This window comes from Pituophis catenifer, unplaced genomic scaffold (genome assembly GCF_029215685.1).
Source record: "Pituophis catenifer annectens isolate HBS135680 unplaced genomic scaffold, rPitCat1.0.hap2 SCAF_15, whole genome shotgun sequence".
NCBI lineage: Eukaryota > Metazoa > Chordata > Lepidosauria > Squamata > Colubridae > Pituophis > Pituophis catenifer.
In genome coordinates this window covers 3062103-3132221 of record NW_027256895.1, presented here as the reverse complement: position 1 = coordinate 3132221, position 70119 = coordinate 3062103, and the positions used below count along the sequence as shown (strand labels likewise).

Below are 70119 nucleotides of genomic sequence, written 5' to 3'. Positions count from 1 at the left end.
TCCACCAAGTCACAAAAGAGCGACTTGTACTTCCTCAGGTCCCCCAAAAGCTTCTTTGGGTCTACGGTGGGGTGCCAGAATAAAAACCACACCAAGTTTTTTTAATTTAAAAAATTAAACTTTTCTTGCCACATTGCACCAATGTCTCACTTATCAACCTAAAGTTTGGGCTCAATGGTCGTAAATTGAGGACTGCCTGCACAGAGTTGGAAGGGACCTTGGAGGTCCTCTAGCCCAGCCCCCTTGCTCAAGCAGGAGACCCTAGACCATTTCAGAGAAATGGCTGTCCAGACTCATCTTAAAAAAACCTTCAATGATGAAGCATCCACAACTTCTGGTGGCAAGCTGTCCCATTGGTTAGTGTTAACGTATGGAAATTTTATTTATATATATATGTATGTATGTATGTATGTATGCATATGTATATAATTTATTTCATCTTCACTGTTTTTAAGTGATTAGGTCCCACCTTCTGTTGCCTAAATTCCGAAAGGCAATTCTGTAGGCCCCCAAGCAGGAGCAATCTGGAAACTGTTCTGCCCCAGCTACGGACCCCAAAGAACGCAGCACGCACAAAGTCTGTACAAACCTTAGTTTACTAAAATAAAATCAGTTTTTTTTTCAAACAAAGGCTGTTAATTATTGTTTTAACAGCCTGTAAGAATCCAAAGAATAAATAATCTTAATCTTACTATGGTTGGCAGAAAGCCCAGAAGCAATTTGCAGAGAATCCAGACGCAAAGTAGAGTGAACTAAAGTTGTTCCCTACAAATTGCTTCAGTCGGTGTTCCTCCTTAAATAGGCTAAGGGAGTGGCCAATTAGCCCCAAGCCTTACTCTGGAGGAGACCTCCTCCTGAGGAGCCACTCCTGCCTTTTGGCAGCTCTGCGTACCCGTGCATCGAGAAGAGGCTCCTACTCTTCTTCCTCTTCACTTAAGGGAGCTTCTGGAGGTTCTGAAGGCCCTGGCTGAATCCCCGCCTCCGGCACCACATCTCCTCCAGCCTCCTCACTGTCTGACTCGAGCGCCAGCTCCACAGGCTGGTGGCGCAGCACCACACCAGCCTCCTCGCTGTCCGAATCAGCCACCAGCTGCACAGGCCACATACGGGCCACAACGGAAACGGAAATGGGGATTTCCTTTTGCAGGAGATGCCTCGAAGAAAGCCACCCTGGAAATAATGGTCCCCGTTATTTTGAGGACTATTTGGAGTTTAACTTTGCTGGGTTGGAAGGAAATATCCCTTCTGGCTTCAGCTCCAAGTGGGGAAAAAGACACTGGAAACATGGAGACTGCTTGGAAAGATGGTTTAATGGTGGACAAGATCACAGGGTTTGAATTCCTGAACAGAAAAAGTGGCGAGATGCAGCGAGTTCCTGGGTTTTATGCCCTCTCTGCGTTCTGAACTTTCTGGGGCACAGGAAGAGTATCCTGATTGGTTGTCAGACTCCCAGGGGGTTGGGGGTCTTAACTAGCCTTGCTGGCTGTTGTAATCTTCCCAGGTGCCATGTTGTTGTGGCTCCGTTACCTGAGCCTGTGTCATCGGCAGGAGAGGATTCCGAGAGTGAAGGAGAGGAGTTGGCAAGGCCTCCCTCTCCAGGACCCTCCTCTCTGGCAATGCCTTCGGTGTCCGCTGAAGGGCAAGAGATAGGGCCGGGGCCAAGCACGTCCACGCAGCCACAGATGGACAGTGATGAGGGTAATGAGTCTTGGCTGGATCCATGCCAGCATCGCAGAGATAAGCGTGCGCAACAGAAGAAAAGGCGTGCCCGAGATTAGGCTGAGTCACTGGACCACACCCCACAGGATATAAAAGGGAGTGTGGTGGCCAGTCAAACCTTGTGACGAACAAAGCTGAAAGTTTCCACGCCATTCTGCATTGCCAGACTTTTTGCTATAGACTTTGCTGGATTATGTCTGGACTTGATTGACTCCATAATTATTGAGCTGTTTCTTTTGATGTATCAGAAGTGGGGAGAAGTTATCTCTCCTCTTCGTAAATAATAAACTCTTGGCAGGCAGCCACTAGGTTGTTGCCAAGTTCCGTTATCATAAGGAAAAGGATTTTGCCGGCTGGTTTGGTCTTTAATTCTTGAATGTCTGTTGGTGTGTGTGCATGTGGTTGGGGACAGAACATCTGTGGGGAGTTTCTGTTGCTAGATGGGTCCTATTGTGTTGCAGATTGCTGCAAATGCGATTTCAGCCACAGAGTGGTCAACGTCTGGAATGCTCTACCCGACAAATCAAGAAATAAATGCATTTGATAAACACCAGTGTCAGATGTAAATGCCTTATTCTCTAATGTGTAAATAATGTATATATGGAACATCAGGGGTTAACTTATTCTTTGGACTTTAATGTATTCATAATTTACCACTCCCATTCCTGGCTCCACCCCTTGTATATATAAGGAGCCATCCTCCCCATTTTACTTGCTTCTATCTTGAATATTCAGCGAATATAGAATGCCTATTATGATTAAAGAAAAATATATTTAAATCTCTAACTTCTATTATCTTTATTGAGTCTGATCCTGAAAATATTGCAACAAGTTGGTAGCAGAGGATGGTTAATTGACTCAATAAGTAATTAAAAATGTCCAAGAAAGATAGGCCCAACACCAGGGCCTACAGCAAAGAAATAGAAACTGATCAAGAGACGATCAACGAATCCACTAATGCGATTTCGAGAGAATCCGAAGAATACACCACTGAAGAAGAAGAACTGATGAGTGAAAATAACGACCAGGAAGAAATCGAGATAGAAAATAACGAACTCAGGTCAGAGATATTAAAAATACTAAAAAGCCAAAAGAATGATGAGAGCCTCATCGCGGACCTCCAGGAGATGCTGAGAAACAGCGGAGCAGCGAGAGAGAAAAACGTCATTAAAGAAAAACCCAAAGATCAAAAAACTGTGAGTGAAATGACTACTGAGAAAATAGTTGTAAAAAAGAAAAGATGTGACATCGCGCGAAATTTTGAATGGCAGCCATCTTGGTTTCAACGAACTTCAAAAGAGAGTGAAGCAGAGCCAATCAAAACGCTCAGTTCAAAATTTCTGGCGCGAAAAACGCTATCAGACGAAGAAAGTGAAAAAGAAGTCTCAAACTCTTCAGATGAACCAAAATCAGAAAGTGAAGACGATTTAACAAAGTCTCAAGTAAAGTCAGCAATGAAAACGCTTTTTGCTGCTTTTGGGCCAAGATTGAAAATTTCCAAGACATCAACAAAGAAGCAAGAAATCAAACCGACAACTCAAGACCTGCACGCTCCCATCCTGACTTCGAAAACGACGACACCCGAGCCCAGAGAGCCATGCCGATTCCGTCCTACACCGCAGACAGAATCGAGTGCCAGCGCACACAAGAGAAAGAGAAGAACCGTCGCCATCACCAAAGCCCCAAAAACCGAGCCAGAGACCGACTCATCTGAAGAGGAGCGGATCGAGAGAGCTGAAATGGAGAGAACCTTCCACAACGGCGCCAAAGAAGAAATGAACAACGCGCATGTGCAAAACTACGTAGACAGCCCCGAAAGACTTGAACTGGCCAGAGAACCGCGCAGACTCGTTACAAGCATCCCAATGCCGTTCTGTAATTTCCTGCACTTGAGAGACCACGGACTGCCTCAGGTTGTAAGTAATGGACAAAATAATGTGGGGAATTTACCCAGTGACTTCCCAAAACTTAGAGTTGATGGCATTAATTTACAAGAGTGGTACCAACAGCTTCAGGTTATTTTTATGAAAGAAAATTTACTATTCTTTATAACTAGTCCTCCAAGAAGACCTTGGACTTTAAAAATAGATTGTTTACATCATAGAGCATTTTTCATAATAATTTCTAGCGTGTCTCCTGCAATGTATCATAGCATCAAACCAAACCTAACTGTATCAGAAATAATTCAATGCATGTTTAATCTATTTCACAGCGATAGCGTAGCCACAACCACAAGAATGTCTAAGGATTTCTTTTCTTCTAGAGTGAAACCAGGGGTTTCTATAAGTGAGCATTTGATAAATCTAAACAAAATAAGAGCTGAGCTGCAATTGAGGGGGGAAGTGATTTCAGATCAAACAATGAAAAGTGTTATTATCAATTCACTTGATCCATCATGGGATAGCTTTATGTCACACTTAGATACCATTAATTTGGGATATTTATCAATAGAAAGTCTATCTAACAAATTGATAGCAGAAGACAATTCAAGAAAAAATCGTTCCAGTAACCAAACAGAACACAAATCCTTTAGGAAAGTAGTCTTTCAAGATAAATATAATGAGGCCTTTAGATGCCACAATTGTGGATCCAGGGAACACAGTAGAAGAGACTGTCCCAAAGTCCCAAGGGAGAGACATAGGCCAGAATATAGGAGCAAATACAATTACAGACAATCTTCCACAGATAAACACAAATATAGAAGTCCACCAAATTACAGAGAAAGTAGAGGGGGTAGAGAAAATTCAAAAGAGAGAAAATCTGGGTCACTAAATGGGCTAAATAAACAAGACAGCATCAGAACACAACAAGATGAGAACAATAATTGGCTTATTGATTCTGGTGCAACAAATCACACCACTAACAACAAAAGTATATTATCTTCATTTACAGAAGATAAGTTTGTGATAAAGGTAGCTAATCAAGAAAAGGTTCAAGTATTAGGCAGAGGAAATGTGACCTTGCCTGGTTTAGGGAAAATAGAGGGGGTATTATTAATCCCAGAAATACCTCACAACATACTGAGTGCTATAAAACTAAGCAGAGAATCTGACATCAATATAGTTTTCTCAAAGGGGAAAGCAACTATAGAAAAGAACAAAACAAATGTAGGCACTGTGATGATAAAAGGGGGTCTACCCTATCTGATAACCAAAGAAAGATGGTTACATAACATTGATTCAAATATGGAAGATTGTATTGAAGCAGATAATGAAAATGTCAGTAACAGTGACAATGATGAATATAAAATAACTCATGATAACAAAAATGCACACAATGAGAAGAAACCAAAAATAGGTAAACCAATTCATGATGAGTGTGCTCACATCTTACATAGGAAGTTAGGACATGCAAGCTTTCCTGTAGTACAAAAAATGACTGAACACGCAGAAGGTGTCAAAATAAAAAATTGTGAAAATTATTTAGAATGCTCAGTATGTAAATCCACCAAACTAAAAACCAGTCCCAGACCAAAAAAATCTAACAGATCAACCAACAATATTTTTGATTTGGTACATATGGACTTAGTTGGTCCATTAACTCCATCAATTACCTATAGAAAACGTTACTTCCTAACAATAGTGGATGATTACAGTCGCTATGGTTTTGTTTACACATTAAAGCACAAGGATGAAACCTTTCAGAAATTTAAGGAATTCTACAAACGCATAGAAACACAACATAATATCAAAATAAAACAAATTATGACAGATAGGGGATGTGAATTCATGTCTAAAGAATTCTCCCAATGGTTAAAGGATAGAGGGATGCTACATTTCACGTCCAATCCATTTTCTGCATTTCAAAATGGGATTGCAGAGAGAAAGAATTCCACACTACAAACCATGATTAGATGCACATTAGAGGATGCTGGTTTAGGCAAACAATTTTGGTCAGAAGCCTTACATTATTCAAATTACACTCAAAATAGGACATGGTCCAGTATTGTGAATAAGACACCATATGAGGTGATGTACAATAGAAAACCCAAATTAGCACACATGCACATATTTGGAGTTACTGCAGACGTACACATACCTAAACAATTGAGGAGAAAGGGAGAAAACGTATCCAGGAGATTAAGATTCATGGGATACGAAACTGGAACCAAAGGGTACAGATTCATTGATAATAATAACAAATTTATAGTATCCAGAACAGCTGTGTTCCATGAGCAGGCCAATTGGTCTAAATTGCACCTTAATGAAATATTTCCTAATAAAAGCAAAGATAATATATCTTGCGAGGAAGGAACAACAGAAAATCAAAGTATTAACAAAAGTAAGAACAAAACCAAAACTTGGACAAATAGTCAGCATAAAATAAAGACAGACACATTAACAAAAAAGGAAGCTAGATATTTGCATGACAACCATAGCAAACCTGAAAGAAATATTAGAAACAATAGAAACCAAATACCAAATAAATACAAAGATTACATAATGCATATGGATGAAGAACAAATAACACCTAATACATATGAGGAAGTATTGAAACTTCCCCGTGAAGAAAGAGAAAAATGGGAACTAGCTATGGAAAAAGAGATGGAAAGTTTACAAGGATTAAATGTATTCACACCTGCGATCGCACCTAAGGATAAAACAATTATAGGTACCAGGTGGATTTATAAAATTAAGAATTTAGAAGGAGGTAATACCTTATACAAGGCCAGACTAGTTGCACAAGGTTATGCACAAAAATATCCAGAAGACTATACTGACACATATTCACCAACAGTGAGAACAGAGAGTGTCAAAACAGCTCTTGTAGTAGCATCTGCACTCAATCTGGACGTGTTTCAATATGACATACAGACTGCATACTTACACGCAAAATTAGATAAGGAAATATATGTAAGAGCACCACACAGTCAATACACTAATAAGAACGAAATTTGGTTATTAAATAAGAGTCTGTACGGATTGAAGCAATCTGGCAAAAGATGGTACGATTGTTTGGTAAAAGTACTTAAGACCATGGATTTCAACGCCACCACTGCTGATAACTGTTTCTTTGTAAAAAAGAGTAATGATCATATTGAATTTGTATTAATTTATGTTGATGATATTTTATATATTGGAAAGCATAAAGAGAGCAGGGAAATCTTTGTAAATAAGTTAAACGAACACTTCTCATTAAAATCACTAGGTAGAGTGAACAAATACCTTGGTGTACAAATTAACAAAACAAAAAGGGGATTCAAACTTACTCAGAAAGATAAAATCATTGAACTCCTAAACAAATGTAACTTAAATAATGCCAAAACATGTGACACACCTATGCAAACTGATTTTCTCAGAAACATTGATGAATCTTCCCCTGAGTTTAAAGACAACACATTTTACAGATCAGTTATAGGTTCACTCCTTTATATATCTAATTGGACTAGGCCAGATATTGCATTACCTCTCAATTTATTGTCAAGATATGTTAGCAGACCAACCTTGTATCATTGGGAAGCTGTCAAAAGAATTTTAAGATATCTGAAAAGTACATTAGATTTTTGTTTAATATTGGAACCCAATAATGACAAAGAACCAAAAATTACTTGTTATGCTGATGCAGATTGGGCTGGTGATACATCATGCAGAAAGAGTACCTCTGGTTATGTTTTTCTATTGAACGATTGTCCAGTTTACTGGTATACTGGTAAACAAGAACTGGTAGCCACTTCTACCACAGAAGCGGAATATGTTTGCTTGTCTAAAGCTGCAAATAACCTTGTATGGTTCAATGATTTGATCACAGATGTTTGGAAGAAACCTACTTTACCATTTATTATGCATGAAGACAATAAAGCGGCCATTGAAATATCTAGATCCGATGCAATTGGACAAAGGTCCAGGCATATTGATATAAAATTTAAGCACGTGAGACAACTATCTCAAGACGGATTCATCAAAGCAATACATTGTGATACTTCTGAACAATTAGCTGACATATTAACAAAACCCTTACCTTCTAAACAACACAAATATTTAACTTCTAAATTATATGTATTATATTGTCCTGAATCTGAATGTAACTGGTGTTGTATAACGAACCGGCATTTAGAGGGGGATTTGTCAGATGTAAATGCCTTATTCTCTAATGTGTAAATAATGTATATATGGAACATCAGGGGTTAACTTATTCTTTGGACTTTAATGTATTCATAATTTACCACTCCCATTCCTGGCTCCACCCCTTGTATATATAAGGAGCCATCCTCCCCATTTTACTTGCTTCTATCTTGAATATTCAGCGAATATAGAATGCCTATTATGATTAAAGAAAAATATATTTAAATCTCTAACTTCTATTATCTTTATTGAGTCTGATCCTGAAAATATTGCAACAACCAGTTTGCATACAGAAGAAATCGATCTACGGAGGGTGCCATAAGCCATCACTCTTCACACTGCTCCGACTCATCTGGAACCGGGGTGGTTGGGCTATGTTATTTTTGTATATTTTAATTCTGCATTTAACACAATGCTTCCACATAGACTAGTGTCTAAACTTATGGATCTTGGGCTTTCTTATTCAATCTGCCTTTGGATTATGGGTTTCCTGTCTGGCCGCTCTCAGAGTCTCAGATTAGGTAATCCTATCTCTTCGGCCCTTATTCTTAACACTGGTACACTACAACAGTGGTGGGTTCTTCCCGGTTCGGCCCGGTTCTCCCGAGCCGGTAGCGGTGACGATATGATGTCACCAAACCGGTTCTGCCCCCCCCACCCCCCGCATTATTCTTACCTTTTATTTGGCCCCACCCCCAATCTATTGCTGCCTCCTGAGTCCCAGCTGATGGCTGGAGGGGAAAAAAAACTGTTTAAACTCTTGCCGCGGGGCTTCAAAGGACCGCCCTACATCTGATCAGTGTTAAAAGAAAACAAATGAGTAGACCAGTGCCTGCAAAAATACATGAATAGATCAGTGCCTGCAAAAATATATGGGTAGACCAGCGCCTGCAAAAATACATGAGTAGATCAGTGCCTGCAAAAATACATGAGTAAACCAGTGCCTGCAAAAATACATGAGTAGATCAGTGCCTGCAAAAATATATGGGTAGACCAGTGCCTGCAAAAATACATGAGTAGATCAGTGCCTGCAAAAATAAATGGGTAGACCAGTGCCTGCAAAAATACATGAGTAGATCAGTGCCTGCAAAAAATAAATGGGTAAATCGGTACAGCTCTGCAAGCAGTTAAAAGCTTGGTAGACCAGTACCTCTGCTAAATCCTAAATAATTGTCACATGACCATCAAGCCATGCCCACAAAATAAGCCACGCCCACAGAACCGGTAGTAAAAAAAATTTAGAACCCATCCCTGCACTACAAGGTTGTGCGTTGAGGCCCTTACTCTATACTATTTATGTGCATGACTGCATTCCCACTCCCGCTAGTAATACTATTACTAAATTTGCAGATGATACAACAGTGGTGGGACTCATCTCCGGGGGGGGGAGTCCGCCTTATCGAGATGAGGTGGACCGGTGGCTTTCGTGGTGTGGAGACAATAATTTGGTCCTTAACACCGATAAGACCAAGGAGCTTATAGTGGACTACAGAAGGAATAGATCAGACATCCAGCCCTTGCTTATCAATGGAGATCGAGGGGAGCAAGTGGCCAGTTTTAAGTTTCTGGGTGTTGTCATAAAAAGAGGACCTGACCTGGGGCGCTCACATTGCAGCACTGGTCAAAAGGGCCCAGCAGAGATTATACGACCTGTGACTTCTCAGGAAAACAACAACTGAATAGAAAACTGCTGGTGATCTTCTACTGCTGCACCATAGAGAGTATTTTAACTTACTCCACCTGTGTATGGTTTGCCAATTGCACAACGACAGGTAGGACAGAGCTCCAGAGGGTCAACGTCATTGCCCAGAGGATCATTGATTGCCCTCTCCCCTCTTTGGAAGAGTTTTAGAGCTCCCGCTGCCTTAAGAAAGTTCAAAACGCTCTTCAAGATCCATCTCATCCTTTTTTCTTTTTTTTTTTTGAACTATTACCATCTGGAAAACGGTACAGGACAATAAAAAACAAGGACAAATAGGCTGAGAAACTGCTCCTATCCAGTAACTATCTTGAATTCTATGGTATAGGGCAATATTAATGCAATATCAGGGGTTTTCAATTTGATTGTATAGAATGTGAAGGATGCGTGTTTTGTGTTTTATTTCTATAGTTATAATCTACACTGAAGATGGCATTTAATTTCCTCGTACGAGGGGCAACGACAATAAACTAAATTAAATTAGTTAGGTGGCCAAAATTGTAGAAATCTTTTGGGAAAAGTGTATTTTTGAGGTTTGATGGCTAATAACACCACTTTTTTTTTTAGAGTTTCAAGATAAATCCTATTCCACTGCTGGAATGAATGGCCTGGGAATAGCCCAGACCTTCTTAACCCAATGGAAAATCTAGGGAGCTGGCTAAAGAAACTTGTTAATCAGAAGCAATAAAACCCAGTTAATCGAAGCCATCATTCAATCTTGGTTTCACATGATAACAGCTGCAGAGCTAAAAGACTGGATTCACTCCATGGGAAGACGTTGTAAGGCCGTCATTCATGCGAAAGGTTACCCAACTAAGGATTAACTGACATGGGGATCATTTTTGTGTATCTTGTTTTTTCTACAGTGATCATTTTTGTACATCTCGTTTTTTCCATGCGTTTCACTTTTCTTCTTTATACCATAACCGCTACTCTAATAGCCAATCCTTCATCAAAGGTATCGCATTACATTCTTGATTCAATTCTGTTTCTATTGATATATAAGTTTATGGTACTACTCCCCCCCCTCCCCAAAAAAGAAGTGGTGTTATTCACTAGTTTAGAAAATACACTTTCCACAATTTTGGCTACTGCTTTAAGTGAAAGTACCATTAAATGAAGCATCCTAACCGCAATGAAGTCCCAGCCAGGAAACCTATTTGTTTACTTGCTTATTTACTTAAAAGATACCTTAAGACAAAATTTATTTATTTACTTACTTACTTAATTTTATTTACTTATTTATTTAATTTTATTTACTTATTTATTTAATTTTACTTACATATTTCATTTTATTTACTTATTTCATTTTATTTACTTATTTCATTTTACTTACTTATTTCATTTCATCTTATTTACTTACTTAGTTACTTATTTCATTTTACTTATTTCATTTTACTTACTTATTTCATTTTATTTACTTATTTCATTTTACTTACTTATTTCATTTTATTTACTTAGTTACTTATTTCATTTTATTTACTTATTTAATTTTACTTACTTAATTTTATTTACTTACTTATTTAATTTTGCTTACTTAATTTTATTAGTTACTTATTTAATTTTATTTACTTATTTAATTTTACTTATTTAATTTACTTATTTTATTTTACTTACTTATTTAATTTTATTTACTTATTTAATTTTACTTACTTATTTAATTTTATTGACTTATTTAATTTTGCTTACTTAATTTTATTAGTTACTTATTTAATTTTATTGACTTATTTAATTTTACTTACTTATTTAATTTGCTTATTTTATTTTACTTGTTTAATGTTATTTACTTACTTAATTTTATTTACTTATTTAATTTTGCTTACTTATTTAATTTACTTATTTATTTTATTTTACTTTCTTATTTATTTAATTTTATTTACTTAGTTAGTTACTTACCTATTTAATTTTATTTACTTATTTACTTACTTAATTTTACTTGCTTATTTAATTTTATTTACTTATTTGTTTAATTTACTTCTTTATTTATACCCCCCAAAAAACCCTCCCAAAACTAGCCATAAAAGTTATCAAGAGAAAAATCGCTTCGAAGGAGGCTTCCGATTGGACGGAATAAAAACACAACCGCGCGCCGGAGTGAGTCAAATAAAATAAAAAATAAAATGAAATGAAATAACACGTTCCGATTGGCTGAAAGAACGACGTTCCTATTGGACGGGCCCAAACCACCGCCATCCAATCCGAAGAGGCCGCTGGAAACCCGAGGAGTAAATAAATAGGCGGGTCGCAGCGCTCACTCGCCAGTATTCCGTGCTTCTGCGAAGAGAGAGCAGCGTTTTGCAAAGAGCGGTCATGTCTGGACGCGGCAAGCAAGGCGGCAAAACCCGAGCCAAGGCGAAGACTCGCTCTTCCCGCGCCGGGCTGCAGTTTCCCGTGGGCCGAGTGCACCGGTTGCTTCGGAAGGGCAACTACGCGGAGCGGGTGGGCGCCGGAGCTCCGGTTTACCTGGCCGCCGTGCTGGAGTATCTGACGGCCGAGATCTTGGAGCTGGCGGGCAACGCGGCGCGGGATAACAAGAAGACTCGCATCATCCCGCGTCACTTGCAGCTGGCCATCCGCAACGACGAGGAGCTCAACAAGCTGCTGGGCCGGGTGACCATCGCCCAGGGCGGCGTCTTGCCTAACATCCAGGCCGTCTTGCTGCCCAAGAAGACGGAGAGCCACAAAGCCAAGGCGAAATAAAAAAATTAAAAAAAAAAATCATTTCCACCAGAAATGATAGTTTTTTTAAAAAAAAAAAATTTGTAAAGGCTCTTTTAAGAGCCACCCACAGCCTCTCAAAAAAAGCTGATTTTTCCAACTCTTAGTTCATTAGCAAAATATTGGTCGAAGCGATTTATTTATTTGTTTAATTATTTAATTAATTTATTAATTAATTATACTGCCCTTCTCCCGAAGGACTCAGGGTGGTGAACAGTCAAAATAAACATATATATATATATATATATATATATATATATATATATATATATATATATATAAATGTGAAATATATAGTAATATATAATAATTACTATATTATTATACTATACTATACTATTAATAATATACTATTTATACTAATATACTATTATATTATATTATACTATACTATATTATATAGTAATATATAATAATTAAGTCAATTTGGCTTATCAGTTAAGATCTTCAGAATAAAATTTACACAATTAGGAAAAAGGAAAAAAAAAAATTATGCCAGCCCGGCTTGGTGAAATAAATAGAAAGGTCTGATTCGTTAGGTTAAATGGGGAGATGGAAATTCGGAAGTGCTGCTTCTAATAAATTGGGCTAATCGGTGGGTTCCTTAACTTTTTTTTGCAAAAGGGGACTTTTCACCGCCTAGGACTGGACTCCCCAAACTTGGCAGCTTTTAAGATTTGTGGATTTTAACTCCCGGAATTCTTAAAAGCTACCAAGTATGAAGACCTAAGAGGTATGAAGGATTTGGGGGCAACGGGGTTGGACTAGATGGCCTCCAGAGTTCCCTTCTGGTCCTAGGGATTCTATGATTGCACGTGAAAAACTCGTGTGTATTGATTCTAGGTAACATTTTTTTTTAAAAAAATGATTTATATGCCACCCTTCTCCGGAGACTCAGGGCGGCTTACAATGCGCTAAGCAGTAGCCTTCATACTTTTGTATATTTTATACAAAGTCAGTTTATTGCCCCCACAATCTGAGTCCTCATTTTACCTACCTTAGAAAGGATGGAAGGCTGAGTCAACCTTGAGCCTGGTGAGATTCGAACTCACAGTAATTGCAGGCAGCTGGTGTTAATCACAATGCTATCAGTCTGCTGAGCCACCAGGCCCTTACTTATTTATTTATTTATTTATTTATTTATTTTATTTATTTTATTTATTTATTTATTATATTTCTATACCGCCTTTCTCCCGTAGGACTCAAGGCGGTGTACAGTCAAGAAAAATATAGACACACAAACGTCATAAAATTGCTCATTAAAATTATATTAGATTCCTTAGATTCCATACATCTATACATTACATTTAAATGAGGACCTGGATTGTGGGGGGCAATAAGCTGACTTTGTATAAAAAAAAGAACACCGCTTAGGGGGGACCCCCAAAGCCCTACTAAGTAGATATATACAAAAAGTATGAAGGCTATTGCTTAAAAGCATTGTAAGCCGCCCTGAGTCTCTCCGGAGAAGGGCGGCATATAAAATCGAACCAATAAATAAATAAACAATTTATTGAGTTCTACACTATTATTCTTTGCTGACCGGCTAAAGGACTTTCAGAATACACCTAATAAAAGGCACATGCATTTCTTTTATTGAATGTATATATGTCATCCTATCACTAGAATAGAATATTCTATTTATTGGCCAAGTGTAATTGGACAGACAAGGAATTTGTCTTGGTGCATAGGCTCTCAGTGTACATAAAAAGATAAGTTCATCCAGAATCAGAAGGTACAATACTTAACAAGTGAAGTTTCGCACCATGGTTCATTTTACGTATTTTAAACTTGGAATATTTAATATCTTTTTAAAGGCTTTAATGGGTTGTTTGATCGCGGTAAGCCGCCAAGATTGTAAAAGTATCTAAATAATAATAATAATGATGATGATGATGATGATGATGATGATGATGATGATGTTACCCGTGAAGAGGCTCAGGACTGCCAGGATAAAAATGCTTATAGCAGTCAATATATACTGCTCAAGAAAATAAAGGGAACAGAAGCAGAAGACATCCAAGATCTGAATGATCTTATTAAATACTTTGTTCTTTACATACAGTAGTTTATACACTGCTCAAACTACTATAGGGAAAACAAAACTACTGTATGTAAAGAACAAAGTATTTAATAAGGCTATTTCATTCATTTATATCTCGGATGTCTTCTGCTTGTGTTCCCTTTATTTTTTGGAACAGTGTATAAAAATGTTATAGTGTTATATATAAAAGGTGCTTTTGCAAAATGCCAATTGGACTGCTTTCTTTTCTCCTAAAGACTCTCCACGTTTAGCTATAAAATGTTAAAATCACAAAGCCTTAAAAATTCCAGGCAAGTCTGTAGAAAAAGATCAGGAGGAGGAAATAAAGAGTATATAAATAAAGCGTTTTTAGCTTATTTACATAGCCAGCCATTTTACTCGACCAAGTAGTTTTTACCAAATAAGTCGTTATTTCCACGAAGAAATATTATATTAAGGTGATTTTTTTTATATATGCTACAACTCTTTTTCTGAAATTGTGGGTGGCCCTTAAAAGGACCGTTGTTTTCTTGTCTTTTTGTCTAGAATTAGCCCCCAAAGCCGTACAAGGTACGACCTTGGCGTTTCAGCGCGTACACCACGTCCATGGCCGTCACGGTCTTCCTCTTGGCGTGCTCGGTGTAAGTCACGGCATCGCGGATCACGTTCTCCAGAAAGACCTTCAACACCCCACGCGTCTCTTCGTAGATCAAACCAGAAATCCGCTTCACGCCTCCGCGGCGAGCCAAACGCCGGATAGCCGGCTTCGTGATGCCTTGGATGTTATCACGGAGGACCTTCCGGTGTCTTTTCGCTCCCCCTTTGCCCAAGCCTTTTCCGCCTTTGCCGCGACCAGACATCTTCAAAGCTCGACAAACAGCGAAAAACTAACCTCGATGGTCTGCCAAGGATAGCTTATAAAGGAGAAGGTCCGACCAGAATGAAAACTTCGCCACTAGCGCTTAGCCGCAGGCTATGTCCCCTTTGTCCAATCAAATGCAGCTTGCTTGAAATGGCTCAATCAAAGCCCAATCTAATGGAAGTCTAGCCTGACCGCTACAGCCAATTGCAGCTCAGCCCTCGAAATTCAAACGTCCTAACGGATGTTCGCGATGCTTCAGCCAATCAGGCTCTGCGAAGTGCCTATAAATACCCTGAAGCGCGACACCGCCGTATACTGCTTCTACTGCGACTCCGGAGATGGCTCGTACCAAACAGACCGCTCGCAAGTCCACCGGCGGGAAGGCGCCTCGCAAGCAGCTGGCCACCAAGGCGGCGAGGAAGAGCGCTCCTGCTACCGGCGGCGTGAAGAAGCCTCATCGCTACCGCCCCGGCACCGTCGCCCTGAGGGAGATCCGCCGCTACCAGAAGTCGACGGAGCTGCTGATCCGCAAGCTGCCTTTCCAGCGCTTGGTGCGCGAGATCGCGCAGGACTTCAAAACCGACCTCCGCTTCCAGAGCTCGGCCGTGATGGCGCTGCAGGAGGCGAGCGAGGCTTACCTGGTGGGGCTCTTCGAGGACACCAACCTGTGCGCCATCCACGCCAAGCGCGTCACCATCATGCCCAAGGACATCCAGCTGGCCCGCCGCATCCGCGGAGAACGGGCGTAAAAACATACTCCGAGAACCGCCACTCCGATTTAGAAACCCAAAGGCTCTTTTAAGAGCCACCAAATTCTCCACCGAAAGCGCTGATCATGCCGGCTAATTACCGTCAAATTCACAAAGATCCGAGAGGCCCAATTGGGAGTAGATTTTGCCAGTAATTTCAGTTATTCATTTTTAGTATTGGGGTCTTTCATCCACTTAAACTTGGGAGATTGAATAAACCATAATTACATGGGGTTGAACTAAATTTGGGCGCTTGGCTTTATTTGATGTATGACTTATTTATTTTTTATTTATTTTATTAGGCTTATAGGCTGCCCTATCTCCAACGGACTCAGAGCGGCTCACAACAATAAAGCCACAATAATCCATTGTACAAAGTTAAAATGCCTAATTAAATCAGATTAAATCATGCATGGGCTAAGCAATATATAAACATTTGTGCTACATTAGTAAAACCCAATAAAATATAAAACGTTAAAGATACATATGTGATGGCTACCCGAAAAGTGTTAGATAAATTATTTTGCCCGCTGGGTTGAGTATTGATTGAGCTTATCGATCAGAAAGGTCGGCGGTTCGAATCCCTAGCATAGGTCTCCTGCGTGAGCAGTGGGGGGTTGGACTAGATGACCTCTAAGATCCCTTCCAACTCTGTTAGTTTGTTTATTGTACTATTATTGGGATTTTTTAGGCTTCGTTGTTAGCCGCCTCCTTTTTGAAAGCCCACGAGCCAAGTTTTCCTTTTTAAACCAAATTCCAACTTTTAAAAAAAAATATATATATATGCAAAAGCTGCCTTTTCAGCAAAATATTCTGAAAGGCTTCGACTCACCCCAAAGTTGCAAGATTTAAAACCCAGCTGGAAGGAGGAACGTAACTCATCAATTCACCACTTGTGGCCTTTAATCAATAAAACTTTTTTTATCGTTTTCTGACGTTTCACATTATGATGAATCATTTGCAAAAGACTCTCCCCTCTCAATGTTTTTAATTATATGCTTTAATTTTTCTTTATAAATTTAACTCAAGGCAGCGAATTTGGGTTTAAATTTTCCCAAGTCATCCATTTTATCATGGTGGCTTGGGGACGAGAATGATTGGCCCAAAATCCCCCAGCTTTTGGCTAAATCTAAAAAAAAAAAATTTTCCTAAATGTTTTTATTTTGCCTTGAATTACAAAATCGCTCGTTTTTATCACCTTCGCCAAGAGATTTAAAATGGCGGCGGCCGCACCACTTTCCCTCCCTCCCTTTCCAAACAACAGCCCTGCGAGGTAGTCCCGTTTTGTTTTTAGTGGAAAGACAGCATCTTTTAACGTTTCTGTGGGTGGCTCTTAAAAGAGCCTTTGGGGTTTTGTGGCAAAGCAAACGAGACTCGCACCTGAGGCGAGAGAGAGAGAACGAGAGCGAGAGCTCACTTCTTCACCACGCCTTTCTTGGGCTTCGCCACTTTCGCTTTGGGAGTCTTGGGCTTCGCTTTCGGCTTGGCCGCCCTGGCTTTGGCGGGGCTTTTGACCGCTTTTTTAGCCTTCGCTGCCGCCGCTTTAGGCTTCTTGACGCCCTTGGAGGCTGTTTTCTTCACCGCCTTCTTGGCGGGTTTCTTCGCCCCGGCGGCAACCGGTGTTTTTTTCGCCTTCTTGGCGGCGCCGGTGGGCTTCTTGGCGCTCTTGGCTCCCGCCGGCTGCTGCTTCTTGCGGGCCGCCTTGTCCTTGGGGTCGGCCTGCTTCTTGTTGAGCTTGAAGGAGCCCGAGGCTCCCGTGCCCTTCGTCTGCAGCAGCGTCCCCTTGGTCACCAGGCTCTTCAGCCCCAGCTTGATGCGGCTGTTGTTCTTCTCCACGTCGTAGCCGGACGCCGCCAGAGATTTCTTCAGCGCGGCCAAAGAGATGCCGCCGCGTTCCTTGGAAGCCGTCACCGCCTGCATCAGCAGCTCCGTCACGCTGGGACCGGCCGGCTTCCGCGCCTTCGAAGAAGCGCCCGCCGCTCTCCTCGCCGCCGCCGCCTTCGAAGCCGGAGCCGCCGCCACGGGCGCTGCCGGCGCGACTTCTGCCATCCTTTCAACCGGAGACGCCCTCAACTCCTCCGACGCGGACCCTTCAATGGCCCGGAGGCTCGGCGGGCGCTGGTATTTATAGGAGAGGAGCTGTGCGCTGATTGGTCCGTTGCCAGCACGGCGTTTTTTGCTGGTCCAACATGCTCGTTTGCAAAAAAAATTTGTGTTTCTGAATCTGCATAAAATACCCGATTAATAAAAATCCCTCGGGCGGATCCCTTCTTTTCTCAGGGGGATCGAGAAAGGAGGATGTCTTCTTTCGGGATCCCAGCTTTCCTTGGCTGGAGCAGCGCAGAAATTGCAGGGAGAAAGCCGGGAGCACGACTTCTCCCGGCTTCTTCTGCCTTGACACGTGTACACTTATGGCTTTGTCTGGAGATGCTGAAGGGGTCTCTTAGAAAACCTTCGTGTAAACCCTTGGAAACAGCACCTTGGAGGGTCTGTAGCGTGACCCGCCTGCCGGGCAAGGATCTTGGCTGATGATTTTCCCCCAATTGCTTCTTTCATCCAGCCAAGTAACACATCGAACAGGCTACACGGATGTGTCTCGTTCATTTTATGTGGGGGGCTTGAAAATGACACAAAACGCAAAAAAAAAAAAAAAAAAAAAAAAGTTGGGGAATTGGATTGTAATGAAAGAGGCCGGGGACAAGTGAGGAGTAAAAAATTAAAGACCCATGCAAGTGACAGCGCACTCAACCTGGAGCACGGCTATGACAGTAGCATGGGCAACGCAGGTATCTCTAGGTATCTCTAGTGTGTGTTTATTTATTTTTTTTAAGCAGTCTTGATTTATACTTTTTTTTTTCTGGAACTCGGTCACCTAGATTTATTTTTTTTTTAATTTAATTTATATGCCGCCCTTCTCCGGAGACTCAGGGCGGCTTACAATGCATTAAGCAAGATTTAAAAGATTTAAAATACCTTTATATCTCGCTGTGTGATAATCCACATACAAAATATTACTTCAAAGCAGGTGTTACATCCTCGGGAACGCAAAAAATGTTACGTACAGCCAAGAAAGGGGAAAAGAAAACGATATATGATTTTGAAAAAGAGACCTACCCCCTTGCACTACTTACTAGATTAGAAACAGGAATAGAATAGAATAGAATAGAATAGAATAGAATAGAATAGAATAGAATAGAATAGAATAGAATTCAGAATTACATTGGAATGGAATGGAATATAGAATAGAATAGAATAGAATAGAATAGGAAAGGAAAGTAGGAAAGGAAAGGAGAATAGAAATAGAATAGAATAGGAAATGAAAGGAGAATAGGAATAGAAAAGGAAAGGAAAGGAGGATAGAAATAGAATAAGAAAGGAAAGGAAAAGAAAGGAGGATAGTATAGGAAAGGAGAATAGAATAAAAATGGAATAGAATAGAGAAGGAAAGGAAAGGAATATAGAATAGTATAGGAAAGGAAAGGAGAATAGAATAGATATGGAATAGAATAGGAAAGGAAAAGAAAAGAAAGGAATATAGAATAGAATAGGAAAGGAAAGGAAAGGAGGATAGGATAGGAAATGAAAGGATAGGAAAGGAAAGGAAAGGAGAATAGAATAGAATAGAATAGAATAGAATAGAATAGAATAGAATAGAATAGGAATAATAGCAGAGTTGAAAGGAATCTTGGAGGTCATCTAGTCCAACCCCCCGTTCAGGCAGGAAACCCTTTCCCCTTTCAGACAAACGGTTGTCCAATCTTTTCTTTAAAAACTCCAATTGTTGGAGCATTCCCAACTTCTGGAGGCAATCTTACTGCCACAGCCATGGACTGTGTATAAAACATTGCTTTTTTCTCTTTTAAAGTCCCTGCGTTTCCATTTTGAAGCTCATACCCGACTGCATCCAAGCAGACTTTTATGCATAGCGGCTCTCCCTTCATTAACCGTGCATTCCTTGCAACCAGATCACCTAACACAGATGGTCCTCGCCTTACAACAATTCATTTAGTGACTGTTAAAAGTTACAACGGGGCTGAAAAATGTGCTTTTGGACCCTTTTTCACACTTACGACCGTTGCAGCATCCCCCAGGGTTACGTGATCAAAATTCAGACCCCTTGACAACTGACTCATATTTACGACGCGTTGTAGCGTCCTGGGGTCGTGTGATCCCCTTTTGCGACCTGACAGAGTCCATGGGGGAGTTGATTCATTTAACCACCGTGTTGCTCACTTAATGGCCTGCAATGATTCACTTAAGAGCTATGACAAAAAGGGTGGTAAAATTGGGCAAAACTCACTTAACGAATGTCTCGCTTAGCGGTCCTAAATCGAGGACTACCTGCATTCATTAGCTTCCTAAAATCATTTGCCTTAGAGTTTCTCCACCATTATCCCTTCTTCTAATAATCCCTCATTCTACCGAGGTACAAATTTTTTTTAAAAAATTACCATATTGTATGTGGTGGACATGCGTAGAAGCTAAAAGATATTGGACTAAAATTCACACATGGCTGGAAAAAATGACAAAGAAACATATTGACTTTAAACCAGAGATATTTTTATTAGGGATTTTACCAGAAACATATAATAGAGAACTGAGATATTTAATTGTAAATGTTTTAACAGCGGCTAGAATTGTATTTGCTAAAAACTGGAAAAAGGAGAAAATATCTACGGAAGGTGAAGTTATCAAGAAAGTTATGGAATGTGCAGAAATGAGTTAATTGACATTTGAAATTAGAGAACAGGAAGATAAACAATATTATAGGATATGGGATTTATTTTATCAATGGCTAGATAATAAAGCATGGAAATGAAGTATGAAATATGAAATAAATGTAATAATATATGAAACAGGTTTTTTTTTTAATGGGACAAATGCCATTGTCAAATAAATGTTAAATGAGAATAATAACACAAAGAGATATAATAAGAGAAATTAAATAACTTGTAAATTTTGGAGATGAGATTAAGCACAAAAGAATTGTAACCGAGCGACACACTTTTTGTAATTGTAATGGATAATGGTTGTTTTATGTTTTGTTGAAAAATTAAAAAAAAAAATTCACTCCATTTTTTTTCACCATTTTGAGGTATTTCGCACCCCGTCCCTCCCACCCATTTTCCCTGTCAAATTTTGACAGGCCCAATCTTCAGACTCTTGCCATCCTTCAATATAATATCCGAAAAGTGCTTTTTTTTTTCAAGAGGCAACTGGATTTTCTGATTTATTTTTTTTCTTTGAAGACGTTTTGCTTCTCATCCGAGAAGCTTCTTCGGCTCTGACTTGATGGTGGGGAACGGAAGGATTGATACTCCTTGCAGACAGCTGGTCATTTGCATCCTTTTAGAGGGTCCTTGAGGCCACTTGGAGTTTTCTCGGTGTCCTTTCAGCAGTTCCAAGAAGGCTCCACATCCATTTGCACCCCTCAGGTGACCCTGAGGACACAGATAAAACCTCCCAGCAGCCTCAACGGCTCCCTAAAAAGGATGCAAATGACCAGCTGTCTGCAAGGAGTACCAAACCTTCCGTTCCCCACCATCCAGTCAGAGCCGAAGAAGCTTCTCGGATGAGAAGCGAAACGTCTTCAAAGAAGAAAGTCCTCCTGAAAAAGCACCTTTGGGACAACCATGACCTGGATGACGGAGAACCTCTACAGACGTCGGTATATAATACTTGTTACCAATTATTCAGATTCCTGCCACAGAGTGAAGAATGGGAGGTCCTCAGCCATCCCGTCTTCTAGCATCACCACAGATTAACTTGGTTGTGTTTTTAAATGAGATTACGAAATCGAGCCCCAATTCTAGTTCTCTGGTGTTTTTCATTCTCCGATTCACTTAACAGCTGTGGCAAAAAAAAAAAAAAAAAGTCGTAAAATGAAGCAAAATTCACTTAAGAACTGACTTGCTCAGCAACAAATGGGCTCGATGATGGTTGTAAACCGAGGATTCGAGCAGCGGGTTGGACTAGACGACCTCTAATTCTGTTATTCTGGAGAAGACTAGGGTGTAATAGTCTTGAAGGATCCAGCTGTCACTTTGTTTTCCTCAAAAAAAAAAAAAAAAATGCCAGACACCGTAAGAAAAAAGTCAAAAATGTAATTATATTTGATTTAATTGGGGCATCCATCGGAATCCTGACGACGCCTTTATTTGGTGACAGAATCCATTTCACAGAAATTGTACCCCAAATTCGACCCGGTTCCTTCATATTCGCACAGACACATACACAACACAGAAAGGAAGAAAAACTTGTGGTTTTATACCACAAGTTTTATACCACAAAAAATTAAAAGAGTTTGATCAATGGAGGAAAACGTAAGCAAAACCAATTTCGTCTCTCCCACCCTTGGTACCCTGTTACTCTGTAAAACATGGCGGCCTGAGGTATTCTCCCCTTTAACTAGAAGGGAGGGAAAAAAACGAGAGACATTTTCAACCGATATCAAAAATTAAGATCCCGGGCTGCCACAGATAGTCCTCGATTTACAACCGTTCGTTTAGTGACCGTCCCAAGTTGAAAAATGCGACTTGCGACCCGTTTTTCACAGTTGTGACATCACATGATCCAAATTCAGAGGCTTTGGAAACTGGCATGTACTTACGACGGTTGCGGTGTCCCTTTGGCGACCTTCCCGCAAGCAAAGTCCCCGCCCGATTCACTTAACAACCGGGTTACCCACTGATCCACTGCGGTGATTCATTTAACGACCCTGGCAAGAAACATCGTAAAACGGGACCAAGCTCACTTTCACAAACGTCTCGCTTAGCAGGAGAGATTTGGGGCGCAATCGCGGTTGTAAGTGGAGGACTATCCATATTTATTTTCCACATTCACCCAAAAAATGAGAATTAAGAGGGAAAAAAGGCATGGCGGCTTAGGGGAGAGAGAGAGAGAGAGAGAGCAAAGGGTTCAAATCCAAATTTTAGCAAAAAGCACTTTTCCAAGGCACTTGTGTCAAAAGAGGAGAGGAGTAAAAAATTAAAATGAATTAAAAATAAAACGCTCCAAATTAGGAAGGGTCCGCTTTAAAAATAAAACGCATGAGCTGAAGATGAAGTCTATGGGCATCCTTGAACCATTCTTCTCCACCAACTTGGGTATTACATGCCAAATCTAAGTTGTAGGTAATCCTCGATTTATGACCGGAACTGGGCATGAGATTTTGGTTGTTAAGTCGGGTAGAAGGAGGCATTAAACAGGTCCCTAAGTAAACGGACTTGGTTTTACAACTGTTTTTACGATGGTCATTAAGCATCACAGTCGTTAAGTGAATCATATGTTTGTCGTTAAGCAAATCCAGCATATCCAATGGGTGTTTTTTTTTTTCTCTGTTTTCTGGAAAACAGCAAAAAAAACCCATCCTAAATTGTGCTCATGTGGCCATGGTCATAAGTGTGAGCCAATTGCCAAGCACCTGCAGCCATAAGTGTGAGCCAATTGCCAAGCACCCATCTCCGGAGAAGGGCGGCATATAAATCAATCAATCAATCAATCAATCAATCAATCAATCAATCAAATAAATAAATAAATAAATAAATAAATAAATAAATAAATAAATAAATAAATAAATAAATAAATAAATAAATAAATAAATAAAATAAAATAAAATAAAATAAAATAAAATAAAATAAAATAATAAAATAAAATTTTTTTGCTAGTTTTATTTGTATTAGAATGCATGATACCCAGGTGAAAGGTTCCCCTCGCACATATGTGCTAGCCGTTCCCGACTCTAGGGGGCGGTGCTCATCTCCATTTCAAAGCCAAAGAGCCAGCGCTGTCCGAAGACGTCTCTGTGGTCATGTGGCCGGCGTGACTCAACGCCAAAGGCGCACGGAACGCTGTTCCCTTCCCACCAAAAGTGGTCCCTATTTTTCTACTTGCCTTTTTTACGTGCTTTCGAACTGCTCGGTTGGCAGAAGCTGGGACAAGTAACGGGAACTCACCCCGTTATGCGGCGCTAGGGATTCGAACCGCTGAACTGCCGACTTTTCGATCGACAAGCTCAGAGTCTTAGCCGCGTCCCAAGAAGGAAAATCACAGCCAAAGTTGTCTCTTTACCTCCAGATCCCAATGGGCACCCAAGGAGCTAACCAAGGAAACTTTCCCCCCAGGAAAATATTTTTTGGGGCACTTTGGTCCCCCGTTCCGTTTTGAAGAAAAAGACAGATCTGAAAAAAAATCCCACTTCCCCAAAGGGACCGGAGCTGCAAAGTTAGGAAAAGCATTTGTGACAGGAAAAGTATGGGCGATATAGGTCAACGGCAGTCAGAGATGGACCAGAGCAAGGATCTGCAACCTTAAAACGCTCAAAGAGCCATTTGGATCTGTTTCCCACAGAAAGAAAAATACCGGGAGCCACAAAACCCTTCCTGTGCCTGCCTATTTCTTGAGCGGACGCAAAACTAGCATATGTAGTTGAATTATTATGTATTTTTAAATGGTTTTTTAACGTTTGTATTATGTGTATTTTATCTCTTGGCTGTTCACCACCCTAAGTCCTTCGGGAGTAGGGCGGTATATAAATTTAATAATAAATAAATTAAATGTTTTGCTTTCTTCTGAAACTTTTCTTTTCTTGGATTTATCCATGGTTGGCCTACCGGGGGTTGAAAAACTCAATAAATCACGTGCCAGCAGGTGTCACACATTGGCGGTTGTGATGCATATTTTGAGCGTCAGGGAGCTGCAGCAGAGGGGTGAAAGAGCCACATGCGGCTCCAGAGCCGCAGGTTGCTGACCCCTGGACCAGAGGGAAAAAATAAGAATAAAATAGGAAAGTTGATTTGTGGAGCAAAACTAAACTCAATGGTGAATATTTATAGCTCGGGGGTTGAAATGTCCTTAGTGGCCTCTGAGCTCAAGTTGGGTTTTTTGCAAACGTTTCATTACCCAGCTAGGCAATATCATCAGGTCTAGTAGAGAAGGGGGTTTGCAGAGGAGGAGCGAGGGGTCTTTGCTGGTCTCTGAGCTGGGTGGTTTTCTTGCAGACGTTTCGTGATCCAACTAGGCAATATCATCAGCGCTAGAAGGAAAGGGGGTTTGCGGGGAGGAGGAGGAGGAGGACTGTGGGGTCCTTGGTGGTCTCTGAGCTTGGTGGTTCTCTTGCAGACGTTTCGTGATCCAACTATACCCCAGGCCATCCCAACGATGCCCTTGAAGTGATGTCCCAGTGCCTGGAGGCCGTGCGGACCTGGATGGGTAGAAACAGGCTCCGACTCAACCCTTCCAAGACCGAGTGACTGTGGCTTCCAGCGTCCCAATATAGCCGGTAACTACTGAACTGATATACTTTTGAAAGAGAACTGTTTATTAAAGGGCCAGCTTCAATCTCTCTAGCCTGTGTTTGTTACTGCCGGGCTATTTGAGCTTCTGCAAGGCCACTCGTGGGAGAGGACAGAACAATCATCAGTGCTAATAGGGAAGGGGGTTTGCAGAGAGTAGTAGGAATATTAGTAGGAGGACTTGGAGTCCTTGGAGCTCTCTGAGCTTGGTTGTTTTCTTGCCGACGTTTCTTTACCCAACTAGGTAATCTCATCAGTGCTAGAAGGGAGTGGGCTTTGCTCTCCGTTTATATACAAGAGGTTTACCAATTACCAACTCAGACAAACAATCACACAATATACGAAAGCCCAATCAAGGAACCACCAGGAAGAAAACAACACTCCCACAGACATCGACAGGGCAGGCCCCTTGGATATAGACACAGAGAGCAAACTCCCTTCTAGCACTGATGACGTTACTGTTCTGTCCCCGTCTCACACACGCACACAAACAGATAGCCAGGGGTTAAATAAAACTGGCAGACAACAAATTCTTTCGATAAGAGGATTGGCAGCAACCCAGTAGCTGCTTGCCAAGAACTTTACTCATAGAGGGAGGGGTTGTTCCTCCGGCAGATAAACCCAAACAAGATACACAGAGTTCAAGAATTGTCAAGTCCAGTCCGTATTAAATCCAAGGCAGATAACCTTGTTTCAAAGATACAATGTGACTCGCTAGTAGTTAGTTTTGTCCGTCACAGAGTCTGAATGGCCACCTCACCCCCTTTTATCCCCTGTGCGGTGTGGTCCAGTGACTCAGCTTAATCTCTGGCACGCCTCCTTTTCTGCTGCGTGCGCCTGTCTCTCCGACACTGGTGTGGATCCAGCCAAGACTTATCTTCATCACTGTCCAACTGCGAGGAGATACCTGGCTCCTGGCCAATCTCTTTTCCTTCAGGAGACACCTGAGGCATTGCCAGAGAGGAGGGTCCTGGAGAGGGAGGCCTGGCCAACTCCTCTCCTTCATGTTCGGAGCCTTCTCCCTCCAATAAGTCGGCCTCGGGGGTCAGAGTCACAACAGTTACCTAGTCGGCTCACAAAACGTCTGCCAAGGAAACCTCCGAGCTCAAGAGAGCCCCGTGGACGGACTCCTCCAAGATAAGCTCTCCCCCACCCCACCCCACCCCGAGCACGTCTCAGACCTCAAGTTGTGGCGAAGTGACACAAAGCGCGTACGCGAACATCTCAGTTCTCCAATTCATCTTTTTATTATTATCATTTATTACTATTTTCAGCGCTGCGCGCCGGCCCCTTTCTGGGACACGGCCACCAATCAGTAAAAAAAAAAAGAAAGAAAAAAAAAAGAACCCAGGAAAACAACCAATGACAAAATTGTCAAAAAAAAAATAAATACATAAAAACTCGAGTCGCCTTCGCTCGTCCCCACACCCCACCGCAAAATCCTGCACCAAAAAACATCCCGGGCTCCCGGGAGTCCGTAACCCCTGTCCAGAAACACCACGAGGATTAAAGCGGCTGGGTCCCGTCGAAGGAGAGGAAGGCGTCCATGACGGGTGAGGGGGGTGGTTGCCCCTGCCTGGAGACCCGCCAGTCCAGAGGTTCCTGGTTGAAAGAAGGCCGACACAGGGTCCTTGCAACGGGAGGGACGCCCGCTGGCTGCGCGCCTCGGTTGGCCGAGTCCTGCTGCTCAGCAGTCTTGGCTCCTCATCCGAGCGACGTCTGAGATTGATCCGAAGTCCTCTCTTCTCCAAGGTTTAGCTGGTCTGCTGAGCTTTTGCTTTTGCCCGGTGTGCCTGGTCCCGACTCTCTCCGGCTTCCTCGTCCTCCATGGCCATTTCCGCCGGTAAAGAAGGCGGGGAGACCTGCGCCCCGTTACCCTCCTCCATCGGCTCCAACATGCCGCTTAGGTCCATGTCCTGGATCTCTACGTCATAAAGCGGGGAGACCCTAGAGTTGCTCTCGCACTCAACGCAGGCCTGAAGGGGGAAGAGGAAGACATCGATGGTTAAGTTTTAGAGTGGGTTTTACCTCCAAATGGGGCAGCCGATATTCTACAGCAGGGGTGTCAAAACTCGGATCAGCCTTGTAGCTGTCCTCCGGGGGGGGGGGGCGGGATGGGCATGGTCAGGATGGCCGACTGGGCGTGGCCTGGGGGACGGAGCCAGCTTGACGTCACTCGGATGAGTGGTCACGCCTGAAAGGACAGTATGTGCGGCCATGGTCCTTCCCATCCTATCCCGGAAAGCGAGTGTGAGCGCAGGAGGCGGCGCACGCGCGCACAGGGCCCAACCCAGGTCATCCCGGCATGCACAGCCACCTCATGTGTGCCCGTGCGCCTGCCAAGATGGCGTGGGTTGGTTCTGTGCAGGCGTGCCCCTGCTGCCCCCTGCACGCCCGCTGGGCCAAAGCGACGCAGACCAACCCCTTACGGTTTCTAGGATGGCCATGCGGGCCTGATCTGACGACATCGCAGGCCAAATCCGGCCCACGGGCCTTGAATTTGACACCCCTGGTCTACAGGTAGTCCTCCACTTACAACCATTCATTTGCTGACTGTTTGAAGTGACAACGGCACTGAAAAAACTGACCAGTGGTGGAATTCAAATTTTTTACTACCAATTCTGTGGACGTGGCTTGGTGGGCGTGGCTTGGTGGGCCTGGCAGAGGAAGGATACTGGAAAATCCCCATTCCTTCCCCACTCCTGGGGAAAGGATATTGCAAAATCTCCATTCCCACCCTACTCTGGGGCCAGCCAGAGGTGGTATTTGCCGGTTTTCCAAACTACTCAAAATTTCCGCTACCGGTTCGCCAGAACCTGTCAGAACCTGCTGGATTTCACCCCTACCTTGGGCCATTTTTCACACTTAACGACCGGTGTGGCATCCCCTTTTTGTCACGTCATCAAAAGTCAGACGCTCGGCAACCGGTTTGTATATATGACGGTCACCGTGTCCCAGAGGGGGGTGGGTGTCACGCGATCCCTTTTTCTGCGATCTTCCGACAAGCAAAATCAACGGGGAAGCTGGATTCCCTTAAACGAACATGGGGCTGACTTAACGGCTGCAGGGATTCACTTAATGACGGCAGCAAGAAAGGTCATAAAATGAGGTCTAATTCGCTTAACTATCTCGCTATGCCATGGAAATTTGGGGGCCAATTACCGTCATAGATTGAGGACTACCTATTATGTCCCTAGTCCCTAAAGATTCAAAAACTGACAGTGGGAAAAACGTTCCCCCCCCCCCTTAGGTAAAGGTTCCCCTCGCACATATGTGCTAGTCGTTCCCGACTCTAGGGGACGGTGCTCATCTCCGTTTCAAAGCCGAAGAGCCAGCACTGTCCGAAGATGTCTCCGTGGTCATGTGGCCGGCATGATTCAACGCCAAAGACGCACGGAACACGGTTACCTTCCCACCAAAGGTGGTCCCTATTTTTTCTACTTGCATTTTTTTTTTTTACGTGCTTTCGAACTGCTAGGTTAGCAGAAGCTGGGACAAGTAACGGGAGCTCACCCCGTTACGCGGCACTAGGGATTCGAACCACCGAACTGCCGACCTTTCGATCGACAAGCTCAGCGTCTTAGCCACTGAGCCACTGTGTCCTCTTACTCCAACCCACCCACCCCTTTACTCCAAGCAAATAAATCTATTTGCTTGGAGTAAGGGCCAACAATGAGAAAACGAAAGTAAATTAACACTTGGGTCCTAAACGACAGGCAGGGGTGATTCTACAAGATATAAAAAAAAGATGTGGAGAATCTAGAAAGAGTGCAGAGAAGAGCAACAAAGACGATTAGGGGACTGGAGGCTAAAACATATGAAGAACGGTTGCAGGAACTGGGTATGTCTAGTTCAGGAGTAAGCAACCTGTGGCTCTGGAGCCGCATGTGGCTCTTTCATCCCTCTGCTGCAGCTCCCTGTCACCAGTCAGCTTCACAACTGATAGGGCATTCAGTTAGGATAGGTAGAGGAAAAAGGATGCCGCGCTAGGAGGAGACACTTTGGTGGGGGGAACCGGACTTCTGGTTGGCTCCAGAATTGAACGGGGGGCTTCCAGTTAGGGCCTTTGTGGCTCTTTGAGTGTTTAAGGTTGCCGACCCCTAGTTTAATGAAGAGAAGGACTAGACATGATAGCAATCTTGCAGTATTTGAGGGACCGCCCCAAAGAAGAGGAGGGGACCCCCTATTCTCCAAAGCACCTGAAAGCAGGACAAGAAGCAATGGATGGAAACTAACCAAGGAGAAAAGCAACTTAGAAACTTCCTAACAAGTGAGAACAATTCACCAGTGGAACAGCTTGCCACCAGAAATCATGGCTGCTCTATCGCTGAAGGTTTTTAAGAGAAGCCTGGACTAACATTTGTCCAGAATGGTATAGAGTCTCCTGCTCGAACAGGGGGTTGGACTAGAAGACCTCCGAGGTCCCTTCCAACTCTGTGATTCTGTTATTCCAGTGCCCGCTTCGTTGCCCCCGACATCCCTCCCTCGCCCGGGCACCGCCAGTGGCCTCCTCACCGTGATGTTAATGGCTTTGGGCAAGATCCCCTTCTGGACCCAGGAATGCATCTCGGCCAGCTCCTTCTTCTGCTCTTCCGTGAATCTGGGCTGTTGCTTCTGCATCTGCTTCAGTTTCTCGCGATCCGCCTGCAGGACAGTCTCCATGTCCCTGCAGAAGAGAAGCAGCAGAAAAGTGGGTCAGAAATTCCGGACAACCTCCCTCTCTACCAGCGGTGAAATCCTCTGAAGTCTACCACCGGGGTCTGCGAGTCTGCTACCGAGCACGTGCTACGCGCACATGCACACCTGAGGCGCACATGCGTAGCGCTAAACAAAAAGGAACATTTTGAAGCCTTCCAAGTCTGCAAAAGTAAGTAGAACAGCGAGGTGGGGGGGGAATCCGCTGTGCCACGCGATTTAGATCAGCTAGAAAGCAGGAAATCCGACGATTCTAGCTAATATAAATCGTGCATCACAGCTGATCGTTGGAAATACCGGCTCGCCCAAACCCGTAGCATTTTTTCTACTATCGGATCGCTTGAACCGGTCCGAACCGGTAGCATTTCACCCCTGCTCTCTATGGGGTCAGAAGTGGCAACCGTCCCCAAACTCCAACCAAAATGAAAGCAAACAAAAGCCCCCCTCCCCAGCATCCCCTTAACGATAATGAGAACAAAAGCTTCAGTTTTCTTTCACTCAGAGAATCCTAAAAACCTTGATCCCAGGAGAATCGAGCGGATCCGAGATCCAGCAGCAGTGGGAAAGGACTCACCTGGTAGGCAGCTGATAGGTCATCATGATTTTATCGTCGGTGTTGGCCATCAGCACCCAGATGGGATCCTGGAGGACGTATTTCATGAAGTGTTCGTTGTCCTCCGCCTCGGATCGCTTCTTGGCCCGTAAATCGTTCTCAGACGAGTCGATGCTGCCGAAGTATTTGCTGGTGTTGCTACTCTTGCTGCTGGCTGCGGGAGAGGAAAAGAGGAAGCTGGTTGGATAAAGGTAAGTGTTCTGACCCCGCTCCCCAAACACGGCAAACCCTCTGAAGTTAACTCAAAGATTCCTTCATTAGGAATGCCGGCAGCCCCAGCAAAAAGTTTCTCTCTCAACGCAGGCTAAAAAGTCCATCTGTCCGTCCGGAAGATGAATAGTTGTCTGCCACATCTATTCATCTCTGCCCCCTGCCTTTTATCCCCAGAGCTAGGGTGGGGCTTCGCTAGCAGTGGTGGCTCTTCCGTCCCGAGGACCGGCTCATAGATTTCCACTGCTCTCTTCTCCTCTGCCTTCTGCGCATCCATGCGTCAGGCACTGGACCCAGCTGTTACTCCTCTTCCTCATCAGCCACCTCCAGACCTGAAGGCTGTTGACTCTCCATCTGAGGGCTGATGGATGGCCCAGCCTCCGCCCCTCTCTCTCTCTCTCTCTCTCTCTCTCTTTCTGCCAACTCCATTCCCTCTTCCCCCTCTGAGCTCTCAGGTTGCCTTGATGCTGATCCTAACTCCCACGCCTCTTCCTACTCTGATTCAGCTGCTGGAGGGGCTGGCGGCCGACAGGCCACAACAGTAAGTCCTCCCCGTACCAGGACAAAGGCATACATTAAGTGAGGAACTGCTGGTGAAAATCTCCTCAGCCATGATCTTCATGGCTTTCCTGCTAGGAAAAGCTCAGGACTTCCGGTTCCTAAAAGGAACCCAGCTGATGGCGAAGTGTCGGCCGCTCGCCCAGATCCTCTCCCAGGCAACCCAGTTGCTGGACTTACTGGTCCCGCTGGCAGACGTGCTCTCCCCGTTGGAGCCCGAGCCCATGGAGCCCGAGGCGGCCGACCCGGTGCCCGAACGCGAATCTTCTTGAAGGAGGAGATCCAGGAGCTCACTGGAACTGGACAAAGCGTCGTTGTTGGAGGAATCGTGAGCTTCCACCTGGAAGGGAAAGATGGGCCAAGGTTAGGATCCTCTCCAAGAGCAGGCTCCTCTCTGGCAAACCCCGGAGCCCCGGAGTCGCTCCTGTTCCTACAGCCGCTGTACCCTCCCTGCGGCTCTGATCGCAACCTCGATCTTCTCACCCAGCTCACTGCAGAGCAAAACTTTCCAGTTAAGAATCTCATCAGTTTAAGTCCTGGATTTAGACTATGCAACTCCAAGAACAGGGGTGTCAAACTCAAGGCTCGTGGGGGGGCTTATATCTGGTCCGCGGACCAGCACTGGAAACAGCAAAAGGACAGTCCCACGGTGCCTCTGCCAGCGAAAACGGAGGCCGGGAGGGCCGCGTACGGCTTCCCGGAACTCCTTTATCACTAGCAGAGGGCTGCAGGAGGCCGTCGTGGCCAAAAACGGAGCCCAGGAAGGGAAGCATCTCGGTGGGCAAAGAAAGGACAGGACATCCCGTGGCTGCCAATCGGCGCCTTCCCCCACCCCCCCCCCGGCAAATGATCAAAGATCTGAACTTGAGGGACGGAAAAGCCCTCGGGGCTGCTTACCATGCAGACTTCCTTTGGCGGGCCGAGTTCGTTCCCCAGGCCCTGCCCGCCGGTCACTCCAACCCAATCCGCAGAGGTGCCGGCTGGTCCCGCTTGACCGCTCATGACGCTTTCTTGGCGGTCGCTCGGCTTGGGCAGCTCTTCCATCTGGAGCAGGTTCAGCTGCAACGGGGAGCTGCAGCGCGACTCAAAGAGCGGGGATTCGGCGCGCTCAGGCTGGCTCATCGAGTGGGGGGTGGAAGACTGGGAAGGCATCTGAAGGCCAGCTTCGGGCCCAGGAGCCAGCGTCGTGCTGCCCGCCTGCGGGGGTCCAAAGGGGAAAACGGGACCCCCGGGAAAATACGTCTGGGGAAGGGGGTTGTTGATCTGGGGGAAGACGTAATTGGGCAGGACAAGGGCCACCATGGGGGCCATGAGGGGGGCGGGGAACTGAGGGGCAGGCAAGGGGTTGTGGGAAGGCTCGGTGGCCAGGGGCGCTGGGGGGCGAGGAGGAAAGACGGGGATGGGGTACGTGGGCATAACGGCTGGGTAGGACATGTTTGGGAGGGTGGGCGGGGAAGGGCCAGAGGGGGCCCAGGAGGCGGCGGCTGGGGGACAGGGCAGTTGCGGGGGCGAGCCAATAGAGTTCTGGGGGGAGCTGGTGCTGTCCGACGATTTGTTCTGCCGGATGCGTTTGGCTTTGGACTTCCGGCTGCGTCCCCGGCCGTTTGGGCCGCGAGGTCCCTGGCGCAGGCCTCGGAGTCCTGGGGAAGCAAAAGAGGAGAGAATATGAAGAGGCGGGAAGAGGAGGAGAAGCAAGAAAGAAGAGGAAGGAAGGAAGGAAGGAAGGAAGGAAGGGAGGAAGGGAGGAAGAGAAGCAGGGAGGAAGAAGAGAAAGAGGAAGGAATAAGGAGGAGACTAAATGATGATTCGATCTTAAAAAAGCTAAATCAAGGCAACTGGCCCAAAGTTTATTAATAAACTTTAGTTATTTCTTGCAGACTTTTGGTGACGCAACTAGGTAACGTCATCAGTGCTAGAAGGGAACGGAGTGTGTGCACAGGAGGAAGAGGAGGACGGTAGGGTCCTTGGTGCTCTCTGAGCTTAGTCGCTTTTTTACAGATGTTTCGTGACCCAAGTAGGGAACACCATCAGTGCTACAAAGGAGTGGATTTTGCGGAGGAGGAGAAAAGAAGAAAGGAGGAAGAGAAAGCGGGGGGAGAGGGAGAGAAAAGAGAAGAGGATCCACCCCGTCGTCTCCCCGCCCCGCCTCTCACCTCGCTGGTCCTGGGCCCGGGGATGGTGCAGCTCCTGCCAGCTGAGCCTGGAGGGAGAATTGAAGACGTGCAGCTGACTGAGGTCCTTGAAGCGGGTGAGGAAGGAGTGTTCCTCCTTCTGGGTGTGGATGGACAGCACCTCCTTGGTCAGGCCCACCCGGCGGTACTGTGGCTCCCGGTCGGGGGTCACGCAGGGCGGAGGGGCGGGCGGAGTGGCGCTGGGCGCCGTCTCTTCCATCATGACGATGTCTGAGGAGGGGAAAATTGTGGGGAGGAGGAGGAAGAGGAGACACCAAAAGAAGGAAAGCAAAGGTCAGTCCATCCGTGGCTTCCCATCTTCCCTATTTACACCTTCAATAAGCTATTCCTCGACTTACGACCGCCCTTCAGCCCCAAACGTCCGTTGCTAAGCGAAACGTGGAATTTCCCTCCCCTCCTCCCGTTTTACGACCTTCCTCGCCACGGTTGTTCAGTGCAGCGGTTATGTTTAGTAACAGCGGTCATTCGGCGAAATCTGCCTTCCGCTGTGGATGTTGCCGTTCGGAAGGTCGCAAAAGGGAATGGAGGGAACTCCGGTCGTAAGTACAAGTCAGGGGCCGAGCGTCTGAATTTTGATCACGTGACGAGAGGGGGAACAGCGCAAGGGTCATGAGTGTGGGAAAAATAGGTCCCAAAACATGTTTTTTTTTTTCAGTGCCGTCGTCACTTGGGTCGGTCGCTAAGCGAACGGTCATAAGGCGAGGAGTCCGTGGACACGTTTTCGCCATTCAAAAACTCTTGGATTTAAAGAATTGGCGCGTTATTGGCTCCAGAGATCTACGCAGACTTTCTCTGCAGATTTTTCGCCAAGGGAGGAAAATTAACTGAAAATTGTCTCGACTTATAAATGCTCGCTTTGCGACCGTTTGAAATTGTGACCGACCTATCCACCCACCCAACCACCCAAAGAAGTTGCTTATGGCACAACTCTGAACTTCCAAAAAAACAGCTTTCCTGCCCCCATAGTCACGTGATCTGCATTTTGAGCACTCGCCAATCTGCCCACAGTTACGTCCGTTTGCAACGTCCCGGCGACCTCAATTTACGATGTGTTTTTCTTCCAATACAATTGGCATTTTAATTCTGGTTTCTGGCAAAAACAACCCACCCCACAGCGAACAACGGACTCGCCTAACGCCATCACAAAAAAAAAAAAAAAAAAGACATAAAATTTTTTAATCTAATTTTTTTTATATTTTATTTTATCAAATATTTTATCAATTTTTTAATATTTTATTTTATCTAATATTTTATCTATTTTTTTGTATTTTATTTTATCGAATATTTTTATATTTTATTTTATCTATTTTTTAATATTTTATTTGATCAAATATTTTTTATCTTTTATTTGATCGAATATTTTATCTATTTCTTATCTTTTATTTGATCAAATATTTTATCTATTTTATTTTATCGAAGGTTTCATCTAATTTTTTTTTTTATAATCTTTTTATGCTGTTAAGCCACCCAGAGTCGTTGGCTACCAAATGGGCAGGAAGTAAATACCAGAAATAAATAAGTAAATAAATAAAATGGCCAACACGCCATCCAGTGGCAATGAGTCCCCAAAGCCAAAATAGAGTGGGGGATGCACACGAAGAACTGGGACCGTCGTGGAGGGCCAAACGATTGGCTGAACTGAATTCTTCCCAATATTAATATTTATAACATTATTTATATCATGTTACTATATTGTATAAGTATTATAATATAAATATTATAATATTTATATAATATTCGTAAAAAGCAGCAGACGGTACTTTTTATTTTTGATTAGCTGCTACTGGTAAAAAATATAGTTCTCGACTTACGACCACAACCGAGCCCACAATTTACGTTGCTAAGCGACGTAAGGTCAAGGGACCTTTGCCCCGTTTTACGACCTTGCTGAGGGAATCCCTTCAGTTCTTAAAGTGAGCCACTGCGGTTGTTAAGTGAATCCGACTGCCCTGTGACCCCAGAGGGGGGAGGGAAACGGCGACCGTCATAATTGCGAGTCGGCCATCGAAAGCATCCGAAGGTAAAATCCCCTCACAAGCAGCTATCGTTAAAAGTGTTCAAAAAAAAACCATCCTAAGTCCCGTTTTTTCCCCCCCTCCGGTGCCGTCATAACTCCCAACGGTCACTAAGCGGACTGTTGCAAGACGGGGGCTTGCCCGCACGAACTTAGCAACGGCAAGTGATTCACTTAACGACAACAAGGAAGGTCGTAAGATGGGACAAAGCTCACTTAATTCTCCTTCTTAGCAACGGGAAATTAGGGGCTCCAATGGGCTCGTAAACCGAAGATTACATTAGAGGTACCGTGTTTCCCCGAAAATAAGACCCTGTCTTATATTATTTTTTGAACCCTGAAATAAGCGCTTGGCCTTATTTTCAGGGAGGTTTTATTATTTTGGGGCGCGTGGAGCAAGAGGGGCTCCTCTTGCCGTCTTACCTGATTTCCAGCTCTGTCTCCCTAACCGTAACCAGAGGAAATGGCGGGGGACCGGCTGCACAGGCGTTTAAATATTTTCGGGGAGGTCTTATTTTCGGGGAAACACGGTAATTTAACGTTTGATTCCTAATTTACCTCCCGCGGGCCGGACAGGGAAGTCCAAAGGGCCCGATGTAGCCCGCGGGGGGGGGCACAAAATGCCCCCATTTCTCATGAAGACCCCCACTCTCTCCATCGAGCTGCGTTCCCCCCCACCTCTACCTCCATCAAGCTGTGTCTCTAACACCTTCCCGGCACGTCTCCCTTCCTCGACTCCCCCCCCCCCACCGGCCCCGACTGCCGCGTCGTCCCACCCCACCCCCACCCCCACCCTACCCCGGCCTGGATGTTCTCAAAAAAGGTGGGTGGACCACCTCCCCTACCCGACTCCGGGGGCTTCTTGTCTCCCACGTGGACGATGGTACTGCTGAAGCTGCACTGACTGGTCACGGACACCACGCTCTCGGCTTTGCTAGTAGGCAAGGCCAGCGGAGCGAGAGGGCCTCCCACCACGGCGGCGGCAGACGCCGCCACTCCGGGTTCTTTCCTCTCGGGCTGGCTCCCGGTGGCCGGCAGCCTCTCCTCGGGCACATCTGTCCAAAGAGAGGGCTGGATTAGAACTCAAGGCAAGGGTGGGGGGGAGTCCCAGGGCTCCTGAGACGTGCCGAACAGCCAGACGGACAGACACACAGACAGACCTGGAAAATGGCAAAACCTCAGTCGAGGCAGCCACAGGGGCGGCCGGAAAGAGCCCCCCCCCCCAGTACCATGGGGAGACCATGGAGAACCCTGACAACCCCTCTTCCGAGGAGGCCACCAGCAGCTCCGAGGACCCCAGGCAGGACAGGCAGCAAAACCACGAACGAAGGAATAGGAAACAGTAGCGGAGGATCAGGGAGAGGAAGCTTTTGGGGTTCCGGAGCCGGATCACGGAGAAGCCCGGAAAGGCGGGGGGGAAGGGAGAGAGAGGCGAGGAGGGAAAGAGACCCACCTTTGCTCTGCACGGCAACCTGTTGGCGTACTTTCTGCTTGTCGTCGTCCGAATTGGAGGAGGTGGTGTAGGAGGACGAACCGCACTTGCGTTTCACCCGGCTGGGGATGTTACAGCTTTCCAAATATCTGTAGGGAGGGAAGGAGTGGGGGGGAGATTTGAAAAGGCAGCAAAGGTGCAGAAGACTAGGTGCACAAGTGACGGACCGATTAAACTGCTTTATTGCTGAAAGCCTCTGCACGGGAATCTTCTAACTAAACTGCTTTATTGCTGAAAGCCTCTGCACAGGAATCTTCTAACTAAATTGCTTTATTGCTGAAAGCCTCTGCACAGGAATCTTCTAACTAAACTACTTTATTGCTGAAAGCCTCTGCGCGGGAATCTTCTAACTAAACTGCTTTATTGCTAAAAGCCTTTACACAGGAATCTTCCAACTAAACTGCTTTATTGCTGAAAGCCTCTGCACGGGAATCTTCTAACTAAACTGCTTTATTGCTGAAAGCCTCTGCGCAGGAATCTTCTAACTAAACTACTTTACTGCTGAAAGCCTCTGTGCAGGAATCTTCTAACTAAACTGATTTATTGCTAAAAGCCTTTACACAGGAATCTTCCAACTAAACTGCTTTATTGCTGAAAGCCTCTGCACGGGAATCTTCTAACTAAACTGCTTTATTGCTGAAGGCCTCTGCGCAGGAATCTTCTAACTAAACTACTTTACTGCTGAAAGCCTCTGTGCAGGAATCTTCTAACTAAACTGATTTATTGCTGAAAGCCTATGTGCCGGAATCTTTTCAATTAATGGTTAGCACCTGCTAGGGCTTTAGCTAAGGGTCCAGAGAATTCAAGGGAGGTTGGACTTAGCTCGCTTGTGGCTATGTAGGGATTCTAGTCCAATTCCTCTTTTGACTCCATCCCCACCCTCGGATACTTTCTCCTGCACAAATTGCTAAACGAGTCAGACAAATTTCCTTGTGTGTCCAATCGCACTTGGCCAATAAAGAATTCTATTCTATTCTATCAAATAGAGAACTCAGGGCTGGGCTGTCCTTTTCTCCAAAAAAGGGGCGGACAGAAATTGAGCACCTGGCTAGGTCAGAGATAGGAAGGAGCAGGTGAGGAGAGGGGAGGAGGAATCTCAGGGAGATTTCCAAAAGATTGACAGCAAAACATCCTGCCCCAAATGAGCGCACCGGCCAAATTCTTACCGGATAATTCCATCCAGGCAGTTGATCTGCTGATAGGAGTAGTTGGAAGGCTCCTTCCGCAGAGAATCCTCGGAGGTGGTCGCCTTGTGCGACCTCTTCTCCGCGTCCCTCAAGGCCTCCTTGGATCGCCCGGTGTGACTGACGGGTGGATTCATAGCTAGAAAAGGAAGGCAGGGAGGAAGAGAAACCTTAAGCAGGGAAGGGAAGAGGCTTTCCCAGACCGCAAGGCAGGTGGAGGAAAACCCCAGGGAGATTTTGCAAAAAAAAAAAAAAAATAACCAGGATGAAAGGCACCGCAGTGGCTCATGGATTTGTGTGTACAATGGGCGGGGAGGAGGACGGGAGGTGGGAGGAAGAAGGGATGGTGAAGCAACGAGAAGAAAGAAAAGGGGCGAGCAGGAAGAAGAGGAGGAGGGGAAGGAGAAGAAGTGATAGAGGAGGAGGGGAAAAAGGAGGAGGAAGAAGAAGGGAAGGTGAAGCAGGAGAAGAAAAGGGGAAGGAGGAGGAGGGGAAGGAGAAGAAGGGATGGAGGAGGAGGGGAAAAAGGAGGAGGAAGAAGAAGGGAAGGTGAAGCAGGAGAAGAAAAGGGCAAGGAAGAGGAGGGGGAAGAGAAGAAGGGATGGAGAAGAGAAAAAGGAGGAAGAAGGGAAAGAAGAAGGAGAAGAGATGGTGAAGCAGGAGAAGAAAAGGGCAAGGAGGAAAAGAGGGAGGAGAAGAAGGGAAAAGGAGGAAGAAGGGGAAGAAGAAGGGCATGGTAAAGCAGGAGAAGAAAAGGGCAAGAAGGAGGACGGGGAGGAGGAAGAGAAGAAGAAGGGAAGGAGGAAGGAAGAAAGGGGAAGAAGGAAGAGGAGAAGTGATGGTGAAACTGGAGAAGAAAGAAAAGGGCAAGAAGGAGGGATGGAGGAGGAAGAGGAGGAGGAAGAGGAGGAGGAGATTAGAGGCCCTCTCCTTACCTGGCCGAGGAGGCTTGATGGGCAGCGGCTTGACCCGGGACTCGATGAAGACCTGTTGGCCTTGGTTCTTGACCATATGGACATCCTTGCAGATCTCCTGGAAGGTCATCTGGGATCCAGAGGGAGGCGGAGTCAGAACAGCCCCCATTCCCCCACAGTCTCTCCTCCAATGGGACAGGCTAGACATCCCCCTACCACCACCACACCGCCATCCGGCAGTCCTCAAACATGTTCTATATTTTGCGGGATGGGCTCTTTCGGGAGTGCCCCACGTTGGGCGGAGGGGAGCTAGGACTAAGAGGGGCCACTTTCGAGTTCCTTTCGCTTGGCCAATGCCCTCTCAAAGGAGCCCGGGAGACAAAGCCCCCTGGGCAGACCTCCCGCTACCCGGAGATAGGACCCCTGCGCTTACCGGTCGGAGAGGCTTGGCCTCCTCTGGGGGGAAGCCGTTGCTGTCGCTGGAAGAGGCGATGCTCAGGAACTGCTCGTGGGAGGCCGAGTTGCTGCAAAGGCCCAGGGCTCCACTGCTGTGCACAGGCTGCCCAGGGAGACAGGAGGAGGGTTAGAGCCGGTGGGAGGGAGAAAAGGGAGGAAGGAAGTGGAAGGGAGGGAGGGAGGGAGAAGAGAAGGAAGGAAGGAGAGTGAAGGAAAGAAAGAGAAATAAAGAGAGAAAAAGAAAAAGAGAGAGAGAGAGAGAAAGAAAGAAAAAGAAAGAAAGAAAGAAAGAAAGAAAGAAAGAAAGAAAGAAAGAAAGAAAGAAAGGAAACAGAAGGGTAGAAGAGGAAGGGAGGAAGGAAGGAGAAAGGAAGAGAAGAAGGAAATAAAGGAACAAAAGGGAAGGAAGGAGGGAGGGAGAAAAGGGAGGAAGGAGGTGGAAGGGAGGGAGAAGAGAAGGAAGGAAGGAAGGAAGGAAGGAAGGAAGGAGAGTGAAGGAAAGAAAGAGAAATAAAGAAAGAGAGAAAAAGAAAAAGAGAGAGAGAGAGAGAGAAAGAAAGGAAGGAAGGAAGAAAAAAAGAGGGACCGAGAAAGGAAGGAAACAGAAGGGTAGAAGAGGAAGGGAGGGAGGAAGGAAGGAGAGAGGAAGAGAAGAAGGAAATAAAGGAACAAAAGGGAAGGAAGGAGGGAGGGAGAAAAGGGAGGGAGGGAGGCAGGAGAGAAAGAAAAAGAGGGAAAAGAAAGGAGGAAGAGAGAGAGAGAGAGAGAAAGAAAGAAAGAAAGAAAGAAAGAAAGAAAGAAAGAAAGAAAGAAAGAAAGAGGAAAGGAGGAAGGAAGGACGAGAGAGAGAAAGAAGAGAGAAAAAGAAAGGAGGAAGAAAGATAGAAAAAAAGAAAAAGAGAGAGGGGGAAGGACGAAGGAAGCAGAAGGGTGGAAGAGGAAGGGAGGGAGGAAGGAAGGAGAGAGGAAGAGAAGAAGGAAATAAAGGAACAGAAGGGAAGGAAAGAAGGAGGGAGGAGAGAAAGAAAGAGAGAAACAGAGAGAAAGAAAGAAGGAAAAAGGAAGGAAGGAAGGAAGGAAGGAAGGAAGGAAGGAAGGAAGGAAGGAAAGAAAGAAAGAAAGAAAGAAAGAAAGAAAGAAAGAAAGAAAGAAAGAAAGAAAGAAAGAAAGAAAGAAAGGGGAAAGGAGGAAGGAAGGACAGGAGAAGAGAGAGAGAGAGAGAGAGAGAGAGAGAGAGAGAAAGAAAGAAAGAAAGAAAGAAAGAAAGAAAGAAAGAAAGAAAGAAAGAAAGAAAGAAAGGGGAAAGGAGGAAGAAAGGACAGGAGAGAGAGAGAGAGAGAGAGAGAGAGAGAGAGAAAGAAAGAAAGAAAGAAAGAAAGAAAGAAAGAAAGAAAGAAAGGGAAGGAGGAAGAAAGAAGGCAGAAGGGTGAAAGAGGGAGGGAGGGAGGAAGAAAGGAAGGACAGGAGAAGGGGAGGGCTTACCTGCAGCAGCAGCCGGTGAATCTGCTCGGAGAGCTCCTGAATGTCCACATCCAGGGCCTTGGACTTCAAGACTTTGGGGGCGGTGAAGACATCCTCGTTGAGGGGACCCCTGAGGTCAACAAGAGAGGCGATGAGAAGGAGCCCATCTCACGCACCCCACTCCGGAAGCCCCACCCACTTCCCGCTTCCAGTTAGGATGTTGGGCCCTCTCTCTCCTCCTTTCCTTTCCTCTCCACCCCATCTTCCCCTCCCTTTGTCCTTGCTCCACCCATCCACCGTCCTTTAAGAGGGGCGGACTTCAACTCCCAGAATTCCCCAACCAGCATACAACGCTGGCTGGGGGAATCCTGGGAGTTGAAGTCCCCCCATCTTCAATCCGGCCAAGCTTGAGAAAGGCCGACTCCGCAGCCATCCAGACGACCTTCTCTGGCCCCATCTTGGAAGTCAACTAACCCTCTCCTCCCCACCCCACACGATATGCCCCGCCCCCTCATCTCCCCCTCCCCAGGGAAGCTCTCCCACTCTCCCGGAGACCCTCCCTCTCCCGCTCTCTTCAACGGATGCCCGCCCCGGTGCTTCACCCCGATGAAGATTACCCATCCGCCCCGTCCGAACTCCCACGACGCCGCCCCCCCCCAAAAGCGGGTCTCGCACTTACGTCCGCACTTTGTGCCTGCCCATGATAAACGAGACTTTGCGACTCCAAGGATTGACGAAGCTGGACCAGCTGGTGTCAATGGTGACGTATTCGCCGTTGCGGGCGCAAAAGCGGATGGGCGAGTGGTCGAACGGCTGCCCGGCGTATTGCAGGACTGGAAAAGGGGAGGGGAGGAAGAAGAGGGGGGTGTCAGGATCAGCGACCACTAGCCCGGACTTCCCTTCATTTGCCTAGTACGGCTCGTCCTCAAATTACAACCCTTAACTCCATCTGGAATTTCCAAAGTGGTCATTGAGTGAATCACACCTGATCTTCTAACCTTTTTTTTTTGCCGTTAAGTGAATCAAGCAGTCGTTAAGTGAATCCAGCTTATCATTTTGCCAGCCGGGGAGGTTATAAATGGCCGTCAAAGATTGTTGTGACGACCATACCGGTGGCTAAGAGCCCTAATGACTGTGGGGGAATGGCACAATGGTCGTAACCGCGAGGACCGGTCATAAATGCGAGGACCGATCATAAGTCGAATTTTTTTTTTCCCCTCATAGTATCGTTCTCTAACTCTGAACACTAGCTAAACAAACGGTTGTAACTCAAGGACTGTCTGTAATTAAATATTAAAATTAAAATACCAGCCTTGCTCACTGCGCTGGCTTCATTTTATACTTACTTTTCTTGTGTATGGCCAACATAAGAGGCCGGTCCTCAGGGTGCAAGTAGAAAAGGACAGGGGTCCCAACCAAGTCCTGGGGGAGGTAGCCAAGCAGGGGGGCAGCTCTGAGAATGAGAGAAGAGGCAACTGTCAGGCGGGCTGGTCGGTATGTGAGTGATTGGCCCAAAGTCACTCAGCTGGCTTTCATGCCTAAGGCGGGACTAGAACTTTCAGTCTCCTGGTGATTGGCCCAAAGTCACTCAGCTGGCTTTCATGCCTAAGGCGGGACTAGAACTTTCAGTCTCCTGGTGATTGGCCCAAAGTCACTCAGCTGGCTTTCATGCCTAAGGCGGGACTAGAACTTTCAGTCTCCTGGTGATTGGCCCAAAGTCACTCAGCTGGCTTTCATGCCTAAGGCGGGACTAGAACTTTCAGTCTCCTGGTGATTGGCCCAAAGTCACTCAACTGGCTTTCATGCCTAAGGCGGGACTAGAACTTTCAGTCTCCTGGTGATTGGCCCAAAGTCACTCAGCTGGCTTTCATGCCTAAGGCGGGACTAGAACTTTCAGTCTCCTGGTGATTGGCCCAAAGTCACTCAGCTGGCTTTCATGCCTAAGGCGGGACTAGAACTTTCAGTCTCCTAGTGATTGGCCCTAAGTCACTCAGCTGGCTTTTAATGCCTAAGGTGGGACTAGAACTCTCGGTCTCCTGGTGATTGGCCCAAAGTCACCCAGCTGGCTTTTAATGCCTAAGGCGGGACTAGAACTTTCAGTCTCCTAGTGATAGGCCCTAAGTCACTCAGCTGGCTTTTAATGCCTAAGGTGGGACTAGAACTCTCGGTCTCCTGGTGATTGGCCCAAAGTCACTCAGCTGGCTTTTAATGCCTAAGGCGGGACTAGAACTTTCAGTCTCCTAGTGATTGGCCCAAAGTCACTCAGCTGGCTTTCATGCCTAAGGCGGGACTAGAACTTTCAGTCTCCTAGTGATTGGCCCAAAGTCACTCAGCTGGCTTTTAATGCCTAAGGCGGGCCTAGAAGTCTCAGTCTCCTGGTGATTGGCCAAAGTCACCCAGCTGGCTTTTAATGCCTAAGGCGGGACTAGAACTCCCTGTCTCCTAGTGATTGGCCCAAAGTCACCCAGATGGCTTTCATGCCTAAGGCAGGACTAGAACTTTCAGTCTCCTGGTGATTGGCCCAAAGTCACTCAGCTGGCTTTCATGCCTAAGGCGGGACTAGAACTCCTGGTCTCCTGGTGATTGGCCCAAAGTCACTCAGCTGGCTTTCATGCCTAAGGCGGGACTAGAACTCCCGGTCTCCTGGTTTTTTTTTTTTTTTTGTCTGATGCCTTAACCACTAGACCAAAATAATAAGCGACCATTCGTAATTTGAGGGCTATCTAAATCCTAAAAGTAACAAAAGGGAGACCCACCCACCCACCCCAAGGTAACTCACCCCAAACTCCTCCTTTTCTATCAGGCGACTTGGATCAGGGACCCCCAGGGACCCCCGACCGCCACTACCGGGGACCCCCCCCCAGGTCCTTACCGCTCATCCACGTCCTGAAACAAGCAGCTGGGGGTGTGTCTGGTGGTGAAGATGCGTTTATCGGGAGGAATCCTGGGGGCTGGAAGTAAAAAAAATCGAAGGCACAAATGAAGACAATTCGCTCCGGGCACACACACATTTTTCATTTGCAAAAGTCTTTTGAGAGTTTTGAAGTTCCCCCTTCTCTTTCCTTCCTTCCTTCCTTCTTCGCTCACTCCCTCTTTTCCTTCCTTCCTCTTTTCCTCCCTCCCATTCTCCCCTTCTACTTCCTCCCTTCATTCCCTCTCTGCCTTCTTTTCCTCTCCTCTCTCCCCTTCTCCTTCCTTCCTTCTCTTTCTTGGCTCACTCCCTCTTTTCCTTCCTTCCTCTTTTCCTCCCTCCCATTCTCCCCTTCTACTTCCTTCCTTCACTTCCTCTCTTCCTTCTTTTCCTCTCCTCTCCTCTCCTTCCTTCTTTCTTCACTCACTCCCTCTTTTCCTTCCTTCCTCTCCTCTCTCCCCTTCTCCTTCCTTCCTTCTCTTTCTTGGCTCACTCCCTTTTTTCCTTCCTTCCTCTCCTCTCTCCCCTTCTCCTTCCTTCCTTCTCTTTCTTGGCTCACTCCTCTTTTCCTTCCTTCTTTTCCTCCCTCCCATTCTCCCCTTCACCTTCCTTCCTTCACTTCCTCTCTTCCTTCTTTTCCTCTCCTCTCCTTCCTTCCTTTCTTCGCTCACTCCCTCTTTTCCTTCCTTCCTCTCCTCTCTCCCCTTCTCCTTCCTTCTCTTTCTTGGCTCACTCCCTTTTTTCCTTCCTTCCTCTCCTCTCTCCCCTTCTCCTTCCTTCCTTCTCTTTCTTGGCTCACTCCCTCTTTTCCTTCCTTCCTCTCCTCTCTCCCCTTCTCCTTCCTTCCTTCTCTTTCTTGGCTCACTCCCTCTTTTCCTTCCTTCTTTTCCTCCCTCCCATTCTCCCCTTCACCTTCCTTCCTTCACTTCCTCTCTTCCTTCTTTTCCTCTCCTCTCCTTCCTTCCTTTCTTCGCTCACTCCCTCTTTTCCTTCCTTCCTCTCCTCTCTCCCCTTCTCCTTCCTTCTCTTTCTTGGCTCACTCCCTTTTTTCCTTCCTTCCTCTCCTCTCTCCCCTTCTCCTTCCTTCCTTCTCTTTCTTGGCTCACTCCTCTTTTCCTTCCTTCCTTTCCTCCCTCCCTTTCTCCCCTTCACCTTCCTTCCTTCCGCCCTCCCTCCCCCTCTTCCCACCCTCTTCATTATCATCCTGTTTTTCTTTCTTTTCTTTCTTCCCCCTCTTCCTTGCCTCGCTCCCTCCCGTTATCCTTCCATCCTGTTTGTTCCCCTCCTTCTTCCTTCTACACGCCGCCCATCTCCCCCATAAGGCACCTCTGAGTGGCGGTAAAAAAAAAAAAAGAAAATCCACAGGAAAGCAGTTCAAAATTGAAAACCAGAGAGATCTTTAGAGGAGGGCGGAGCTGACGTCGCGACGGTACGACGGACGATCTTGTAGCTCCAGCTGATTTAAAAGTTTCAAAACCAGGCAAAGCCTCTTAAAAATTCCTCCGAGAGATCCGATACCCAACTGCTTCTCGTAAGATCCGGAGGCGTTGCTCCCAAATAGTAAAATGGGATTTCCCAGGAAAAGGGGAAGAGAGCCCAGCCAGGCCACCCCTGGACTTCCCCCAGGCTCTTACCTTCGTAGCCCGAATGGATGCGCTCGGCGATAAGCAGGCAACAGGGCTGTCCCTCGGCGCTGTCCGAATCCCGCACCTTGGTCAGGTAAGGGGTCAGCCGGAAAGGGTAATAGCGCAGCTCCCGTCCTCCAGCGTGGGCTCCGCTGAGAAACAAACGCCTGCAATAAGACCAAAGGCCAAGGGAGACCAGGACGAGCGGCAGAGCAAGAGGGGAGGGGGGGATGTCCAGCCCCTCCGCCATCTTTCCTCCCACCTCCCGGGGAGGGGGGGGCTCCACCTTCTCCCCACAGGGATCTCCCTCTCCCCAGGGGGATTCCGGGATCTCTTTCTAAGTCTTTTCGTCTGTCCGGTTAGCTGGACCGTTAATGAGGCTCTTTTTAAGGCCAGGCCGGGCTTTGGATGCGAAAGAAGGTGAGGGAGGAATTTTCAGCCCGAAGAGCCGAGTTCTAATCCAGCCCCGGGGCGACGCAACTCACCTGATGCGGCAGAAGACGGATTTCTCTTGGGTGTAATCCATGGCGGCTGCAGTTTGAGAAAGGGAGAAAGAAAATTGCGGCCAGCGGTCAACACCCTTTGGCCTGAGAAATTGAAAAAAATGGAGGCTTTTTTTCCCAAATTCCTCGCTCGGGCCTCCGGTCTCGTCCGACGAACAGCATTAAAGGCAAAGAGCTTTAAATGTCCAAAGCAACAGGGATTTTAAAACATTTTCGTTTTAAAACATTGCCTTTATTACAGATAGTCCTCGAATTACGACCACGATTGAGCCCAATTGCTAACTAAGGGAGACGTTTGTGAAGTGACTTTTGCCCCGTTTTATGACCTGTTAAGTTAGCAGGACAGGTTGTTAAGTGAATCTGGCTTGTCAAAAGGTTGCCAAAAAGGGGGATCGCGTGACCCCCGGGGCACTGCAAACCGTCATAAATAGCAGTCTGTTGCCAAGCGGCCGAATTTGGATCACAAGACCGTGGGGAATGCCCCAACGGTCGTTAAGTGTGAAAAACGGTCATAAGTCGCTTTTTTCAATGCCGTTGTAACTCTGCACAATCACTAAACAAACTGTTGTAAGGTGAGGGCTACCTATATTTTAATAACTCAAAGACAACCAATATAGCTAACATTGCTTCCTCCTATTTTTCTTACAACAACCCTGTGAGGTAGATTGGGCTAAAAGAGAGTGATGGGCCCAAAGTCACCCAGATGCCTTTCATGCCTAAGGTGGAACTAGAACTCCCAGTCTCCTGGTGATGGGCCCAAAGTCACCCAGCCAGTTTGCATGCCTAAGGTGGGACTAGAACTCCCGATCCCCTGGTGACTGGCCCAAAGTCAACCAAAGATGGCTTTCACAGCTATAACGGAACTAGAATTCCCAGTTTCTTCCTTCCTAACCTGGTGCCTTAACCGCTAGTCCAACTCTCCTAGAGGTCTTGGATACCCATCAAAGGACAGCTGTTATCATCCCTCCTGCCACCAGGATCGTCTCGATAGCAACGGTTCAAAGATTGGTGGGCTTCAAGAGTCCCCTCCCCCCCTCACAAGCTCGCGAGCGATCGCCCACTTACTGGCAGAGGGGCAGGCGCCCCAGGAAGGCAGGTGGTACGGAGCTGTGGAGCCGTAGAAGATGCTGACGTCTTGGGGGGCCAAAAACTCGGCAAACTTCGCCCCCTTGAAGACCTCTCTCTTGCAACGCAGGATGAAGGCCGCCTGGTCGGAGATGTAAAGGATTTTCCCCGTGGTGAAGGACACGGCGACTGTGAAGGTGTCCTTTTTTTGGCAAACCGGAAGAAAACAGGAAAGGGGTTGAGCTATGGAAGACGCTCCCTAAAACAGGGGCCTCCAACTTTGGGTAACTTTACGACTTGCGGACTTCAACTCCCAGAATTCCCCAGCCAGCCACATAGGGTAACTTTCTTCACAGATGGTGGGTATGCAGTAAACGTAATATATCTTGACTTCAAGCAAAGTGAAACGAAAGACCTGACTGGGGAATTCTGGGAGTTGAAGTCCACAAGTCTTAAATCAGGGGTCTCCAACCTTGGGTAACTTTACAACTTGTGGACTTCAACTCCCAAAATTCCTCAGCCAGCCAGAGGGGATAATTTTCTTAACAGATGGTGGGTATGCAATAAACGTAATATATCTTGACTTCAGCAAAGTGGGGAGGTGGGGGGGAAGCTGGCTGGGGAATTCTGGGAGTTGAAGTCCACAATTCTCAAAGTGACCAAGGCCTGCCCTAGAAGTTATTCTGGGCCCAGAAACATGGGAGTGGGGAGTCAGGCTGAACAGTTCCTGGCAGAGTCTAAGGCTGGTTGGGGAGGATGGGACTGGAGTCCAGCATATTTAGAGGCCACGAAATCAGACCCATCAACCCCAAAGCCCATGCCTTAGTCCTGATATCTGAGAACATAGCAATGGCAAACCATCAAGAGTCGCCCCCAAGAGGAGGAAGAAATCCTTCATGTTGTGCCTGCAACAAACTTGGGGGGATATCTAGACTGACCCAACAGCATCCTGCTCTGGGTGGAAGGATCTCCCTCAGTTTTGGACTCACAACATTTATTGTGACACTAACATCAACTCTCAATTAAAGATGATGGTAGACAGAATATAGCCGGAATAAGCAATGCTATTTAAACTGCCTTGTGAGAGGTTCGGTGAAGAGTTTTCAGAGGATGTTTTACCTCAGAGGGTCCTTGATTTACGGCCAAAATTAGGACAACTTCTAGTCCAGGGGTCTCCAAATTTGGCGACTTTAAGACTTCTGGACTTCAATTCCCAGAATTCCTCAGCCAGCCAGCCTGAGGAATTCTGGGAATTGTAGTCCAGAAGTCTTAAAGTGGCCAAGTTTGGAGACCACAACTTCTAGTCACTCAAGGGATGTGTCATTAAGTGAAGGGCTCCTGATTTTACCACCTTTTTTTGTTGTGGTCGTTAAGTGGGTAACACAGTCGTTAAGCGAATCTGGCTTCCCTACTGACTTGGCTTGTCAAGTCGGTCGCAAAAGGGGATCAAGTGATCCCGGAGTGGGGGAGGGGGGGAACGGACACAAGCTGCAACCGTCATAAATAGGAGTCAAGTTTGCCCAGAGTCCGAATTTTTTTGTCATCCCGTGACCACGCTGCAAACGGTCATTAAGTGCGACAAAAAACATGGTCCCCGGTGGCTTTTTTTTCGGCGTCGTTGCAAACTTGGAATGGTCACTAAGCGAGGACTGCCTGTCCTCGGGGAAGGAAGCTCAAGGCAGCCAGACTCACAGGATTTTTGAGGGTGTATTCGGACGTGATGTTCTCCAGTTCCTCGATGGTGTAGGTGGACATATCCAGAGTGCAGGTCTGGCTGTCGTCGATGCTCCATTGCTGATAGTAATCCTGGCTCGCTAAACGGCGGGGGGAAAAACAAGAAGAAGTCGATCAGCATGAGAATCTGGATTTATTTCAATTTATAGGCCGCCCCACCTCGCTATTGATCTTCGCCTGGGGCCGGGGCTCGCAGCAGGCAGCCTGAACCTCCATTTTCCAAGAGGAAAATAACCCATTCTCCATACTGGGGAACCCCTTGGGATGCGGCACGACCCAAAGCCCTCGTGGTGTGAGGTTGTGGCTCGCTCGGGAAAGGCTGGCGGTTCCCCCTTACAAGTCACTAGGCCGCTCCTTGGAGCAGTTGGTTCTCAAACTAGGCCACTAGGAGATGGACGGACTCCAACTCCCAGAATTCCCCAGCCTTCATGTTTGAAGAAGTATGAACTTCAACTCCCAGAATTCCTCAGCCAGCCTGCTTTAAAATGGACGGCCTTCAAATCTGAGAATTCCCTAGTCAGTTTAAGATGCGTGGACTTCAACTCCCAGAATTCCCTGGCCTTCATGTTTGAAGAAGTATGAACTTCAACTCCCAGAATTCCTCAGCCAGCCTGCTTTAAAATGGACGGCCTTCAAGTCTGAGAATTCCCTAGTCAGTTTGATTTAAGATGCGTGGACTTCAACTCCCAGAATTCCCCGGCCTTCATGTTTGAAGAAGTATGAACTTCAACTCCCAGAATCCCTCAGCCAGCCTGCTTTAAAATGGATGGCCTTCAAATCTGAGAATTCCCTAGTCAGTTTAATTTAAGATGCGTGGACTTCAACTCCCAGAATTCCCCCGCCTTCAAGTTTGAAGAAGTATGAACTTCAACTCCCAGAATTCCTCAGCCAGCCTGCTTTAAAATGGACGGCCTTCCAGTCTGAGAATTCCCTAGTCAGTTTAAGATGGGTGGACTTCAACTCCCAGAATTCCTCAGCCAGCCTGCTTTAAAATGGATGGCCGCCAAGTCTGAGAATTCTCTAGTCAGTTTAAGATGGGTGGACTTCAACTCCCAGAATTCCTCAGCCAGCCTGCTTTAAGATAGGTGGACTTCAATTCCCTGGGAATTCTGGGAATTGAAGTCCCCACATCGTAAAGCAGCCCCGGTTGAAGCGGGAAATGACCCACCTTGGACCTGCTTCACGCAGGAGAGGGCATACTGGAGGGTGGCCAGCGTGCCCGACTTCCCCTTGCTGCGTTTCTCGGAGGGCAGACGGATCTTCATCTCTTTGAGGGCTTTCATCAGCTCCTTCTGCGTCTTCACGCGGGCCGACTGCTCACTGCTGCAGGGGGGGAGGCAAAAAAAGGAGAGGCCGGTCATCTACTACATCCGAACTAAGACTGTGTTGTTTCTCTGTGTCACACAATCATCATCACCTTCATTTAACAACCCCCATAATCCCTTGTGGAGTAGAGCCTGGGCAACTGAATGGAGCTGAGTGTTTTACTGGCCGGATGCCCTGCCTGTTGCCAAGGAGGAGTTTTGTTCAGCAGATATATTTCTCATTGTGCCGATAGAGAGAGAGAGAGAGAGAGAGAAATATCTGACTCTATCTAGGATCGAACTCACAGCCTCCTGATTGTGAGGCGAGAGAGCTCCACCTCTAGGCCACCGCACCGCGGCTAAGCTGAGGATTAGGTGTAGTTTGTTGTTAATTTTTTAATGTTAATGCTCTCGGTTTCAACATTTCTATTTTAATTGTCTATACTATTGAGAACAAGGCACCAAAAGTTTGCTTGATACTTCAAGCAATTTATTAAATGAACTAAAAAAACAAAAATAATCATCTCGACCCAATAGTTTGCAATAAGTATCCCTTTTGCTCTCTTTCTTTCATGCTGCTATGATATCACATCATAGGGATGGGACCCTAGAGGTCTTCTAGTCCACCCCCACGAAAGACACCCTTATATCATCCTGGTCAAACGGTAGTCATGTCAGATTTCCCATCCTTTCCCCCGTTTTCTGTTATCTTTACATTCTTCTATAAACGGGGGGATTAGGAGGCTATGGCCCCCTTTATGATCTCTGGACTTCAACTCCCAGAATTCCTCAGCTGGCCATGCTGGCTCAGGAATTCGGGGAGCGCAAGTCCAACCGATCGTAAAAAAAAAAAAAGAGTCATAATTGTAAATATTCTTCTGTACTTCCTTGGAGTAAAGTCAATATTCTTATTTACTTCCCTGGAGAGGACGCAAATTCAGATTTCCCCCCCCCCCCCCAACTTTGCTCTCTCTCCCTGCTAAACATTCCTGCCCGCTCATTCTCCAGAACTGTGTGGCACACAGGTGCGTTCTGGGAAGGTCCCACCTGCCCATCCCAGTTTACCTGCAGCCACTAGTAGAGGGATTGTCCTGCTCCGAGCTGGCACTCAAAAGGCTGTAGGCGATGGAGCTGCTGGGAGGAGACGGGCTCTGTGAATTGGAGCTGGGGAAGAGATGGGGGAACAGGTTAAGTCCTCGACTTACGACAACTGGAAGCAAAACTCCCGTTGCTAAGCAAGGCAGTTGTTAAACGAGTCATCACACACGACTGTGCCTGATTTTACAACTATTTTTTTTGCCCCCGTCGTTAAGCGAGTCACCCGGTGGTTAAGCGAATCCGGATGTCCTCCATTGGCTTCGCTTGTCGGACGCAGGCTGGGAAAGTCGCGATCATCGGACCGGGGGTCCCGCGCAGGGACCGTTTGTTAAGTCGCCTTTTTCCAGCGGCGTCGTAACTTGAAACGGTGGCTAAGCAAATGGTCGTAAATTGAGGACTAGCTGTACCATCCAATTCTGGGATGACCCAGGCTTTACAGGTAGTCCTCAAACTTACAACCTGTCATTGAGTGACCGTTCAAGCTTAGAACAGCCCTGGAAAAAACTGACTTAACGACATCCTCACACTTATGACCGTTGCGGCATTCCCCAGTCACGTGATTAAAATGTGGGCATGTTAAAATTTGTTGCGGTGTCCTGCAGTCACAAGACCCACCCCCCATTTGTGACATTCCCAGCCAGCTTCCGTCAAGGAAGAAAGCTGGGCTCACTTAACGACGCACAATTCGCTTAACGACTACCAGGATTGGCTTAACCATCGTGGCAAAAAAAAAAACCCAGCCCAAGGCCGTAAGATCGGACGCAATTCACTTCAGACCCGTCTTGCTTAGCGAGGGAAATTCATTCTGGTCATAAGCCAAGGACAGACCCCCTCTCCCTACCTCTTGTTGCTCTCCGTGGTCTCCAGGAGAGCCGAGTCCTTTCCGTTGCCGCTGCTGTGCGAACTACTGTGTGAATCGCCGTGAGATTCGTTGCCGCTGGAGCCGTTGCTGTTAATGTCCATGTCGTCGGTGGTCTGGCCCTGGGCGTCGCTCCCACGAGGAGCCCGTGTCCTGCGGGGGGCGCCGGAGCTGCCACTACTGCTCCCGCCCCCACTGTTTGGGCTGGATTCGCACCCGGCACTCATGCCTGCTTGTGGAATATGTAGCCTTGGCCTCGGAAGAAATAACAGGGCGCTCAACGCTATAAATCCCGGGTGGAGAGAGAGAGACGGGGAGCTTTGCCAGCGAAAACGGAACCACCTTCTTCGTAGGGGGCTGCGGGGGGCCAAGCAGTTTCATTCAGGAGCACTCATTTCGTACAGAAGGCCTACAAGGAAAGACGTAAAAAGAAAATAAAAATAAATCCACAAATATAAAATAGAACTTTGTGCAGGAAGATCACCCCTTGGTGCCCTTTCCCCTAGCCGAATCCCCGCCCAATGGTGTTCCCTTCCATTGCTGAGGTCAAAGGTGAGCCCTTAGAACAGGGATCAGCAACCTTAAAACACTCAAAGAGCCATTTGGACCCGTTTCCCACAGAAAATAAAACACCGGGAGCCACAAAATCCTTCCCGTGCCTGACTATTTCCTCACCGGCCACAAAACTAGTATATGTAGTTGAATTAAATGTTCTGTTTTCTTCTGAAACTTTTCTTTTGTTGGACTGGTTAGCCTACCGGGGGTCAAAAAGCTCAATAAATTGTGTGCCAGCGGGTATCACACATTGGCAGTTGTGACGCATATTTTGAGTAAAGAGGGATGAAAGAGCCACATGCGGCTCCAGAGCCAGGGATTGCCGACACCTGCCTTAGAACGTCTCTATTTGCAATGCTGCTAAAATCTGGTTCCCACACCACCATTTTGGGAAACTTGAAGATGGGCGGACTTCAACTCCCAGCATCCCCCAGCCAGCACTGTACTGTTAGTGCTTAAAACTTTGCTTTGCTTTCTCAAGTTCTTACTAAGCAAAATAAAACTCGCTTCCTAGGAGCTGATGATGGATTCAAGGAGCCGGCGGTGACTGGATCCAGCCTCCAGGATCTCATCTTGTAATCACCCCACCCCACCCCCGAGTTTAAATCTACAGGCCGATCTCAGGTTTTGATCTAACAGAGTTTTCTGCCTCCCCCTGATACAAGGATCGCAAAGATCTAGGCGGTCCTCCATTTATAACCATCGTTGCGACTGTAATTTTAGTCACTAAGTGAGCGATCAGGCGACTGGGCTCAATTTTATGAGCATTATTACCGCGCTCATTGGCCTCGTTAAGCGAATCTGGCCTCCCCAATTGATTTTGCTAAATGGTCCTTGACTTACGACCATGTTTCCGGCGGTCATTAAGCAAACGGTGCAGTCATTAAGTGAATCGTGCGGCTGTATAAGCGAATCTGGCTCCCCCAAAATTGATTCTGCTCGTCGGAGGCTAGCCCGGAAGGTTGGCTCAAGTTGATCTCAAACCATCAAAAAGGGGAGCCAGTACGCAAATTTGCAATGGGGGGGGGGCAGGGGGAGGATTGGTGGTATCTGCAACAGTCATAACTCCGAGGACAGGGTCATAAGTCACTTCCCCGAGTCTGTCATAACTTTGAAGCATTGTTAAACAAAGTTGTAAGCGAACGATTCAATCTATGTTCCTTCTTTGGGATTTAAGCACTGTTTGTCAACCAGGGAAATGTGGACTTCAACTCCCAGAATTCCCCAGCCAGCTCAGCTGGCTGGGGAATTCTGGGAGTTGAAGTCCAGATACCTTTCAATTGCGAAAGTTGGAATCAAACTTCCCTTGCAAAGGAAAGACTGTGGAAAAGACTGTGAATATTTGCGAAACAAAAGCCGGTTTTTAAAGGCAGACTCACATCCAACCTAGTCATTAGCAGTGCAAACAAGCCCCGCCCTCCTCCCAGCCAAAACACACACACACACACAATCACACTGCCAACTCACAAAGAAACCCCCTTACTCCTGCTTCTTTTTGAAGCCACCAAGACAGCTGTCAAAACACCAGCAAATCCTTGCAAAAGCCTCCCAAACCGAGCCCGCAAAAAAAAAAAAGGAGGGCGCTTAAAACCATCCTCCTACTCTCCAGCAAGCGTCCCCACAGCTGCCCCGCGGCTGGGGAGCATGGGCCCTGTAGTACCAGCCTTTCAAAGGGCACCGGGGATTGGGGGAGGTGGGGTTTAAAATTAGAACGCCGTGCCTAGCGATACGTGTAGGCGATTGCAGTTGTCAACTCCCAGCCGAGCTGCAAAAAATGTCACAACAAACCCGTCTTAGTACAGGATGTACCTTTTTTTTCCCCCCTCCCCGAACAGGAAATTCTATAAAAGGCAAGGGGAATTTTCTTTAAAAAAAATAACTTTAAAGCTGGGTTTAAAGAAACCATTTTGTCTTACAACCCAACAACAACAACAAGTTGTGTTTGCTGGGCACCCCCAAAAAGTTGGGGAAAATCCAAGCACCAAACCGTTTCTTTGAAAGCTGCACTGGGGTTTTTTTTATGAGACCCCCCCCCCCCAAATCCCGATCAGCATTACAGTGGGACCTGTTTGCCGACGGAGGGAGGGAGCTGGGCCGGAAATGGGTTTGTTTTGGGGGGGGGTTCAGCTGGCCAGCCCCCCCCCCAATTTTGACCATAGAGAGGGGAGTGACGATCGGTGAATCCCACCCCTGTATGGGAAGAGCCCCCGAGACTCCCTTTCTCGGCAAACTTTTTCAGAAGGATGGACTTCAACTCCCAGAATCCCCTTAGGGGGGGTCGGGAGGGTGGGGGGAGAAACAGAGCTTCCTGGGGGATCCTGGGAACTGAAGTCCACCCTCCTTCTTCAAAGTGACCCACATTGAGAAAAATTTAATTTAATTTAATTTGATTTATATGCCGCCCCTCTCCGAAGACTCAGACCTCTCTGCTTTATTAGGTGGGCTTTGACAAGTGGGGAGGGGGAAACTCATCCAGAGACACCCCCAAAACACCCCTCCGATTGCCGCCCCCCCACATAGACTCCTAGGGCAGGAAGGGCCCTTCAAAGTCATCTAATCCACCCCTCCCTTGCCCGAGGCAGGACAAATAAGCCGTTTCCCTTGAAACGCCCCTCCCCCCACTCCTTCCCACCGCCAGGTTTGCCCTTCTACAGAATCCTAGGGCACGAAGGGCCCTTCGAGGTCATCTAGTCCACCCCACCCTTGCCCGAGGCAAGGGCAAATAGGCGGGTCCCAAACCTACCCCCGCCCCACCCTAAAAAAACAGATCAAAAGGGAAAGTGGCATAGAAAGCAGCTGACACCGAACCTCCTCCTGCTGCTTCTCCATCTTCCTCGGGGCGGGTGGGGGGGTTCTCCTCGCGGCCACGCAGACTGACCCTCCTTTCAGACCCCCCCATCCTCTCCGTCTTGCAAGACGGCCAACAGACGGTCCCTTCCCTCCGTCTCCCCCTCCTCTCCCCTCCCTCCATCCTTCTCCTGCCGGCCCCGCCTGCAGCACATGGCCGAGACGGGTGCTTCGCAGCGCCTGCCCCCCCCTTTCCCGGATTACGAAAGCGGCGTTTGGCGGAGAGAACATTTTGTTCCCTGCCCCGGCCCACGTGATGCCCGAGCTGGGCTTGCCAGCCACGGCTACAGCCGCTGCCGCCGCCATTCTGGAACCCTCTCTTAAGGCGGGGTTCCCACTTTTAAGGGAATTGGAAGGGACCTGGGAGGTCATCTAGTCCACCCCCACTTTGTACAGGCGAGAGACCTGTACAAGGGGGACTTTTTCTGATCGACAAGCTCAGCATCTTAGCCACTGGAGCCACCTTAAATCAGGCCCTTTCACCGTAACAGGGTCGGAAGGGACCCCGGGAGGTCATTTAGTCCAACCCGCCCCCAATGCTCAAGCAAGCAAGAGACTTGTACAAGGGGGACTTTTCTGATCGACAAGCTCAGCGTCTTGGCTACTGGAGCCACCTGTAAATCAGGCCCTTTCACCGTTAACAAGAGTTGGAAGGGATCTTGGGAGGTCATCTAGTCCAACCCCCACCTCCTCCTTGCTCAATCAGGCAAGAGACCTTTGTACAAGGGGATTCGAACTGCCGAGCTTTTCTGGATGCCGCTGAGCCACCTTAAATCAGGTGCTTCTCCCAGCTAAGCCAGCCGGCTAGATCGCCAGCCAGATCCGGAAGCCCCCCCCCCCACCTTCCCACTTCCCCAAATGGCTGGATTTGCACACCCCTCCGCTTTCTTGCACGAGCACTTTTTGCATGCCCACTTTTCTTTTGCACGCCCATTGTCAAAGGATATATATATATCCTTATCGTATAGTTTAATATATATTTAATATATTAAACTATATTATATATAGTCTAACATATTAAATATTAAGATATTTAAACATATAAAAATATTTAAATACCTTAAGTATATATTTAATATATTAAACTATATATATATATATATATACTTAAATATAAATATATTTGCACACCCGTCGTCAGATACATATATATATAAATATTTAAATATCTTAAATATATATTTAATATATTAAACTATATATATATATATATATTTAAATATAAATATGTTTATATATTTATACAAATATATTTATTCAAAGTAAATATAAATATGTTTATACAAATATATTTATACAAAGGATATATATATATGAAAAAAAAAGCCTAGAAACTAGTGGATTGGGATTTCACTGAACTAGGGCTGCATAAAAATCTTGGTTTATGTAGGAAGAACCTGGCTAGAGAGAAATGCATGTAAAGGCCTATGAAAAGAAAAGAAAACATAGATAGATAGATATAGATATAGAGAGAAAGAGATAGAGATAGAGATAGAGATAGAGATAGAGATAGAGATAGAGATAGAGATAGATAGAGGCAAAAAATTAAAATCTCGGGTGTTTTCCCCGTGTCATGTTAAATAAGTTAGTTAAAATGTTTAAAATTCTGGTTAAAATCCTAGCTTAAAATCTTCCAAGAAGACAGATATATATATAGATATATATATAGATATATATATCCTTTGAATAAATATATTTATATTTAAATAGATATAGTTTAATATATTAAATATATATATATTATAACATATATCCTTTGTATAAATAGATATAGTTTAATATATTAAATATTTATATATAATATATATCCTTTGTATATAGTTTAATATATTAAATATATATTTATAGATAATATATATCCCTTGTATAAATAAATAGTTTAATATATTGAATATATATTTATAGATTATAATATATATCCTTTGTATAAATATATACAGTTTAAGATATTAAATATATATTTATAGATTATAATAAATATCCTTTGTATAAATATATACAGTTTAAGATATTAAATATATATTTATAGATTATAATAAATATCCTTTGTATAAATAGATATAGTTTAAGATATTAAACATATATTTATATATTCTAATATATATCCTTTATATAGTTTAAGATATTAAATATATATTTATAGATTATAATAAATATCCTTTGTATAGATATAGTTTAAGATATTAAACATATATTTATATATTCTAATATATATCCTTTGTATAAATAGTTTAAGATATTAAATATGTATTTATATATTCTAATATGTATGCTTTGTATGAATAGATAGATACAGCTTAAGATATCAAATACAGAATATACAACAATGAAAAAAAAAATATAATATTTTAAACTACTCACGGGGGATCAGCAGGTGGGGTGGTGGGGGAGGAAAAAAAGAGGGAGGCGATCGATTCTTTCCTGGGGGGGCGGTTGGTTGGGGGGAAAGGGGAGGTTGTGGGATCCTGGGCTTTATCCGACGCAAGCCTGAGCCGGGGCGAACTGTTCGCCGGCTCCACGCGACCAGTTGGCGGTGGTTCCCTCGCTGACCGCGGGCATTCTCCTTTCTCCTGCGGGCGACCGAGAAGCCGCAGCAACAGCAGAAACAGCAGCACCAGCAGCAGCAGCAACAGCAGCAGTAATAGCAGCAGCAGCAGCAACAGAGCTCCTTGCCCTTGGCCGACTCAACCGCTTCTGGCTCTGGCAAGAAGGAGGCGGCGCGTTTTGTATAAGCCGAGAAAAGCAAAGCGCTCGCCTCCTCCCCCCGCCCAGCTGGGCTCCGCTTACACGCCCAGCTCGCACGTGTACCGTGGCGCTGCCACCAGGAGGCCCCGCGGCCCGCTCATTGGCTGGACGGGACGGGCCAATCGGGCGGCGGCGTTGTTCCCGACTGCATAATTAAGAGCGGGGCGGAGCGGGGGGGGGGAGAAGAGAGAAAGAAAGAGAGAGGGGGCGGACTCAAGTGTAGCCTGCGGTGGGAAGGAAAAGGAGAGGGTGGAACGTCAACCCGGCGCCCTCCGTCCGGGCGTTGGATCTGGCAGGTTGCGGAAGGCATCGGTAATCAAACGGGGTGACAGGGTGGGAAAGGGATCCTCGTAAGGTCATCTAGTCCAACTCCCCTGCTGATGCGCCACAAAGATAAAGTCCCTCCTGTGTACCAATCACACTTGGCCAATTAGTTCGAAGGGACCTCAGAGGTCATCTAGTCCAACCCCCTGCTGATGCGCCACAAAGATAAATTCCCTCCTGTGTCCAATCACACTTAGCCAATAAAGAATTCTATTGTTTAGTTGGAAGGGGACCTGGGAGGTCATCTAGTCCAACCCACTGCTGATGCGCCACAAAGATAAAATCCCTTGTGTGTCCAATCACACTTGGCCAATTAGTTCGAAGGGACCTCAGAGGTCATCCAGTCCAACCCCCTGCTGATGCGCCACAAAGATAAATTCCCTTGGGTGTCCAATCATACTTGGCCAATTAGTTCGAAGGGACCTCAGAGATCATCTAGTCCAACCCCCTGCTGATGCGCCACAAAGATAAAGTCCCTCCTGTGTACCAATCACACTTGGCCAATTAGTTCGAAGGGACCTCAGAGGTCATCCAGTCCAACCCCCTGCTGATGCGCCACAAAGATAAATTCCCTCCTGTGTCCAATCACACTTGGCCAATTAGTTCGAAGGGACCTCAGAGATCATCTAGTCCAACCCCCTGCTGATGCGCCAAAGATAAATTCCCTTCTGTGTACCAATCACACTTGGCCAATAAAGAATTCTATTCTATTCTATTGTTTAGTTGGAAGGGGACCTTGGAGGTCATCTAGCCCAACCCCCTGCTGATGTGCCACAAAGATAAATTCCCTTTTGTGTCCAATCACACTTGGCCAATAAAGAATTCTATTCTGTTTTTGTTTAGTTGGAAGGGACCTCGGAGGTCATCCAGTCCAACCCCCTGCTGATGCACCAAAGATAAATTCCCTTCTGTGTACCAATCACAGTTGGCTAATAAAGAATTCTATTCTATTCTCGTTTAATGAACAGAATAACGAGAGTTGGAAGGGGCCTCAGAGGTCATCGAGTCCAACCCCCTGCTGATTTAGTGGATCTTTGTCCACTACAAGAAATTGGTTATCCAATTTCTTCTTAAACTCCTCCAGCAATGGACTATCCACAACTTCTGGAGGCTTTCTGTTGTTTAATCAACAGCAGAATGACAGAGTGGGAAGGGACCTCAGAGGTCATCCGGTCCAACCCCCTGCTCAAGGAGGAGACCTTGTACCACTTGAGACAAATGGTTGTCCGCTTTCTTCTTAAACCCCTCCCCAACTTCTGGAGGCAAAGCTTTCTGCTTAACAGAATAAACAGAGTTGGAAGGGACCTTCAAAGGTCTTCTAGTCCAACCTCCAGCTCAGGCAGGAGACTCAGACAAATGGCGGTCCAATCTCTTCTTAAAAACCTCCCATGTGGGCAGCACCCACAACTTCTGGAAACAAGCCGTCCCGCTGATTTACAGGCAGTCCTCAACGTATGGCCACAATTCAGCCCGAAATTTCTGTTGCTAAGTGAGGCAGTTGTCAAGTGAGGTTTTGCCCCATCTTACAACCGTTTTTCCCATCGTTGTTAAGTGAACCACTGCGGTGCTGAAGTTAGAAACACAGCTGTTAAGTGAATCTGGCTGTTCTGCCCCAGCTCCGGATTTCCGAGGATATTGACACGGATCAACGGGGCTGCTTAACTGAGATCATCCTGGTGTTATCACAATTAAAAGAATAACAGAGTTGGAAGGGAGCTTGGAGGCCTTCAAACCAACCCAAAACCGAGATCATAGACTATTTCACACAAATGGTTGTCCAATCTCTTGTTAAAAAAACTTCCAGTGTTGGAGCACTCACAACTTCTGGTAGCAAGTTGTTCCACTGGTTAATTGTTCTCACAGTCAGGAGATTTCTCCTTAGTTCTAGATCTACTACCACAAAACAGCCTCCCACCGGCCGGTACGCTCCTCCGGGTGCCGTCAGCCAAGCAGTGTCGACTGGCGGCCCCCAGGGGGAAGGCCTTCTCTGTGGCGGCACCCACTATCTGGAACGATCTCCCCCCGGAGATACGGAGGATCCCGGATCTACGCACTTTCCGCCATGCTCTTAAGACCCTCTTATTCCAGCAAGCCGGCCTGGCCTAATTTTTCTCCCCTTTCTTTTAAATTTTTTAAACTGAAATTTTAATTTGTTTTAAATTATTGGGATTTTAATTGTCATGGGCTAAATTATTTAATTTGGTTTTAAATTGTTTCTAACTTTTGTATTTCTGTATTTTATCCTGTGCCTGTTCACCGCCCTGAGTCCTTCGGGAATAGGGCGGTATACAAATTTAATAAAACATAAACATAAAACATAAACATAAACATTGCTTCTCTCCTTGACTAGTTTCCATCCGTTGCTTCTTGTCCTGCCTTCGGGTGCTTTGGAGAGTAGGTTGACACCCCCCCCTCTTCTTTGGGGCAGCCCCTCAAATATTGGAAGACCACTAGCTATCTCCTTCTTTGCATTAAACTAGACATCCCCAATTCCAGCAATCCCCTTCTCCGTAGGTACCAGCCTCCAGGCCCCTCATCCTCTTCGTTGCTCTTCTCTGCACTCTTTCCAGAGTCTCGACATCTTTTTTATATCGTGGTGACCAAAAACTGGACGCGGTATTCCAAGTCTGGTCTTCCCAAGGCATGATAAAGCGATACTAACACTTCACGTAAAAGCATTTCCCAAACTTTTTTCTCTTGTTGGCAATTCTTCTAACCCAAGGGGGTCAGCAACCTGCGGCTCTGGAGCCGCATGTGGCTCTTTCGCCCCCTCTGCTGCGGCTCCCTGTCATTCAAAATCTGCGTCACAACTGCCGATGTGCGACACCCGCCAGCACGCGATTTATTGAGCTTTTCAACCCCCGGGTCGGCCAACCATGGATAAAGCCAAGAAAAGAAAAGTTTCAGAAGAAAACAGAATGTTTAATTCGGCTAGTTTTGTGACCAAGAAATCGTCAGGCACAGGAAGGGTTCTGTGGCTCCCGGTGTTTTCTTTTTTGTGGGAAACAGGTCCAAATGGCTCTTTGAGCATTTTAAGGTTGCAGACCTCTGTTCTAACCCCCATCTCCCCAGGACAACAATTGTGACCTTCCCCTCTGAACCAATGCAGGTTGCAAACCCCTGAAACCTGCTAATTTTTCTCTCTCTAAATTTGACCCAAATAGAGCAGGTTAAAAAAAAAAAATTATAAGGACAAAGAACATCCAAACAGACATGAGAAACAATCATGAGCGAATAGTCTCTTCCAAATGTGCCCAAACCACCTTCTAAATTCAGAAATGGGACAGCACCTTTCACCCCACCCCACCCCACCCCATCCTGATTTTCTGGATTTTTGTCCTCAAACATGATGCTCTTTGGCATAAAATAGGTTTTGTTGATGATGGATGGTGTCTTAAGTGCTTCTTTTGTTACATCACGGCAATTTTCTCAACCTGCTTAAGACAAATATTGAGAAATATTTGGAAACGGATAGCAGCTCAACAAGCTTTTAGATGGCTGGAGTAAAGAGATGTACGGTTCCATTCACAGGTGGGAGAAATCTTTTGTCGCCGGCTGATGGAAAATATATGGCTAAAATAAAGTTTTGTTTTGCAAAATCCCTATCAGATAGACTCCGAACGTTTTGCCTTCGATCCTTTCCAATTTGACAAACTGAGCAGGGTTTTCAAAACCGCAGGAAAGATCGTGGATATGAAAGTAACGTGCCCAAGAATTATAAGAGAGATTGAGCGCGAATTTGCTGCTGGGGCCGTGATGGCGGATCTATGGAGCCATTTCTGTGGGCATGCGAGCTGTCGCCCTCGGTCAGCTCCACCACACATGCGCGCCGGCCAACTGATTTTTGGGTCTCTGCTGTGCATGCGGGAGCCGCGGGTGCATGCCCATGCCAGCCCGCCTGCCCCAGGCATCGCAACGCAGCCCGTTTTGGATGCCATGTAAGTACAGGGCTCACACGGAGGCTCTAGGAGGGCGAAAAATGGGCCTACCAGAAGTCCAGAAACAGGCTGTTTCTGGCCTCCGGAGGGCCGGGTGAAGCCGTTTTTGCCCTCCCAGAAGCTCCCAAAAAGCCTCCGGAGCCTGTGGAGGGCGAAAAACAGGCCTACCGAAAGTCCGGAAATGGGCCGTTTCCGGCCTCCCGAGACTTCAAGGAGGCCTGCTAGGCCCAAAATGGGACACATGCGTGGAGAAAAGAGCACAGGGGGGTTGCACACACATGCAGAGGGGGTGGGGCATTGCATGGGGGACACTGCATTATGGACGTGGGCACGCACGCGCTATCACACGCACACATGTGTTTTTGGCACCTGAGGGAAAAAATGTTAGCCATCCCTGCTCTAGGGGTTCGGGCCTAGAAACCAGGAGATGGCAAGTTCTAGTCCCATGTTAGGCATGAAAGCCGATCAGGACCCTGGGAGTTCTAGTCCCGTGTTAGGCATGAAAGCTGAATGGGTGATTTTGGGCCAATCACCAGGAGACAGTGAGTTCTGGTCCCGCCTTAGGCATGACAGCCGACTGGGTGACTTTGTGCCAGGCACAAGGAAACTGGGAGTTCTAGTCCCATTTTAAGTATGAAAGCTGGTAGGATGATTTGGGGCCATCCCCAGGAGACGGAAAATTCTAGTCCCGCCTTAGGCATGAAAGCCATCTGGGTGACTTTGGGCCCATCACCAGGCGACAGGGAATTCTAGTTCCACTTTTGGCACGAGAGCCGGCTGGGTGATTTGGGGCCTCTTACAGCAAAACCTACCTCACAGGATTGTTTTTTGTTGTTGTGGGGAACATAGAAGGAGGAAGGAATATTAGTTATGTTCACCGCCTGAAATTACTTCCAAAGTAATAAATGTGGAAATTTAAAAAATGTAATTTTTTAAAAAATTGAGGAGTTCTTTACATTTTGTTCTAACTGGAAGATTTCAAAAAAACTAAAAATACCACAGGTGAAAAAAATACGATCCACCACAAACACTGTAAGGTTGGTTTTTTTTTAACCAGATCTGAGGGGATTTTATTTTTTTCTGGCCATCTGGGCACTGAACGTAACGCAAAAAGCCCAGCCTGGCAGCACTTCCTATGGCCTAGTTTCTAGCTTTTCTCGAATTTGGCTCTCATCCATTTATGTATGTGTAAAAAAAAACAAAGGTTTTAAAAGAAGAGTCTCTCCACACAGGATCCACCACAGGTGTCATCACCTGGGTTACCGCCTCGCAGACTGGCGCCGTGAATCGCACACTCACACACAGGCACCGTAGGCAGGAAACAGGCCTTACATTACATAACGGCTGATTCATTAGCGTTAATTTAATTGCCCTTCCAGCATCTCCTTGCAATACCTGGTCAGATTTAAAAAAAAAAAAGTGGGGGGGGGCTGCTGTCGGAGAACATGGAACCGAGCCGGAAAAAAGAGGGAGACTAGTATAGATCTATTTCAAGCTCTTCGGATTTGAACCGAGTAAGGGTATGGCTAGCTGACGAGAGCTAAATAGCTCAAAATAGATCTCTACTAGTCTCCCTTTATTTCTTTATCAGCGAAATATAAATTTGGTATAAAATGGTTTGTCGTGAACGCGACTGCTTGAGGGCTCCTGGATTGGAGCTGAAAGGCGAAAGGGAAGCAGTATGCTCCCTCTCATATTGAGGTCCACCAGGTGCTTCGACCGAAAAACACTTTATATATACCCTGTTTCCCCAAAAATGAGACATCCCCTGATAATAAGCCCAATCGGACTTTTGAGCGCATGCGCTAAAATAAGCCCCCTCCTGAAAATAAGCCCTCCCCGAAAATATTTAAATGCAGGCACAGCCGGTCCCCGTCATTTCCTCTGGTTTCCTCCATGCGCTCCAAAATAATAAGACCTCTCCAAAAATAAGGCCACCCTCCGGCGTGGCTCGGTTCTAACGCCTCACTGGCCAGAAAGCAAAAAAAGGCTTTGCTTCTCAATAAAGAACCTTTAAAAAGAAACTTTGCCCCATAATATAATATACTGTATACAGGGATGGTAGTCAGCTGGTTTAGATCAGTTCGCTCGAACAGGTAGCGGAAATCGTGGATGGGCCTGTCCACCCACCCCCGGCTCTATGCCATCCTATTTAGATACATTTTTGAGGCCGGGCGCATGTGTGGACGGCAGGTGCGCGCATGAACCGGGCGCATGCACGGAGCGAGCATGCGCACTCGTGGCAAAGCGGTAGTACCATAATGTGAAACCAACCGCTTCTCTATAAGATATACATAACCTATGTTACTAACTGAAGACCTGTGGCAAGAAGGGTCGTAGAATGGGGGCAAAGCTCCCTTAACAGATGTCTCACTCTGCGACATAAAGTCTGGCCTCAATTGTGTCCATTAAGTCGAGGACTATCTCTCTAGGGCAGAGATGGCTAACCTTTTTGCCATCGCGTACCAGGAGTGGGGGGGGCGGAAGGGGGGATCACGTGCCCACACCCATAATTCTATGCGCCCCGTGCGTGCAACCCTCCCAGTCTCCCCCCCCCCCGGTCCTGGCACACGATGTCATGGTTTTTCTCTCTCCCCAGGCTTCAGAGCCTTTCTAGGAGCTTGGGGAGGGCAAAAATAGCCTTCCCCACCCCCCAGGACTCCCTCCGGAGGCTGGAAATGGCCTGTTTGTCAACTTCCGCTCCCAGCTAAAGTTGTCCGGCGGGCCTCCGGGGGGGGGAAGCCGTTTTCACCCTCCCCAAGCTCCTAGAAAGGCTCTGGAGCCTGGGAAGAGAGAAAAACGGGCCTTCGCCACCACCCCCAGAGGCCCTCCGGAGGCAGGAAAAGGCCTGTTTCCCTACTTCCGGTGGGCCCAAAAGGCCCGAAAATAAGCTGGCTGGCACGCACATGCGTGCTAGAGCTGAGCTCACGTGCCCACCGATATGGCTACGCGTGCCATCGGTTCGCCATCACAGTTGTAGGGTCTCTCTCCTGCTTGAGCAGAGGGTTGGATTAGAAGACCTCCGAGGTCCCCTCCCAGCTCTGTTACGGTGTATTTCAGTGGATGTGCCATCAGCCACCTCCAGACGCGCCCCGTCCGTTCGTCCTCCTCCGGCACCTCCGAATTAAAACCCCAAAATAAGATCTGACATTTTAATCCAGAAGTCTTGTCTGTGAGTATGCAAAGGCAACCCCGAACAGGTCTCCAGCTGCAACGCAGGAGATAAAAAAATGTCATTTTTTTTTCTCCGTCCTTTTGTGTAACCCCGGTAAGGCTCGGGCGATTGCGTTGCGTAGACACACATGCCCAGGCTGCCCTTCAAAGAGACCAGTTTGCCTCTGGATACAAAGACAGGCAGAGTGACAGCTTTTAACAAAAGCCCTTTTATTTCAATTTTTTTTTTCCATTTTATTTATTGAAACCTCCGAACAGCGGGGGGTGAGATCCTAATAATTCTCCTATTCTTTCTTTCCTGTCATTGAAGCCACCGACAATCACAGTCTTCGCATCGGGTCCCGTCATGCACACACAGACACACACACACACCCCTGAACATCTGTGGGTCCTTCTCTAGCTTGCATTTCACCAACACAATGGACGACTTCCTGTCCATTCATTCATCCATCCGTCCATTCATTTGGAGGCCAACGGTGCCGATCGATGGGGGAGACTACAAAAACAATAATTAGAGCGAAAACCACGCAAGAGGGATTATTGGCATGACCGTTTCACGTTGCTACCCATCCAGCGGCGGGTTTCGCATTGTTACTACTGGTTTGCCCGGCGCGCGCATCCTCGCTTCATGCGCGTGCTCGCTTTGTGCCTCCCATGCATGCGCCCGGCCTTCTGTGCATACTCTTCGCTCGCGCACGCGCCTGCGCTTCCGCCCAGCCTGAAAAACGTGCCTAAATAGGACAGCATAGAGCCGGGGCGGCCACAATTTCTACTACCAGTTCAGGCGAACCGATGCGAACCGGCTGAATACCACCTCTGTGCCCATCCCAAAGAAATCACAATTCCACGGGGGGGGGCGGGTGGCAAAGGTCTAATGGGTCTCTTCATTTAGCCTGGATAGGACAAGTGAAATTCGGTGCTTCCAGTTCACGCAAAATCATCACGCCCGATAAAAAAAGAAAACAGATTAGCCTCCAAAGCACACGGATTGGAAATATATTTCAACCCGGATGATCCGAGCCGGCATCCGGGAAACCAAGGGCAAGAAAAGCCGGCTCAGTCAACGACGCCAGTTTCCAGATGTCACAGAACGCTTCGGCAAATGGGATTTATGGCAGCCGACCATCTACATGAGGTGTTCACTGAGCAAAACTCTGCCTGTTGTTGTTGTTGGGTTTTTTTGGGGGGGAGGGCGTTTGGCAATTATCCTTTTATTCCACAATATGGCCTACACCGGATGTCAGCAACCTGCAGCTCCGGAGCCGCGTGTGGCTCTTTGCGCCCTCTGCTGTGGCTCCCTGTCGGGTGATCCCACCACTGGCTGGCCCCACCCCTCCCCTCCCAGTCACTCATCGCCTGGCCTGAGAAGGTAAGGGCGACGGCGGGTGATGGAGAAGTGGCTGGGGCAGAGACAAAGAGATACAGAGAGAGGGAGAGAAAGAGAGACATAGAGAGAGAGGGAGAGAGAGAAAGAGACATAGAGAGATATAGAGAGAGGGAGAGAAAGAGAGACATAGAGAGATACAGAGAGAGAGGTGGGGTGGGAGGGAGAGAGAGATGTCAAAAGGATTTTGTGGTTCCCGGTGTTTTTTTAACAACTGGTTCTCTGCCCTAATGACCGGCTGGGTAGGCGTGGCTAGGGGGGGGTCATGTGACTGGGTGGGAGTGAGTGATGTCGAGTTGGCCATGCCCACCCAGGTTTTGTGGCTCCCGGTGTTTTCTTTTCTGTGGGAAACGGGTCCAAATGGCTCTTTTGAGTGTTTAAGGTTGCAGACCCCTGGCCTACACAAACAGCTGTGTTTTGTCAACTCGGACAGTTTGAAAATGGATGGACTTCAACTCCCAGAATTCCCCCAGCCAGCACTGGGATCGTAAATGTGAAAAATGGCCGTACGTCACTTTGCATAGCTGGCCGGGGAATTCTGGGAATTGAAGTCCACCCATCTTCAAGCTTGGCAAACACTGCTCTATGAACATCACTGGAAGCTTTCAAGAGGAGACTGGGCTGCCATCTATCAAAAATGGTGTAGGTAAGGTCTGCTTGGGAGGGGGGGGAGGGGGTTGGACTAGATGACCTACAAGGTCCCTTCCAAATCTGTATCTGTAACGTAACTGAATTATGAGAGAAGGTCAACAGGCAGTCCTCGTATTTCAGAGGAAAGCTACTGTCCTTAAAGAGAGAAAATTGAGCATTAGCGCCTATGCTTATAGCCATCGATCTTATCAGCAGATGGAATTAACTGCTCCGTTAACTGCCTTGTGTTCAAAAATACGACCAGCAATCATGCCAGTAATGAAATTTCTAAAAAAAATAATAATAATAAACTGGCAAAACTGCCAAGGAAAATATTGAGCCTGCTACGTATTTTTTTCTCCCCAAGGTCTTTCTTGCAAAAGACGACCAGCAAACAGTGTATTTGTTTTTTATGTATTATAATTTCAATTTATTTAATTATTCAATTTATATGCTGCCCATCTCACCAATATTCTCTTCTCTTCTGTTGTTTTGTTCTATTCTTTATTCTATTCTATAGTGTTCCATTTTTTATTCTTCTATTCTATTCCATTCCATTCCATTCCATTCCATTCCATTCCATTCCATTCCATTCCTATATTCTATTTTATTCCATTCCTATAGTCTGTTCTGTTCTATTTATTCTACTCCACTTTTTATTCTCTATTCTATTCTATTCTATTCTTTATTCTTCTATTCTTAGTTCCCTGTTCTATTCTATTCTATTCTATTCTATTCTATTCTATTCTATTCTATTCTATTCTATTCTATTCTATTCTATTCCATTCCATTCCATTCCATTCCATTCCATTCCATTCCTATATTCTATTTTATTCCATTCCTATAGTCTGTTCTGTTCTATTTATTCTACTCCACTTTTTATTCTCTATTCTATTCTATTCTATTCTATTCCTAATTCTATTTCTATTCCATTCTGTATTTTCTCTCTTCTCTTCTCTTCTCTTCTCTTCTCTTCTCTTCTCTTCTCCTCTCCTCTCCTCTTCTCTCCCGTCCCCTCCCTCCCCCCTCCTCTCATTCTATTCTATTCTATTCTATTCTATTCTATTCTATTCTATTCTATTCTATTCTATTCTATTCTATTCTATTCTATTCCATATTTTTCTACTCTACTCTACTCTACTCTACTCTACTCTACTCTACTCTACTCTACTCTACTCTACTCTACTCTATTCTATTTCTATTCCATTCCATTTCATTCCATTCTTACAGGTTGGACTAGAAGACCTCCCAAGGTCCCTCCCAACCCTATTATTCTATGTTCAGATAAAGAGACTTATAAATTTTATTCCCAAACAAATACACAACACCCGGATTCACACATCATCAACGAGAGTTTTAATGCCTTTACAACACAGCCAGAACACACCCGAGGAGGGGGGGGTGATTTTTCTATCCCCAAATATTTCTAAAAACCGCCTCCTGCTGCACACTCATCTACACACGAGGCAGGAACTTGGCAGAGTTTCCCAGGCATGCAGAGATAAATAGAACGGGCTAAATATAAGTAGGCTGTTCATTCTTTTAACTGCCACTTTTTGCAAAATTCAGCGTTCTTCCTTCATTGCTGGATATAGATTAGATAGACATATGGATAGGATAGATAGATAGATAGATAGATAGATAGATAGATAGATAGATAGATAGATAGATAGATACATACATACATACATACATACATACATACATACAAACATGGGTTAAATATAGATAGGTAGGTAGGTAGGTAGGTAGATAGATAGATGAATGGATGGATGGATTATAGATAGATAGATAGATAGATAGATAGATAGATAGATAGATAGATAGATTAAAGATAGATGGATGGATGGATGGATGGATGGATGATAGATAGATAGATAAATGGATGAATGTATTAAAGATAGATGGATGGATTAAAGGTAGATAGATAGATAGATAGATAGATAGATAGATAGATAGATAGATAGACAGACAGATGAATGGTTGAATGTATTTATTAAAGATGGATGGATTAAAGATAGATAGATAGATAGATAGATAGATAGATAGATAGATTAAATATAGGTAGGTAGGTAGGTAGGTAGGTAGATAGATAGATAGATAGATAGATAGATAGATAGATAGATAGATTAAAGATAGATGGATGGATGGATGGATGGATGGATTATAGATAGATAGATAGATAGATAGATAGATAGATAGATAGATAGATAAATGTATTAAAGATGGATGGATTAAAGATAGATAGATAGATAGATAGATAGATAGATAGATAGATAGATAGATAGATAGATTAAAGATGGATGGATGGATGGATGGATGGATTATAGATAGATAGATAGATAGATAGATAGATAGATAGATAGATAGATAGATAAATGTATTAAAGATGGATGGATTAAAAATAGATAGATAGATAGATAGATAGATAGATAGATAGATAGATAGACAGACAGACAGATAGATGAATGGTTGAATGTATTTATTAAAGATAGATGGATGGATTAAA

The 70119-nt window shown here is 46.0% G+C and overlaps 5 protein-coding genes across 7 annotated transcripts; 2 read left to right on the top strand and 3 right to left on the bottom strand.

The window, feature by feature from the left end:
- Positions 1-11773: 11773 nt before the first annotated feature.
- LOC139324581 (histone H2A-IV-like) lies at positions 11774-12216 on the top strand. Its single transcript, XM_070954297.1, has one exon. It carries the CDS (start codon positions 11791-11793, stop codon positions 12178-12180), a length of 390 nt encoding a protein of 129 aa, XP_070810398.1. The 5' UTR covers positions 11774-11790; the 3' UTR covers positions 12181-12216.
- A 2551-nt stretch (positions 12217-14767) lies between these two features.
- LOC139324748 (histone H4) lies at positions 14768-15082 on the bottom strand. The gene has a single exon (XM_070954490.1). It carries the CDS (start codon positions 15079-15081, stop codon positions 14770-14772), a length of 312 nt encoding a protein of 103 aa, XP_070810591.1. The 5' UTR covers position 15082; the 3' UTR covers positions 14768-14769.
- Positions 15083-15421: 339 nt separating this feature from the next.
- LOC139324683 (histone H3) lies at positions 15422-15917 on the top strand. Its single transcript, XM_070954416.1, has one exon. The coding sequence runs from the start codon at positions 15422-15424 to the stop codon at positions 15830-15832; it is 411 nt and encodes a 136-aa protein (XP_070810517.1). The 3' UTR covers positions 15833-15917.
- Positions 15918-16222: 305 nt separating this feature from the next.
- LOC139324572 (histone H1.4-like) lies at positions 16223-17898 on the bottom strand. Its single transcript, XM_070954289.1, has one exon. The coding sequence runs from the start codon at positions 17879-17881 to the stop codon at positions 17246-17248; it is 636 nt and encodes a 211-aa protein (XP_070810390.1). The 5' UTR covers positions 17882-17898; the 3' UTR covers positions 16223-17245.
- Positions 17899-26349: 8451 nt separating this feature from the next.
- On the bottom strand, positions 26350-58095 carry PER1 (period circadian regulator 1). Of its 3 annotated transcripts, none has more exons than XM_070954464.1 (23): positions 57777-58095; positions 51996-52422; positions 51122-51220; positions 49921-50075; positions 48711-48832; positions 47019-47220; positions 45936-45981; positions 45460-45602; positions 43787-43865; positions 42261-42367; positions 41594-41747; positions 40936-41044; positions 39431-39556; positions 39019-39127; positions 38066-38222; positions 36861-36988; positions 36253-36462; positions 33355-33603; positions 32099-32841; positions 31382-31541; positions 30395-30587; positions 29641-29791; positions 26350-27101 (listed from the first exon to the last, which is right to left on the bottom strand). In XM_070954464.1, exons 2-23 carry the CDS (start codon positions 52238-52240, stop codon positions 26880-26882), a joined length of 3909 nt encoding a protein of 1302 aa, XP_070810565.1. In that variant the 5' UTR covers positions 52241-52422; positions 57777-58095; the 3' UTR covers positions 26350-26879. The 3 variants fall into 3 exon arrangements, with proteins under 3 accessions (XP_070810565.1, XP_070810566.1, XP_070810567.1); XM_070954465.1 differs by lacking the exon at positions 57777-58095 and adding an exon at positions 55377-55473; XM_070954466.1 differs by lacking the exon at positions 36253-36462.
- Between the last annotated feature and the right edge of the window lie 12024 nt (positions 58096-70119).

Excerpts from the sequence above, each read along its gene's own strand:
- LOC139324683 (XM_070954416.1), top strand. The coding sequence starts at position 15,422 with ATGGCTCGTACCAAACAGACCGCTCGCAAGTCCACCGGCGGGAAGGCG.
- LOC139324572 (XM_070954289.1), bottom strand. The coding sequence starts at position 17,881 with ATGGCAGAAGTCGCGCCGGCAGCGCCCGTGGCGGCGGCTCCGGCTTCG.
- PER1 (XM_070954464.1), bottom strand. The coding sequence starts at position 52,240 with ATGAGTGCCGGGTGCGAATCCAGCCCAAACAGTGGGGGCGGGAGCAGT. Across the intron at positions 39,557-40,935 it reads TTCACCGGCTGCTGCTGCAG|CCTGTGCACAGCAGTGGAGC; the intron begins GTAAGCCCTCCC and ends CTCCCTGGGCAG. Across the intron at positions 36,989-38,065 it reads TGCCTGGATGGAATTATCCG|ATATTTGGAAAGCTGTAACA; the intron begins GTAAGAATTTGG and ends CCCTCCCTACAG.
- LOC139324581 (XM_070954297.1), top strand. The coding sequence starts at position 11,791 with ATGTCTGGACGCGGCAAGCAAGGCGGCAAAACCCGAGCCAAGGCGAAG.
- LOC139324748 (XM_070954490.1), bottom strand. The coding sequence starts at position 15,081 with ATGTCTGGTCGCGGCAAAGGCGGAAAAGGCTTGGGCAAAGGGGGAGCG.